This window comes from Magnolia sinica, chromosome 15, assembly GCF_029962835.1.
Source record: "Magnolia sinica isolate HGM2019 chromosome 15, MsV1, whole genome shotgun sequence".
NCBI lineage: Eukaryota > Viridiplantae > Streptophyta > Magnoliopsida > Magnoliales > Magnoliaceae > Magnolia > Magnolia sinica.
This window is the reverse complement of record NC_080587.1, coordinates 5,240,640-5,312,728: the sequence shown is the minus strand read 5'-3', so window position 1 is coordinate 5,312,728 and position 72,089 is coordinate 5,240,640. Positions and strand designations below refer to the sequence as shown.

The 72,089-nt window shown below is 40.1% G+C and overlaps 2 protein-coding genes and 3 long non-coding RNA genes across 7 annotated transcripts; 1 reads left to right on the top strand and 4 right to left on the bottom strand.

The window, feature by feature from the left end:
- Positions 1 to 2,693: 2,693 nt before the first annotated feature.
- Positions 2,694 to 9,263, bottom strand: LOC131227938 (uncharacterized). 2 transcript variants are annotated; one of them, XR_009162633.1, is made up of 6 exons: positions 9,014 to 9,257; positions 7,583 to 7,708; positions 6,664 to 6,826; positions 5,549 to 5,750; positions 4,197 to 4,360; positions 2,694 to 3,281 (listed from the first exon to the last, which is right to left on the bottom strand). It is a non-coding gene; the product is annotated as an uncharacterized LOC131227938 (long non-coding RNA). The 2 variants fall into 2 exon arrangements; XR_009162634.1 differs by lacking the exon at positions 2,694 to 3,281 and adding an exon at positions 3,823 to 4,002 and having other exon boundaries at positions 9,014 to 9,263.
- A 24-nt stretch (positions 9,264 to 9,287) lies between these two features.
- On the bottom strand, positions 9,288 to 12,626 carry LOC131228108 (putative disease resistance protein RGA3). Its single transcript, XM_058223940.1, has 2 exons — positions 9,502 to 12,626; positions 9,288 to 9,421 (listed from the first exon to the last, which is right to left on the bottom strand). The coding sequence occupies exons 1-2, from the start codon at positions 12,569 to 12,571 to the stop codon at positions 9,288 to 9,290; spliced, it is 3,204 nt and encodes a 1,067-aa protein (XP_058079923.1). The 5' UTR covers positions 12,572 to 12,626.
- A 37,041-nt stretch (positions 12,627 to 49,667) lies between these two features.
- Positions 49,668 to 51,036, bottom strand: LOC131227940 (uncharacterized). Its single transcript, XR_009162636.1, has 3 exons — positions 50,898 to 51,036; positions 50,618 to 50,793; positions 49,668 to 49,912 (listed from the first exon to the last, which is right to left on the bottom strand). It is a non-coding gene; the product is annotated as an uncharacterized LOC131227940 (long non-coding RNA).
- A 542-nt stretch (positions 51,037 to 51,578) lies between these two features.
- Positions 51,579 to 54,285, top strand: LOC131227934 (vacuolar protein sorting-associated protein 60.2-like). The gene is made up of 4 exons (XM_058223763.1): positions 51,579 to 51,704; positions 52,402 to 52,513; positions 52,669 to 52,826; positions 54,214 to 54,285. The coding sequence occupies exons 2-4, from the start codon at positions 52,405 to 52,407 to the stop codon at positions 54,265 to 54,267; spliced, it is 321 nt and encodes a 106-aa protein (XP_058079746.1). The 5' UTR covers positions 51,579 to 51,704; positions 52,402 to 52,404; the 3' UTR covers positions 54,268 to 54,285.
- A 10,484-nt stretch (positions 54,286 to 64,769) lies between these two features.
- On the bottom strand, positions 64,770 to 70,842 carry LOC131227936 (uncharacterized). 2 transcript variants are annotated; one of them, XR_009162631.1, is made up of 5 exons: positions 70,422 to 70,842; positions 69,516 to 69,583; positions 68,473 to 68,666; positions 66,194 to 66,388; positions 64,770 to 65,544 (listed from the first exon to the last, which is right to left on the bottom strand). It is a non-coding gene; the product is annotated as an uncharacterized LOC131227936 (long non-coding RNA). The 2 variants fall into 2 exon arrangements; XR_009162630.1 differs by having other exon boundaries at positions 68,473 to 68,578; positions 70,422 to 70,838.
- Positions 70,843 to 72,089: the final 1,247 nt, after the last annotated feature.

Here is a 72,089-nt window from a genome sequence, read left to right as displayed (position 1 = left end):
ATCATCAACATGTCAAACACCACCACCATTTGATCATCACAAAACTTTGTTTTAGAGTTTAAATAACCACTTGGGACTCACTTGAACACCGTATGATTTCTAGATACGAGTTAGAAGTCGAGGCAATGTAAGAAACTTGGAAAACCAATTTCATCTATTTCGCAACACCTGTTGTCATGTCTCCTTGTACAATCCAAACTCTTGAAACCTATAACACCCCAAAACCCGACACTTGAGTATCAGTGACTCAGATCCTGAATTTGTGGGTGTTAGCTATAGAATAAAAGAATGCTTCTTCATAACATGTAATTTTTTTTATTTTTTTTTTCGAATTACATTTTTACATTTGCATGATATACATCATATAAAAATAAAATAAATTAAGCTTTATAAATGAAATTCCAATCATCATAAAAGATAACTAAATTGTCCACTCAGCCGGGGATTTATTACAAAATAGTAAAACTAAAAATTCTACTAAAACATAATTGAACTCCAAGAGCTCTATCGTGCTCATATAAGACTTTTCATCCCTACATCCTTAATCCGCTCCTTAGGCATATATGTAACTTCTAGTCACGGACACCGAAAGGGTGAGTAGCCAACTCAGTGAAAACTCCTCTTCTCCAAGATTACACATCCATCATTATAGCCTGGTGTATATATATATATATATATATATATATAAAAGCAAAAACAATATTCATTTCACAATACGAATCTTGGTCAATGCATTAACGGACATCCGCCTTTTTAAAGGCCGTGGTCATTGTATGTAACGTATAAAGGTGATTAGATAACAAAATTAAAAGGTGTGGTGAATCTGACCCGTTGCAACCCTTTTTAAAGGAGATGGTCAGCGGTCCAAAATAATTTAAGCATTGGATAGTTATAATCGTTTGATCTGTTTAATTTTTGAGTACTGTTCCAACGGGGACAATTGGACTCTGTATGAATGTGCAAATCCCATGGGCCAACTCCTGCTCAAGGAAGCCCATTCACATGCCCCTCATGTGGCGAAGTGTCAAAAGTATATTCAGATGGGTCCCACCATTTAGATGCCCTTTTATCCAAAAATTGGGCCTGTTCACCAATTAGTAGAGTTACGATTAAGTGTGTACATAAACCGAGCTAGCTCGGTTAGCTCGCCCGACTCGACTTAAAAAAGCTCAATTCGACTCGGTTCGAAGCTGAGTTCGAGCAGAGTCGAGCTGATTTTTTGAGCTGGAAAATGAGTTCGAGCCGAGTTCGAGCTGGCCCCAGCTCGACTCGACTCGGTTGAACCCAGCTCGAATCGAACTCGGATCGAACCAGTTCGGTGACTCGGTTACTTTGATATTGATGTTGCTCAGCAAGTGTTTGATGAAATGACCCAAAGAAGTGTGGCTGGTGGCAAGGAAGGTATGTATATGAAACCAACACCCTTTTTTTCCTTGATTTTTATGTTGCTTAGAAGGTGTTTGATAAAATACCTGTAAAATCATTGTTGCTATCTCAAATACAGTGAGATTTTGAAGGTGCAGTCCAGGTGTTTGTGAAAATACTGCAATGGCGAACTCGGCTCGAACTGGCCCGAGCTGCTGACCGAACCGAGCCGAGCTGGCCGGTCAGGTTTGAGGACTGAGCCGAGCCGAGTTTAAGTTGAGGTCAGCTAGTGGCCGAGCCGAGGCCAGCTCGACTCGGTTCGACTCGATGTACACCCCTAATTACGATTCATGAACTTTAAAAACCTAAAAAAAAAAAAAAAAAACTAAAATCAAACTTCTTATATGCCATCATTTTGTTTCTAACAGAATGCCTGTTGGATGAATAGATTGGGCTGATGTCTAGGCAGGGCCATCTGTACAGTGGGACCCAACTGATGGATAGATTGGATCTCTAATACATTTGCCATGTTGGCAAGTGGGTTGGCACATATAAATTCCATTGCATGTGTACAAAATCCAAGCTTTTGATTAGATTGGCCACATTCATCTGGGTGAAAGAGCAGGGCTTTCACTTAGGTAAGCCCCAGTATGTGAAAGAGTAGGTCTAAATGATATTTTCCCCTAAACGTCCATTGTTTTGTATACCGTGGCTCGCGTTAGCTGATATAAAAAATGTGGCCCATCTCATGGAAAGCTTGATCTTGTACACATGTGCCATATTTGCATGTGTAATGGCATGAATACAAGCAAAGTTGTAAACAGGTGTGGGTTATCAAACCTCATTTTACCAAAATCAGCAGTGTGTTTTGATTATTTAGAACTTTAGTTTTTAATATTCTGGCCTGCAATTTCACCTTTTCTCCTAATCAATTTAAAACATGCAAGTAGCTATATATCCATCACACCACAACAGGTTTTTTTTTTTTTTTTTTAAATCACTAAAACTGACAATATAATCTTTTTTATCTCTAAAGTACATTTCCAATGTATCAAAATAAATTGTTTGCCACATATATAAGTGGGCAATGGAATTTTATTAAACACTAGAAAGGCAACAAAGAAACAAAAGCCTTCAAGGCAATGGATTGGAATCCCAATTACAAAGAGAAGATCTATAGTACCCTTTGTAAGAGAGTCAACATTCCAATTAAAACCAATTAATAGGAATCTACTGTTGGGGGACCACGGAATTACACGGAGATGAATCAAGTAGAGTATTCCAAATGCACAAAGAAGCCCAATCACAAAGACTCCGAATTTAACGTGGAAAAACCCTTTCGGGAAAAAACCACGGCACAAAGCGACAGTAATCACTATGAAATCAGAAATTACAAGAGATAGAAAGAATACCCGATTCGAACAAGCCTCGAATCTCCCTTACAAGCCTTTTGAAACCCTAGGAACGAATTAGAAAGCCTTAGAATACCCTTAGATTCCGATTTCACTCCTATATATAACCTCGAGAATCGCAATCAAAATAAAAAACAAATCTCGCAGATTCCTGCAGATACACAACTCTGCGTAAATCTGCGCATACGTTCAATGGCACCTTCGACGAGACTTCAATGGCATCGAACCTTCTTCGATGTCATCGATAGATTGTTGAATTTACAGATTTTAAGACATCTATCAACATCTACATGTGAGATTTCCAAGATACAAGATTTCAACCTTATTCAAAATAACACTCAACTTTGAAACAGGAATACACTTTTCTGAGGCCAAAGCGATTGCATTATAAAATCTTCGTCCACCATGAAAATCTCCACACCAGTTCTAATAGCCAAGAATTCCGCACTCTTTGATGATCCACTCCCCCACTAACCACTTCCATCCTTAAATATGCCTCCAATCCTGAAAGGCCAAGGGTTATAAAAAGAACTTATGTCAGTATTAAAAAACCATTATATAGAAATTTAATAAATCATTCCCATAACCAATCACCCAGAGCATGGTACCACAACTAATGGTGATGTGTCCTGCCAACATAGTATATATACACCACCAGGTGGGCCACATTGTTGAAATCAATGGACAGATGATGATCCAACTCAAAATACAGGTGTGGCTCACTTAATGATTTGATCAACCTGATTTTTGAGAAGGGGGGCCTGTAGTTTTTCATAGTACTGATTTCCTACACAAGTGGCATGTTTGCAGGAAATATGGTAAGGAACAATAAGTTATGATCAATTGTCAATCATCTGCTGTACAATGTTCAATAGGATGTGATGATCAAAACCAACGTTTCTTAGCATAAGAACATATCTAAGAAACAGATCGTCAAAAAAGTCGAGTTCAAAATAGAAAAAATAATAGGGAAGTTGATTATTAATCTAATGACAATTTAGTTCTAAATGAAATATGCTAGCAAAAATCACTCAATCAACTTGCCTGTTCACTCCATGATATGATGATCCAAACCATGCATCTGGAAGTTCCCATAACATATGGCCCACATGAGAGAAATCTCACTTTTATGACATCTTTAAGGTCCTATAACATATGAACTATTGTTTCAAGTTGATTGCAGATGAGTAAGATTTTCTTTGTCGACCATCTTCGGTGCGAACTTCTAGTGGGGCAGAAGAAGAGAGAAACCCATTAGCAAACCTCAATTATGTAAACATGACATCCACTGCAAGTATATATGAACTTCCAAAACTCACTGTGGTCCCGTATCGGTTGCACCACACTAGTAATAGAAAAATGGAAAGTTTGCAAAGAAAATAACTATTGGTTCACATTCAATGTACGCTTGTCACCCACCTAATAAGCAGATTGGCCTGATTTTTGGTTCAAAATTCACTAGTTGCCTAACACAGTCTCCCACAAGTGCACCATGTTGGCACATGTGCTGCTAAGCCCCTTCTCTATCTCATTTGCACGAGTCCCACTCGCATTCCTCGGTGAAATGATGGTGTTTAAATATTCTGTTTGCCAAAAGAAAAAAAATAAATAGTTAAGCACAGAAAGCAATTCAGGAACTATACAATGCATCTACCAGAAAAGCAGGTAGTTGACAATGCATTGACAGAGAATTTGTATGGCATATGTTCAATTTTCAATTTACATAAATGGGAATCAGAGTTCCTTATATAAGTGTATTATTGGACATTAACATCTTTCAATGTATGATTATTGAGCATGGAATTTTGGCTGATCCAAATACTCGAACAAGCTAATGTCCATAAAAGGATGATCTACCTATCTGTTTGCATTGGTGGAATCCAAAAGGCAACCGTGGACAAGATAAGAGTTTTTTGCTGATGTGATGTTTCCTACTGGTTGGAACAATAAAGTATTGTGTGGGAAACTATTTTCCTTTCCACAAATTTTTTAAAAGAAAGAGTTTTTTTTTTTTCTTTTCTTTTTCTTTTTCTTTTTCTTTTCCTTCTAAAACCTTGATAATCCACATTTTCACACATTTTGAGCGACATATCATTTTTTGACCATCGACCATTCCATAGTTCCATGAAATTCATGGAAACTAAAAGAAACAACCATTTCAGAATTCTTTTCCATGAGTTTCCTTATCTATCATTTTCCTCCCTCATATGTGACATTTTCATGGAAATTTGGCCCATCTCATGAAAAGCTCGATCTTGTACATGTGCTATAGTTGCATGTGCAAAATCCATATACACAAGCACAATTGTGAAAATACGTGTGTTATCAAACCTCATTTTACCAAAATCAACACTAAGTGTGTATTGATTATTTAACATTTTCACATGCAATCCCACATTTTCTCCTAATCAGTTTAAGAATGAAATGGCTGTATATATCACACTACATAATGGATTTTATTTTTTTTTCCTTATCACAAAAGCCAAAAACATTATCATTTTAAAAAATACATTCCAAATGAATCAAAGTAATTCATTTCCCTCATAGTTATTTCATTTTTTATTTTTTATTTTTATTTTTATTTATTTATTATTATTTTTTTTTAACGTGGGTAATGAAATCTTATTAAACACTGGAAAGGCAAGAAAGAAACAAAATTCATTAAGGGAATGGATAAGAATCCCAAATGACCCCTTCGCAAGAGAGTCAACAATACAATTAAACCAAGTACTGTGAATCTACACGAGATTTCCAAGAAGCAAGATCATAACCTTAACTCATTCAAAATAGAGCACGGCTTTGAAGCAGGAACATAGATTCCAAAGGCCCAAGTGATTGCATTATAAAGTCTCTATCTGCTGCCAGTTCACAAAAGTCTTCACACGGGCTCGGATACCCAAGAATTTGCTCTCTTTGAGGATTCCTCCCTCACTGATCACTTCCATCCTTAAGCATGCCTCTAATCCCAAAAGACTAAAGGTTACAAGAATTTGTGTCAGTATTAAGTAACCATCATATAACAATTTAAGAAATCATTCCGAGAATCAATCACCAACATACAAGGTACCACAACTTATAGTGTTGTATTCCGCTAACATAGTATATCACCATGTGGACCACATCATTGGAATCAATGGTTGACTCGACATACAGGTGTCCCACCTAGTGATTTGATCAGCCTATTTTTGAGCAGGAGGCCGTTGGCTTTTCATGGTGCTGATTTCCTACACAAGTGGCATGTTGGCAAGAAAGATGTCTCCATACAACAAGTTGTGGTACTATTGCTGGTAGGTGATCAATTATCAATCATTTGCCACGCACTATTGTTTTAAATTACTATGCTATGGAGTGTGTAACTTACACTATGTAGTGTACCTTAATCATAGGGTTATGTACGTTATGGAAATATCGTAAATCATGTGCACCCTATGCTATATGATAATTTCAATATGCTGCAAGTTAGAAGTTATTTTTCACTACTACATTAATATCAATTAATGTTTCAATGATTTATTATTATTTTATTTTCAATAAACACTAGTTAATCCTTCAATTCTTTTAGTTAAATAATTCAAGTAACAACATTAAATCAGCTTTGTTGCTCTTTCTTTACTTTTATACTTAATCTTTTTCTTTTTCTATTACTTTAGGTTGAATCGATTGCACCAAATATCATAAAACTTTGTTAAATTTAATTATTAATTAGCTAGATTTGGTATAAAATATCATAAAATTGGTACAACTAAGTACAACCTTGATTAAAAGCTAGAAGTAGCGTGTAGCTTATGCCTCATGCTTTAGAAGATTAAATGCCTTAGCAAGAAAAATGAAAAGTTTGCAAAGAAAATAACTATTGGTTCACATTCAATGTATGCTTATCACCCACCTGACAAGCAGTCCAGCCTGACTTTCGTTCCAATAACCAACCGTCTAACTCAATCTCCCACAAGTGTACCATGTTGGCACACATATGCTGCTAGGCCCCTTCTCCATCTCGCTTGTGCATGTATTACTCACATTGCTCAATGAAATGATGTCGTTTAAATGATCTGTTTGCCAAAAAAATCAGTTAACAATAGAAAGCAATTCAAGAACTATACAACCTAGTAACCAAAAAAGAAGGTAGTTGACAATGCACAGGCAAAGAATTTGTAAGGCAAGTTCAATCTTTGGTTTGCACAAACTGGACCCATACTTTCTTCGTTAAGTGTATTTTTAGATAATAACATCCTTCAATGTTTAATTGTTGAGCATAGAATTTGGTTGATCCTTCAATGTTTATATTGGTGGAATCCAAAAGCTACGATGAAAAAAATAAAAATAAAAATTCTGCTAACATGACAATTTTCAATTATTGGTATAATAAAGTAACATGAGAAAAAACTATTTTTCTTTCTATGATTTTTCTAAAATAGACATTTTCCTTTTCCACCAAAAACCTTAATAATCCTCATTTCTATACTTTATCAGAGACAAATATCACTTTTTGATCATTTATCATTCTACATTTCCTTAAAAGTCATAAAAACTGAAAGGAACAACTTTTTTAGAATTCTTTTCGAAGAGCTTCCTTAACCAGGGCTTCCTTGAGACGTAAAATTTTTCTTTCTAAATCTGCTTTTTGGATTTCACCAATCTAAACGCGCCTTAAAATACAAATGCTAACCATAAAACTATGATTAGCATTCATGATATTCAGATCAAATAATATAACCTGCATGATTTTCCACAAATTTGTTAATATCAGACCTGAGCATTAGTGACATAAATTCACTCTAAAAAGGAACAATCTTAAAGTAAATTACCTTAGATTTGAATTGATCATCTGCAGTGTAACTTCAACCATGCAAGTATTTGAGGTTGTATTCGTCTTGAGTTATTACCAGCTATACAGTGTTTGATATTACCCCATGTGTATATCCATCGCACTCCTGAAGCACAATAATCCAAATGATTCAGGTCTACAAAGAGTAGGTTATGCATTTTTGCAGTAGAGTTCCTCAAGATTTTCAATTTTATTAAACAATGCCTTGATTCGAAAAAAGTATAGGAGATTGCCTTTTAGTCAGCTAAAATGACTAAAGTACCATTTTTTTTTCATCCTTCTAAAAATTAGTGAATCCAAGCATTGTAGAGGTTGTATGGTGTGTGTATTACATCCAGGCATACAATAAGTGAATCCCACCATAATGATCTGCAAACAAGAAATCATGCTAATACAATCATTCAGGTGGGCCATACATGATTTGGGGGTTTTGGGACGGTATGATTATTATTATTTTTTCATCGCAAGGCCCACCGTATGGTTGGAATCACCCGATATTTGATTTGTGCAATAAACGGAGACGGATTGGCTACTCCCCCTGCCACGAGCCCGGTGGCTGCTGATCAGTGCTCTGTGGGCCCCACCATGATGTGTGTATTTCATCCATTCCGTTCATCCATTTTTAAAGATCATTTTAGTTTTTGATCCCAAAAATGAGAGGGATATAAATTTCAGCTGGACCACACCACAGGAAAACAATATTGATTGGATATCCACCATTAAAATCCTCCTAAGTCCCACTGTACTGCTTATATGACATCCAATCTGTTGATTAGGTCATAAAGACCCAGATGAAGGGAAAAAACAAAGATCAGATTGATCTAAAACTTATATGGCCCCCAAAAATGTTTTAATGGTCAAAGTTCATTCGACACTCTTTCCTGTAATGTGGTCCACTTGAGATTGGGATAAACCTAATTTTTGGTCAAATAATATAAAATAATCTAGAAAAATAGATGGACGGCATGGATGAAACACATACATCATGGTGGGGCCCACAGAGCACCGACCATCAGCCATTGGCCGGTGGCAGGGGGAGTAGCCAATCCATTTCCGCAATAAACATGGTGCGATACGGAGGGATTGGATGAGATGTGCATACCACGTGGCCCCCAAAATTGCTGGACATGACGATTTTTTAATTTTAAAAAAAATGAAGTGGCTATGATGGGAGGGGAAGTGGATTGCGTCCCACTAGATCTGTGTGTGTGGGGGCTACCGTGATGTATCTGTTTGTCACCTTTAGGCTAGCATCGTCTTAGAAAAGGGATGGATGGTGTGGATAAACAAATATATGACAGTGGGCCCCACACAGATATGGTCGGACACAATCACTTCCAATGTGATAGGAAGAGGTAGGAAGGAGAGCGTTAAAGCAAAGGTAAGGTTGAGTAAGAGGTGGGATACTCACAGAGGGAGGAATAGGTAAGAAGGAGAGCGTTATGCTGATCTCCTCTTCAACCCCCAACAGACGTCTACACCCTTCGCCTTCACTCTACGATTCGGATTCGGATTCGGATTCGGATTCGATATGTGGAATGTCGATATATGGGATGTGTGCTATGTAGTGCCAATCCTCGCCTCTCTCCTTCTTGCATCGCTTCTTTAATTGTGGACAGCCAATGATTGTTAGATCTTGGAGATTTGTTAGGAGTTGCAGCCCGGATGGCAAACACTCTAATTTTTCACAATCCCCAATCCACAAATATTGAAGCGAGGACAGGTTTCCTATCCCTTCTGGCAGAGCCGTTAGACTTGGCAATCTCCCAATTGTTAGCCTTTGGAGGTTTGTTAGGAGTTGCAGCCCGGATGGCAAACACTCCAATTTATCACAATCCTCAATCTTCAAATTTTGAAGTGAGGACAGGTTTCCTATCCCTTCTGGCAGAGCCGTTAGACTTGGCAATCTCCCAATTGTTAGCCATCCGAGGTTTGTTAGGAGTTGCAGCCCGGATGGCAAACACTCCAATTTATTACAATCCTCAATATCCAACTGTAGAAGTGAGGATAGGTTTCCCATCCCCTCAGGCAGCGCCGTTAGACTTGGCAATCTCCCGATTTTTAGAGTCCAGAGGTTTGTTAGGAGTTGCAGCCCGGATGGTAAACACTCCAGTTTTTCACAATTGTCGATCATCAATTCTCGAAGCAATGACAGGTTTCCTATCCCCTCTGGCAGAGCCGTTAGACTTGGAAAACCAATGATCATTAGATATTGGAGGTTTGTTAGGAGTTGTAGCCCGGATGGCAAACTCTCCAGTTTTTCAAAATTGCCGATTTTCAATATTCGAAGCAATGACAGGTTTCCTATCCCCTCCGGCAGAGCCGTTAGACTTGGAAAACCAATGATCGTTAGATATTGGAGGTTTGTTAGGAGTTGTAGCCCGGATGGCAAACACTCCAGTTTTTCACAATTGCCGATTGTCAATTTTTGAAGCAATGACAGGTTTCCTATCCCCTCTGGCAGAGCCGTTAGACTTTCGCAATTTTCAGGCCGTTGCAGTGTTGTGGCATGCTGTAACCATTCCGGCAAAGACGTTAACTTCTCAAATCCGCTGATGCTTAATTCGCGAAGATCCGTGAGGTGTTGCATACCCTCTGGTAAAGAAGCCAGTTCTGGACATTCATCAATCTTCAAAGATTTTAAGGCAGTGAGGTGTTGCAGCCCCCCTATCAAACTCGTTAGGCTTTTACAATGCTGAATGGAAAGATTTTGAAGAGAGCTCAAGCCTTGTATTCTCAAGGACGTTAGACTACTGCAATTTTCAATCATCAGCGAATGGAGAGAAGTGGAGTTTTGTAACTCCTCTGGCAATGATACCAGCTCATCACATTCTAAAATATTCAGAGACTCGAGAGCAGCAAGGTTTCCAAGCTCCCCTGTTATAGACCCGAGCTTTGGGCATTGGTCGACACGTAATTCTTTGAGGCAGGGGAATAATTCTCTTCCATTGAATCCTGACCACTCCTCTAAATTAGGCATATTTCCGATGGTGAGTTTTTCCAGTGACGGGAATCCCTGTGTAATAACATTGCCACAGAAATGCTTGTCAATGCGTTTCACAGCATCCATTCCATTTACTTGAAGAACCTTAAGGAATGGTAATTGGCCAAGTGACGGGAGCTGTTCGCATCTTCCGCAATTAATCAGTGAGATTTCAATCAGATTCAAAAGCAACGAATTACTCATCCATTGCGGAAATCTGACACCCACATACCCTTCCACCACCAACCTTTTGAGATTTGGATGCGGTTGGAGGCCTTCGAGTGTTTGTTCAATAATTCCTTCCAACTGAAGATCAATATCCCAACCCCATAAAAAGTGTAACTTATGAAGGTTTGGCTTCTCCTTCAAGTTGGCAACCTGGGCATCTGCTGCACACGTCACATTCTCAAGGTTTTGAATAGTCAATTCTCCTCCAAGGTTTAGGCCCTGCAGCTCTCTTATACCACATCCACTATCCTTACCAACGATGAATATTGGCAACGTCCGAAGGAACTTCAATTCTCCCATATTAGCTGGCATATGGGTCAATCCATAGCATGGACTGATTTCAAGATGTCTTAGGCTAGTCATTTTGCTCATGTCCATGGGTAACTCTGAAATTTCATAAAGCCCCGAGAGTCTCAAGGTTTGCAAGTGGTGAAGAGTGCTGATCGATTCAGGAAGGGCTTTTATTCTAGTATCAGACAGGTCGAGATATCTCAGGAGTTTCAACTCACCAATTGAAACCAACGACTGCATAGTGACATTTACTCTGCTTAAATCTAACACGCGCAAGCACCTAAAATGTACCCACAGTTCACAAGAAACGCTGGCATTCTTCCATGTTCCAAGCACAAGCAGTGTTCGCAAATGGTTTGCTGTTCCCATGTCATTCTTGACTGTTAGGACGCAATTACTATACTCGCACTCCAAGGACAAACGACGAGCCCGGTTCATGTTAGAGATACTAACTGCATTCTTGACCTTCAGAATTGAGCATTCATTCCCTGCAACGGAGCATGCAAGATCGTGCACGAGGTCATGCATCTTGCACCATTCTATATTCCCATCATCATCTTTAAGAACATCTTGAAAGAAGGACCGCCACAACAGATTATTAAAATACTCTCCACCAGTGTCTTCCATTTGTTTAATTCCATCTGATGATGATTGAAGGAAACCTTCAGCCATCCAAAGTCGGATCAGTTTCTTCTTTTCAATTCTATAATCTTTTGGAAATATTGAGCAGTAGGCAAAACATTGCTTCAAATGTGATGGCAGATGATAATAACTCAACTTTAGAGCTGTCAAAATGTGATTATCTTCTTCGGGTAAATTCCAAATTTCACTTTCTCTAACAAGCAACCAATCTCTTTCCTCTGTTTTAAGCCGCATCAAGCTTCCGAGCGTCTTTGCCGCCAATGGGACACCACCACACTTCTTTACAATTTCCTTTCCATGCATTACGAGGTTTGGATGTTCTTGTCGTCCATGCACAAATGCTCGTTGCTTGAACAGAGACCAACAATCAGCTTCTGATAATGTTGTCAAATGGAGTGAAGGGATAGTGCCCATGATTGAAGCAACTTTTTTACTACGGGTAGTTACTATGATTTTACTACCCCTTGCACCTCCTCTGAGTAATTGTTTCAATTGATCCCAGTTCTCGGAATTTTCTTCCCAGACATCATCCAACACAAGTAAAAACTTCTTCCCACTCAGCTTTTCTCGGAGGTGACGCTGCAGTTGATCCATGTTTTGGAGATCACATTTGTTATCGGATGCTGATTCTAAGATATCTTTCGTTACCCTACTCACACTGAAATCATCCGACACACAAACCCACATGCTTAGCTCGAAATGCTTCACTGCCCTCTCATCATTGAAAGCTAATTGAGCGAGTGTGGTCTTTCCAAGGCCCCCCATACCGACTATGGGGATGACTGTAACATCCTCTCCGTTATCCTTACTAATCAGTAATTCCATTACCTTTTTTTTATCTTCCTCCCTTCCATAAACATCTGACTCAATTACAAATGAGTAAGTTGATTCTCGGCCTCGAATCTCCAACACGCGTTCTACCTCTTTCAAATGGAATTTAGACCTCTCTTCAGCAAGCGCATCTAATCTCCGCCCTATCTCCTTTATCTTATCTGCCCATCGGTTGGATGCCCAAAACAAGGTGCATACCTTCGTGACTATCTTCTTGATGAAATTCCCATCCTCCACTTTTCGGCGTTTAGCTTCCACTTTTGGTTCTGCTACCGCTTCTGTTGTGAAATCATCCAATATGTCATCTGCATCATAAACCACATCTTTAAGCTTTCCCAGCCAATTCTGCAGCGCCTTGCTCTTTACCAGCTGCTCCTCTGCATCTTCGAGCACATCTTGTATCGTTGATAACTTACTTCTTAGATTTTCCATCTCATCGCGAACACCCCACAACAGTTCACACTGTTCTAGGATTGGGGAGGCTAGTCTTTCGATAATCACTTGAAGAAGGCCTGATACAACTAATTCTGCCATTCCTTGTTCCTAACAGGGAAATCACAGGAAAAATAAATAAATTAGGGAAAAAGAAGGATCTCAAGATCATGTATAAGATCATCCTCCTCTATTATTGCCTAATTGTGTTCCATCTATCTTATCCTCCTCCCTTATTGACTATATATGTTCTATCTATCGTAGATTCTACACCATATAATAAGCCAGTGAGAGCCCAAGATGTGAATTGACATAATTGACTCTCTCCATGAGGCAAATGTACGTTGATTAGGATTGTTGGTCTGGTGGGCCACTATGCAGATGGTCCTAATTGCTCGATGTTTGCATTTTTAAAATTAAGGAAGCTCCTGGTGATTTTCTGAAGTAATGACTTACTTGATGACCTTGACAAAATCTTGCCCTACATATTATTTATTTATTTTTAAGGGCTTGTTTGGATTGGAGTTGGATTCGGTAGTGACCCCTCCCGAACTGAGGTGGCAGTGGTCAGTGTTGGGTGCCCACAATGATGTATGTGTTTCATCCGTGCTGTACGTTCATCCATTTTGCTAGCTCAAAATTTTAGGGCATTATCGTTAAATGAGGCAGATCCAAATCTCAGACGGACCAGCTGCAGAAAACAGTGGTCATTGAACGCCTATCATTAAAAATTACTTTTTAGGGCTACAAAAATTTTGGATCATGGTGATATTTGCGTCTTCCCTTAATTTAGGTCTGTATCACCTAATCGAGGGTGTTCGATCACCACTGTTTCCTGTGGTGTGGTCCGGTAAAAATTTTGATCTGCCTCATTTTTGGATTCATACCTTAAATTGAGATGGAAAAATGGATGAACGGCTTAGATATAACACATACATCATGAGAGGGCCCACAGAGCTTTTTCAGCACCCACCGGTAACTGGAGAGGTTCTTTCGAAAAAAGAATAAAGAAAAAAAAAACACATTGTTTTAACTAATATGTACCAAATGACCCTAATGCCCTCTATCCTATATAAGGACATTAGATCTGACTAACACCTTCAAATTGCTTGTACGACACCTAAACCGTAATCTCTGCCATAAAAACTGGATACCTAAAAGATTAGGATAATCTAATCATTAATTGGGCCACAACACAAGCCTCCAAACTCGCTTGATGTTCCACTTGATGGTTGGATTGGCATGATGGCTCCGGAGGGATGTGATGAGTCCAATCATTGTATACCTTAGAGGATATCTGCTCCAGATCCGTTAGCTTTCTCGAATAGGAGGGATAAAAGTATAAATAATTTCTATTAAATTCAAAAGAAGTTGATTAATAATAAAAATTGGAATTATAATTCTTTAAATAAGGAAGTCAAACCTAAGATGGGGTTTTAGACTTAGACTCCAACTCAACGCCCTAAAAAGGTGACTTATAAATAGTACAGATGACCTCTATTCCTATTTGACTTCATGGTTTTTAGCCGAAAATAATAAGTGTCCAATTTGGTGTAACCACTTTATTCTCCTAACTTTTCTAAGTCCTTTTCATATTTGGCATGACTTCTGTAACTCAAAGGATCAAACGTTATATTCCAAGTAAAACTCATTATTTATAGTAAGTACGTAATTAAATGGGACTTTTGACCATCAATCTGATGGTATCTCGCAAATTTGGCGTGGGTAACCCAATAGAGTAGGGTTGGTTGACTTAAGTAAGTTCTCCTACCCCAAAATCATATATAATAGGTCAAAAAACTAATCCAGGTTTGCGAGATACGACTGATTTAAGGTCTTGACGATCCATATCGTTTCCACCTCCGATCAGGCCTTGTCTGGTCCATCTTTGCCATGAAAGTGTCTGCGACCCACTCTACATCAGTCCCCTCACTTCAAAAGAACTTGACCTCGAGTTCTCATCCAGCTTTGGGTCATGATACTCGGTCAAGTTCGCAACGTTAAAGTACGTGAGATCTCCATGTCATCCAGAAAATCAACAACATAAGTGTTGTCATTGATTTTTCGGTGGATCAGTATCAGTTCAATCTTCTTGTTCTTCAACTTATTGTAGGTCCCAGTCGGAAATCTCTCCTTACGTAGATGCACCATAACATTGTCGCCCACCTTAAACACCTTTTGTTGTCGATGCTTGTCGGCTTGCTCATTTTAATTATCATTCAAAGCTTGCAACTTGGCTTGTGCATTTGCATGAATGTCCACGATTCGGTCCGCCATATGTTCTATGCAATGCTCATGCTCATGAGCTTGGGCAAAGGGACCGAGTTAAGTGTGTAGTGGGGCACTCAACCATAAATAATGTGGAACGGGGACTTCCTTGTCAATCGGTTCACCATATTGTTGAATGCAAAATCTGCTTGAGATAAGGACAAATCCAACTGCTTCAGTTTGTCACCTGAAATACACTGAAAGAGGTTTCCTAATATGCGATTCACAACTTTAGTCTCCATCGGTCTGCAGGTGGCCATAGACATCATTGAACTGAAGTGGCGTACCAAACTGATTTCACGAAGTTTGCCAGAAGTGGCTAATGAATTGTGTCACGGTTATAAATAATAGTCTTAGGAACCCTGTGTATCCATACGACCTCTCTGAAGAATAAATTTACCACGTGTGTTGCATTGATGACCTTTTTACATGGGATAATGTGCTCTATCTTTGAGAAATGATCTACCACCACGAATACTAAATCCATGCTACGTCGTGTTTATGAGAGACCAAGCACAAAATCTATAGATAAGTCCTCACAAAGTGCATCAGCCTCGGGTAATGGGGTATAGAGGCCCATATTATGAGAGTGCCCCTTGGAGGTCTTGCAAATATGATAACGCTTCACTACTTTACTCACGTCATATACCAATTGCGGCCAGTATTACCATTCCTCAATAAGAGCTCGCGTCTTGTCTCACCCAAGGTATCTACCAAAGCCACTTCCATGTAGCTTTTGGATAATCTGCTCCCTCAGAGAACTTTGGGGGATGCCTAGTTAATTTCTTTAAAGAGGAAATTGTCTTGCATATGTAGGTCACTAGGATGACCCTCTTGTCACCTCATACATGCATCCTTAACGTCCTCATCCTCAGCATACAACTCTTTGATATAGTCGAAGCCGACCACCTCATTACTTATCGTAACAAGTAGTGATGCACAATGGCTAAATGCATTAGCTACCTTGTTTTACTGTCATGACTTAGGCTTCAGAACGAACATGAATTCCTGCAAAAATGCAGCTCGTCTATCATACACACGGTTCATGTTAGCTTGGCTATTAATAAACTTTAAGGTTTGATAGTCAGTGTAGAGAACAGACTCTCTCTGAATCAGATAATGCCACCAATGTTGCAGCGCTTAAATCACTGCATACAACTCACGCTCATATGTCGACCATTTCTTTTGGGCTTCACTAAGCTTCTTGTTGTAGATGCCTTTTTATGATAAAACTCCTCCAATTTTGACATATGAGGCGTCACACTCAACCTTAAACAGCTTGTCGAAACTGGGAAGAACTAAGATTGGTGTTGTGGACAATCGATGCTTGATTTCAATAAAACTCTTGTTGACCTCATCGATCCACTAAAATGGGCATTTTTTCATGTAATCTATAATGTGTGTGACTATAGTACTGAAATTCTTCACAAATCGACGATATAATGTCGTCAACCCGTGGAAACTCTTCACTTCATGAATGCTCGTCAGAATCGGCCATTCCCTGATGGCTCACACCTTTTCGTCGTATATACGGATGCCCATGGATGTTACAACAAATCCTAAGAACAACAAGTTGTTTGTTAAAAAATGCACTTCTTCAATTTGAAGTACAATTTGTGAACTGCCAGGACCTGTAACACCTGCCTAAGATGTTCCATGTGCTTCATCTCACTCTGAATATATATATATATATATATATATATATATATATTTATATGTAAGGATATCATCAAAATATACCACCACAAACCGGCTAATAAATAGTTTCAATACTTGATTCACTAGACACATAAAAGTGCTTAGTGCGTTTGATAAACCGAAGGACATGACCAACCATTCATATAATCATTCCTTGGTCTGGAATACCATTCTCCACTCATCAACGGGGTGGATACGAATCTGATGGTATCCACTCCTCAGATCTAGTTTAAAGAACATATTAGCACTTTCTAGCATATCCAGCATGTCCTCAAATCGCGAGATTGAAAACTGATATTTAATGGTAATCTTTTTAATTGCTCGATTGTCGACACACATGCGTCAGCTCCCATCTTTTTTCTGCATTAATAAAGCTGGCATGACGCATGAGCTTGTGCTCTCTCTCAAAAGACCCTTACGGATCAATTCATCCACCTGCCCCTAAAGTATCTCATACTCTTTCGGACTCATTCGATAATGAGGGTAGTTGTCAAGTTAGCCACATGGACGAGGTCTATGTAATGTTGGATGTCCCGTATGAGAGCAATCCATCGGGTAACTCTTTGGGTCAAATTTCTTTAAATTCGTTCAGCAACGACCTTAAACATAAAGGAATGTCTAAGGGCTTCAATTCCTCATCCTTTACCACTACAGTATACACCTCGCTGGATTCTTTGGATTTCTCCACGGAATCTTGAATAGTCAGGAGGGAGCTCCCCTCCACTTTAGAAGCTTCAAAGTGGTTCTCTAGTGCCATAGGGGCAAGGGTTGTCTTTCGATTGTTCATGACAAAGATATAATCATTGTCTCATCCTTGGTGAGTCGTATTACGTTCCGATTGCCATGATCGACTAAATAACATATGACATGCTTCCATATCGACCACATCACAAAGTACTTGATCTTTATAGTTCCTACTACTTGAAAACGAGACAGTACATTGTTCAGTTATCTTGGTTTCGTTTACCTTTTCTATCATGACAATAGAGTAAGGAAAGGATGCTTTGTTGTATATAGTCACAACTTTTCCACCATCACCTTCAAGACGATGTTCTCACTACTGCCACTATCTATGATTACATCACAGACCTTGCCATTGACGATACATCGCATATTAAATATATTGTGCCGCTGCGGGTGAACCTCATTCCTTGGAGTGTACAATAACTACCTCACGACCATGGATTCACCATAATCCTCAACCAACCATTCTTCGTCAGAAGCTCTGTCTTCAGCGGCTTATTCATCCTCATCAAATCCAGGACCTTCCGCTGCCTTACCTTTAATGCCACCTTCGTTAATGGCCAAGTGGGTTGCGGGGCGTTGATGAAAGATGTTTGATACGTGACTCGGTTAACCATGTCAGTAACAATTGTTCGGACTTAGTCAACTGTAACGTCTCGAAAAAATTCGTACAAAGACCCGAGTACCACCTCAGGCAGAAATCACTAAGGACCAAATCCTTTAGAAATTAGGCGAGAATTAACTAGTGCTAAACTAAGTTACCTGTGAAATTAGCACTAATTACTTTAAATACGATTCATAAGACCCAAAATGAGTAGAACAATTAACGCTTCATTACCTAAAAACTTAGGATCCATCCCTAAACCCAGTTGCTCTTGGGAGCACTTCGAAACTCCGTATCGGACCTGGACCGCACGTCGAAAGTCCGAATATCATGAAACTATACGGTTATGACCGCCTTGTTGGGCTTGACAACCACCTTAGAAATCAAGTCTTAACAGTATTCAGAAACGCACAACTTGAGTCTGGAGCGAAGTGTGAGAAACGTGAATACCTTTAGAAAATGAATTGAGACTTAAGTGAATTGAGTCGTTTCACTTGCGGGCCGAATCTAAGGATTCAGACTGTCAGAATCTGACCCAATTACACCCTCAGATCAGGAAAAATTTTCAACACATGTCAGTGTACTTGTGGCCCTGATCGAATACTGGTGACCGTCAAACTGAAACTGGGCCGCCATGGTCGATCTATAAATCCGATCAGACTGAAAACTCAGGTTGACCTAGATCCAATGTCAGGGAACTTAAGTCCAACCTCATGCAGAAAAGAGGCCTCCAAAAGCGCTCCGTTGGATCGAAACAGTCCCCATTTGGTTAGAACCTAAGTATACCATGGCCCTGGGGCCATTCTCATCAGTTTTGGGCCTATATAAGCCCCTTAAACCCTCTCTCTCCCATGCCATACGAATTTTGCAAACCCTAAGGGAGAGAAAAGAGAAAAGAAAAGAAGAAAATGAGGAAGAGAGAGAGAGAGAGAGAGTGAGAGATAGATGTCGAGATCCTTCCCTGACGCTCCACGTGCTTAACCACCACTCCTGTGTCGCTATAAGGGCGATACCAATCCCGTTCTTAGGTAAGAAAATCTAACCTTAATCTGCTTTAGGGTTTCAGATAGTGTAAATTATGAAATAGCTAACTTAATTCATGCTATAGGTGACCGTTGTGCCATAGACAAAGGCTTAGTGATTAAATTGAGTTCGTTACGCGTTTACTGGCGTAAGGTGCAGACTATATATTTTTAGGTTATGGTTTTCAAGGCTTTCAATGCCAGTTAATGATTTTTAACTGTCGTGGGTGCCATTTCACATGCCAAATGAGATGTCTGTTTTGCTTTACGTATATATATGAACTATGTTAAGTATAGTGTATTTCATGTGAATGTGAAAATATTTGTATTGTTATGAAATTTGGATTTGTGCTTGCCATGATTATCTGTCATGGTTATGTGCTTGTTGTATATGCAACAACTCATTGGCGAAAGGATTTGCCCTAATACGTAATATCACCAACATTCGTTAGGTATGTTGGAATGTGTATTTTAAGTGTTTGTAAAAATGTATGAATGAGTAAGTAGTTAGTAAATTATAATTTTTATGGGTGTTGAGATATGATTCCCAACTACCTTAACTATGTGTATGATTTCCTCCATGTACTGTATATTATAGTGTCTGTTTTATTTATGGAATGCATACGTGTGAATTTGGTTTAAGTTGTATTCCATAATATGCTCCAATGACTGTAGGATTTGAATTATTTATTCATTACTACTTTGATTATCCTATATGATTACTTATTGTAATTGAACGTGGTTGGGACTATGTTATAGTCCAGGCAATCGGTAACAAGCCCTAATTTGGTGGCTGAGGTTGTTTCGCCACACAGGACATGTTCGATGAACCTAAGCCGTACTTCGGTTATCGACAATGGTTAGGCCATACGGAGTGCTCACGTACTTCATGTCGATCAATTTGATGTGCGCTTGTACTAGTTGAGCTCGTCAAGTAATCCGATTGACCCGATGTATGTTCACCATGTTTGGACGTTACTGCTTGAACCTAAGGTACCAAACTCAACAGTGAAAATCCCGTTAACCTTGGTACCTCGATCCGCTAAGACTCGTGAGCCGAACATGGTGGTATGAGACACGTGGTCTAGTTGTCGGCCTACGCTGGGGCTACGAGCCTCCCCGTAGTGTCCAGTGAGCAATATCGCCTCGTGAGCCGAATACGGTGGTATGAGACACTGTATTCGAGTTGTTGGCCTACACTGATTAAGTGATGAGCCCTTTGTAGTGACATCGAGCGTACTCTGAGACTACGTTGAGGTGACGAGCCTTTCATAACAACTAGAGTATAAACTAGGCTTACACTGATCAGGTGACGAGCCCTTTGTAGCGACCTAGAACCGTAACATCGTATGTGATTAGCTAGGACTGACGACCCTAGAATGGATCATTGTTTGGGAATTGATATAAGGGAGGTACCTTAGCATCCCAATCCTACTGTATGAATAAATGTAAGTAAGAACCTGGCTAATCATGTGCATGCACTGCATTACGTGTGCATTTGATGTAGCAGGTCAAGCACCGAAGAAGGGTTTCATTTGACGTAGCAGATCATGAGATGAAGTTGCTGAGGGAGAGTAGGCGAGGGCATGCATCATTATTTCATATTATTCTTGCATTAATAAGAGTATTTAGGGATGTTTAATTGTACTGCTTTATCATTACTGCTTGACTGAATTGATAACATGTTAACCTTTGCTGTATAGCTCCACTGAGTTGATCACTCACTCCCACGTTCTGGGACGGTGTTTTAAACACCAACCAGACTCTGTCTTAGTTACAGATGACGATGCAACCCATGAGGTGGAGCCTGACTTTTGTGAAAATGAGGAGGCATTCTCATATATGCAGTATTCAGGCGGGTTTCTATAGACCTTTCTGATCGACGGGGCTTCAGGGCTTATACTTGTAGTGGGCCATCACATTTTTTTAAAATTTTGTATTTTGAAATAATAGTTGTAATTATTGACCTGGCAACGCATACATACTTTGGGGACCTATACTAGTTTATACATTCTATATTTTCATTACAGTCTTCCGCTTGCGTATTTCAACTGTCCCTGGATTATGTTTTGTTGTTTTAGCTTAATCTCATTCCTGTTTTATGCACTAATACAGACAACGTACAATCATCATTAATTGTATTGCATAAGTGATGCGTTGGAACTCGAGAGTTGGGTTTCTACTTGACCCTCGAATTTCAGGGCGTTCAACCATAAGAATTTAAAATATTACTTGGACCCACTGTCATAGGCGCTGCACATTGAGGCCTAGATTGACTGCTCCTCGTATCATGGTTTGCAGCTGTAGAAGGTTGAGGATCCCCTCCTACTGGTTCCTTTCCTTTAATCAATGCTGATTCCTGGGTGGGACCCGTTATGGGAGATGAGTCGAAGGATAAGGACAAGTATGGACTCTTGCAAGCTGCATTTTCCACCCTACCTGCTAACTGAACCACTTCATTAACGGTCCTAACAGGGTGCATCTGAACTCGGTCCTAAATTATTAGTCATAAACCGTCTATGAACAGTGCTACCTTCTGTGATTCGGTCTTTTAAAAAACATTTCGTGTGGCCAACCACTGAAATTCTTTTGTGTGATCTATGATAATCCGATTCTCCTGCCGGTAATTTTGGTATTACCAGAATAATACCTACTCGTAATCACTTAGAAGGAATCGTGATCTAAGAATGCGTCTCATCCGCAACCATGATCAGATGGGTGCCTTGTTCTGTCAAGCATGTGAGAGTTGTAATTTCTTCCATCATGCAGAAGCACTGGATTTCAATTTGAATGCAACTAACTTAACTTTCTTTTCTTCCGGCATGTCTATGTAATTGAAATACCGCTCTACTTCGGCTAACCAATCGAGGAAATTTTCTATACGCAATAAGTCATTAAAGCAAAAAGTTCGGCCTTACGTTGATAATCTCTTTCAACACGATCTAGTCTTGTCTCAATGGAACGATCGTCGAGCAACGACGCCACCGACGTCCTCGTTCCAGTAGCTCGATTCATCTGGGATAGCCCTACGATTTACCTTCGAAAGGGCTCTACAAAAATCAAGGTTGTATGATACGGTGATCACGGGCGACTAAGCATCGGCTTGGGCTTTGGGCGGAATTAGCGCATCCAGCCCTCACATGCTTAACTGACTCTTTCAGTAGAAAGCTTCCATTCTTTCCAATAGATAATGAATCACCATATCACTATTCACAGGATTTTGGTTCATTCTGTCGTTAGTTACCATCGGTCCGAGGGGAGTTCTCGCTCTGATACCACTTGACTTAGGGAGGGATGTGATGAGGTCGATCATCATATTCCTTAGGAGATATCTACTCTGAATCCATGGAGCTCTCTGGACTCCTCATAGAGCTTCCTCGAATGCATGAGGGATACAAGTAGAACTAATTTCTAATAAATTCGAAATAACTTAATTGAAGATATTAAAAAAAGAAAAAAAGAAATTACAACTCTTTAAATAAGAAACTCAAAATGGAGTTTTAGACTTATACTCCAACCCGAACACCCTAAAAACATGACTTACTATAAATAGTAAACTTATTATTTATAGATACCTCTATTCTTACTAGAATTCATGGTTTTAAACCAAAAATATAAGTGTTTAATTTGTCCTAACCAAGTTATTCTCTTAATTTTTCTAAGCCCTTTTCATGTTGGGCACGACTTCTATAACTCGAAGGATCAAAAGTTATACTCCAACTAAAACTTACTATTTATAATAAAAACGAGATTAAATGGGACATTTGACGTGGATATGATCGAATCTCACAAATTTATCATGGGCGCTGTTGGTTGGCTATAGTAGATTCTCCTGCCCTAAAATCATATATAATATATAAAAAAAACTCATCCCGATTTGTGAGATACAACTATTTTAAAGTCTTGACGGTCCGAATCATTTCCACCTCGCCTTCTCTAGTCCATCTTTACCATGAAAGTGTCTGGGACCCGCTCTACATCACATGATTTTATGGGTATCTCATTTTCGTGGTGGGGTGAACCAGTTGGAATGCATAAACCCACACAAACAGTCCCACACTCATGCACAATCCGTTGCCCATGATAAAGGGCTAAAATGGCTATTTTCCCCAAGATAAATGGTGTTAATAAAAGGAGGATTCTTGTCTCAAGGAATCTGCAATAAATACATGAAATGCAGGCAGACATCAACAAAAATTAAAAATAAAGGAGGTATCTCAAATTATCATTCCTACCATCCATCCTAGCCATTCATCTCATCCATCATACATATATCAATCCAATCCAACACAGCCATCCCATCCATCTTAACCATCCTAACCATCCATCCAACTCAATTATCCATCTTAGCCATCGTAGCTATCCATCCAATCCAAACCATCCGTACGCTGTTTTTTTTTTTTTTTTTTTTTCCCTTTCAAAATGAGATCCCAAACCTTGAGAAGTTCCAAATTTCAGGTGGACCATGCTACTAGAAACAATAATGAATGATCATTAAAAACTTTTTATGAGCAGCGAAGGTATTTTCCCTTCATCCATCTAGGTATTCTTGACATTATCGATGGGCGGGAAATAAACATTAAGAAAACCTTAACATACCCCGTTTGATATTTGTAACGAAGAAGCACTCAATCACCACTGTTCCGGTGGTGTGGTAGACCTTAGATTTGGATCTGCTTAAGTTTTGGGACCATGTCCTAAAATGAGCCGGAGAAATAGATGAACGATGGGGATATACAACACATCATCAGGGTGGGCCCCACAGTGAGGGTAACATCTAATCCGCTCTTAAAGAATTTGCGGCCCTTATGGTGAGGACCACCTTGATGTATGTATTTTGTATCCATGAAATTCATTTGTATTTTCTGGACATTTTAAGGCATCAGCCAAAAAATGAAGTAGATCCAATTCTCAGGTGGACTGTACCATAGTAAACAGTGGTGAATTGATCCTTAATAGGATATAAAGTTTTGGATCAAGGTTATATTTGTTTTATCCCTTCATCCATGTTTATGTGACCTTATCAATGGGTTGGATGGAAAACAACCAGTACAGAAACCTTATAGTGGGCCCTAGGAAGTTTTTAATAGTAGAGCATTCAATCACCACGGTTTCCTATAGTATGGCCCACTTGATATTTGAATCTTCTTCATTTTTAGGCTCATGCCCTAACATAATCTAGAAAAATAGATGAACGGCATGGATATAGAATACATATATCAGGTGGGGGCGACTCCGGTTATCCCCATTCCACCAAGGTAGGTGGGATCCGATCCCTGACCATGGACCACCATGATATATTTGTCTTATATCCACACTGTCCATCTGTTTTGAAAATTGATTTTAGGTCATGGTCCCAAAAATGAAGCAAATTTAAATCTCAGGTAGACCATAATACAATAAATAATGGTAATTTACCATTAAAATCTTCTTGTGCGGCACAAAATTTCTGGATAAAGCTGATATTTGTTTGGTCTCTTCATCCAAGTCTTTGTGACCTTATCAAGGGGTTGGATGACAATAAACATTCTAGTCACCCCCATGAAGTTTTCAATGGTGGGGATTCACTCACAATTATTCCCTATGGTATGGTCCACCTAAGATTTGGGTCTGCTTCATTTTTGTATCATGACATAAAATGAGCTCTCAAAATAGATGGACGGTGTGAAATAAAGTAAATACTTCATATTGGGACCCATAGTTAGCGATCCACCAAAACCGTGACTTCTTGGGTTAGTCAGGACTCTAGTGCTCAACTAATATGAACCGCATGATCGTAGATGGTATTATGCAAATAATCTAAGGGGTCATTTGGCACCATAGATTAGGCAGATTTCAAACCTCCAGTATGTTTGACACCATAAAGTAACTTGGGGTTTCAATTCCAGGGGATTTCAAATCCCTTCACATAGGAGGTTTGAAATCTAAGGTGGCAGCAAGGATTACATCTAGAATCCTTCCAAGAGTTGCATGTGTAACTTGTGTGTCACTAGGACACTAATCTATTAGGCAAATGATATCCAAAAATAATTAGATTATCAACTGCATCACAATAATTACTTTAATAAGATGATTCCAAACATTGTCTATGTAAACCAACAATTAAAAATCGTTGGTTAGTCACTCAGATGTGATCTTGTGCTTGTGGCCCATCCCAGACTTGAAATTTCATCATTTTCGGGCAAAGTAAATATTTCAATAGGCTTATTACAATCATTGTGTCAAACATTCCGTACCTACACTAATTAGAGATATTAAAGTTGATTTAATAATTAAATTTAAACCCCTACAAAATACTATGCATAGCTATTTTTGAATTACAGGAAAGTCTGAATCTAGGGTGCCAAACACAACGATAGGATTCCAAATCCATGTTCCCAAACAGATCATAAGAGGTTTTTGGTACTTAGCAGTGGCAAATTAGGAAAATAAAAAATAAAAAAATCCCTGGTTTTAAGAGGACCACATGGCTCTTAAGTGGATCATCTGATACATCAATCTTGGGCAACTGGATAAATACAACTAGGTTGGATGATACTTTCTATCCAATTAACAGCCTTCAAACAAATGCATAATGATAAAACTCAGCCTCAACTCCACATTCAACAGACAACATCAGGTAGTTTGGATTCTTTCATCAATGTGCTTTTTGGGGTGAGCTAATGGGTAGTCCTGATCATCTGACCATGCAACCAAGTGGGCTCTGTCCATGAATGGATTGATCAACAGGTGCTTGGCCATCAATTACCACCAAGATAACCTCCACTTCAACTTCCATCTCCTTTTACCTCTTTTGATGGATGGATTAGATATATTGCCTGTGTGGATGCTGGCAGATGGGATGGTATGTACATGGATGGTCTTTTAGTTGCATATGGCATAACAAAGCTCTTTTAAAAGAACCAAAGTCATACAAGTACCCATCAATATCAATACTTATATTAGCTAAGATCACATTTGAATGTACAATTGCATCAATTGAAATAATATAAATTGAATAAAGAGCAAGTGAATGATGACAGTCATTTTTCCATCTGTTGGGATCCATTAGAAGAGATTAGAAGAATATGTACCAAATAACCTTAATGCCCTCTATCAGGTACAAGGACACAAGACAAGAATCAGACATTCATAGTGCATGTATGCCATTTAAACAGTATAGGATGATTCTCCACCAAAAAAATTGGACACCCAAAAATATTAGGCTAATCTAACATTAAGTGGGCCAATAAATAAGCCTCAAATCCGTATGGCAGCCTACTTGATGGTTGGATTGGCCTGATTTTCAGGACATCTCACCTTCTTAATGGGGTAAACTGGTGTTGGATCCTTTCATTATAACGTAATGAAAACTTAAAATTTTAAAGAATTAAATTTCTAAGAATACCCCATGTAGGATAAGGTTAGATTTCTAACAATGATCTAAATATAGATGGTTAAGATCTTACCTCGACAGGATAACAATTGCACAATTGCGTGAACAAATTTCTAAAATGAAGATGAAGAGTCTGATACCAATTCTCTGAATCAAGAAATCTCTCTTCAAGTTATGTCAAGTGGAGGGAGCTGAGAGAGCACCGTCAAATACTCTAGTAGAAGAAGATGGTAATGCAAGCCATTCACACAAGTAGACTATAAAACCCTTGCGATAATGGAGAAGAAGAAGATGGAAAAAGAAGATGAAAATGGAGGAATTCTCTCTTCTACTTTTTTCTCTCCACACAGGTGGTAATGTGTAAGGACTGAAAATGGTTATAATTTGGAATGGAAAAAATGATGAAACTGAGGCTTTTGGGTGGATGGGGAGAAAAAGGAGTCAAAAGAGAATGGAAAAGTGATGAAATTGAGGACTGTCGGTGGAGTGGGATAAAAAGCAGTAAAAAGAGAATGATAAAGGAATCACATGGAAAACACCAAGTAGCTGCCAATGCTAATGCTTTCATGGTGGGCCACCTTTCTTTGATAAAGCAAGATGATGGTGATCGTGATTGCGATTGGTCAGTTGATGGGACCCATCTGGTTAGGTTTTTGTGCCATTGTTTGGTTATGGTATACGATCTGAGGTACCACCGTAGACATGTATGCTTCCTCTCATGTGGATGGGCCACAGCCGAAAATCCTAACGATCTGAAATGCAGCCTCTTCAACATAAACGGAAATTGTCTACCTTTTTTGTAATGCAGAACTGCAGACAACCGATCAGATGGTTAGAAACGTCGGATTACTGGCTATGGTCCTTGGAAACAGGACATTAGAAAATGAACAAAAATCCCAAGGATTACATACAAGTAAGATCAGATAAAAGATTATCCTGCGTCTATTAATGTGTATATATGTTCGATCTATCTTAGATTCATCCCAAATTTGAAGTGACCCATGAAAACGGATTGCATCCTGAGTAAACTCTGTGGGGCCAACGTCATGTATGTATCTTATCCAAGCGGTTTATCCATTCTTACATGTCATTGTAGATCATATGCCCAAAGTTGAAATATATCCAAAGTTCAAGTGGACCACACTAGAGGAAACAGTGAGAATTGAATGCCTACTGCTTGGCAATGCAGAAGTTTTGGATCATGCAAAATTCCCTCTCTCTGTTTTTTTTTTCAAACAATAACTTTGGTAATAAAATAAAAAATCAAGAATAAAATAAAAATCAAGAAAATTTTCTTGAAAAACAGTAAGGGAAACAACTTTTCAATTGCTTTTTAGAAATGGTATTTTCCTTGAAACAACCTCCTCTCTTTTTTCCAACAAATTCAAACAGGGGTCTAAAGGAAACTGCTGGTTAATTTCTTTGAGTACTACAGGGCACATTGTTGACTTGACTTGCTATCCTTTACATGGAAGGACGAACGAAAATACCATGAATCGCATATAAGCTTGAGTTTTGGGTCTATTCCTAATTGTGATTTTGTGGGATCCCCTACATTATTGAAAACTGTTATTTTGGAAAAGTAACATTGTTTTAACTCTCTGATTAAAACTGTTATTTTGGAAAAGTAACATTGTTTTAACTCTCTGATTCAAACTCTTGGAGAAGTAGAGAATTCAACTTCTCCTAAATTGTTTTCACAAAAACAGAGAAAAATGCTTCTGCCATCTTTTCTTGGTATTGTGGAAATGCCCAACAAATGAAAATGGTGATAAATGTGGAATGGAAAATAATGTGTATGGTATTTGCTATTTTCCATCTAAGTGAGAGAAAAAGTAGTCACAAGAGGAGGATAAAGAAAGCACATGAAATGCATCAAGAAGCTGCCAATGCTGTAGCTATCCTAACATCATTATGGTGGGCCACTTCCCTCACAATGCATGATGCTTTTGAGTTCTCACCTTTCAATGGAAAATAATGAAATTATGGCCTATATACTATTTTCCATAAAGTGGGAGAAAAAGGAGTCACCGGAGAAGAACACGAAAGCACATGATTTTGGATAAGCTAATAACAAGCATCCTGGATGATGCATCAGAAGGAATATATGCACTTTAGAACATCATGAGGTTACGTGTGGATATGGAACACGTGTATGAGGTTCGGGCCATTTAATTAGGTGGGTCCAAACACCGTTACCCACAAAAATGTCCTTTCCACTCATCAGGTTCACTGTGTCCCTACGTGGAAGTAAACACAGATGTGTGAAAACTGGGACATGGCCTAAATCCAGTTCAAGAGTTGTGATCCCTGCTCATGTACACGTCATACATCTGTCAACATCGCACAATAGTTTTAAGATCTAATTCATCCATCAAAACAGTAAAAACTATATATATGTGCTAGCCCAAGAATCAGATTGATCCATTTCTCCAACCGTTAGCATTGTCTGGTGAAAATAATTAGCTACATGTAAAGCATATATTAAAGGGGATCATCTATCTGATGCAAGGAAAAATTTCACATCAGATCCTTCACAAAACATAATGTTATTAAATGGTTGAGATCCTCAAGTGCTTAAGAAACATGTTACCAAGTCTGGTGGATGAGACTATAAACACCACGTTGCGTGCAGTGCACGCTGCCAGAGTCTCAATCCCACGGTGAAGATCCATGTCTTAAAAAACAGGCCCATCTATTCACAACATCTGTTAGACATAATTCGACCTTCGGTCCTTATATCTTGGTCGATTTTCTTTTTCTACATGTGTGGCCCACATCATTGTCATATCTGTGGGATTTATGAGGTACGTTATCCCCATATTGGGGACCATCTGATGAACGGCTATCATCATTCACACATGTGACTTCAAGTCTATTAAATTCAAATGCATTAAACCGAGCTCGCCGAGAGGATGGACGGTTTGGATACCACTTATACCATTTGATTAGACCCACATGAGTGGCTGATCTGAAAATAAAGTTGGTGTGATGAACATCAACCAATCCACTTCTCTAAAACAGTCGCTATATGTTAGAGGTTTAGATCAATACAACATGTATATTGTTGGTATGATGCATATCAACCAATCCTCCTCTCACATTCACGGTAGCTATTTATTAGTAGTGTATTACAATACAACAAGTATTGCTTGTAGCTGATATGGTGCACATCAGCCTATACATGCGTATAGCCATATATGACACATGGGCCCACTTGTACATCAGCCATATATAACACGTGTGTACTTCAGTCATATATAACGCACGTGTGTACATCAGCCGATACGTGTGCACATCCGGCAATTCAAGTGTACATCAGCCAATCCACCTGTATATTAGCCAATTCACGTGTGTATAGCTGAGTGCGTGTACAGCTGCCAACACATGTATACATCAGCCAAAATGTGTAATCATGGGACTGATGTGTGAACACGTGTTTACACCTGTAAACATGGGTCTGATGTGTACGCGTGCACATCATTCAAGTACTTATGTTTACACGTATTGAAGTTGAGATACGTCACAAGCAATTCATGTACACGTGTTGTAGTTGAATACAACAACTTATGTATACCATGTTATTGGTTTATGGAATGGTCCACATGTAGTACTCCATGCATGTACATAAGATGCATGGAATCATAAGGGTCTACATGATCACCTTGGTCCATCATTGTCGGGTTCACTTGCACATGGCATACGATGTATACAAAATCCAAATCTAATCCACCATACACATGAATTCCAATCCAAAAAGAAAGGATGGGTTACTTACCTTTTTAGATGAAGATAATCGGAGATCCGCCGTTAAATATGTTCTGATTCTACTGTCGGGAAGCGCGGAAGGTGAGCCCTCAAGATCTGACAGTCTACACGAGTATTGGAACCCTTACAAAGCAAAAGATTGATGCTCCAACTGCCCGCCTATCTATTACTGGAGCAGATGGATCTATTTACACCTCTGATCCTACGGTATATAGTGGCCCCGGATTGCGATCTATGGATCAGATCGTCCCAAGGACAAGCTAAGATGGACAGACTATAGCGCACACAGTATCTCTCTATATACTCTCGGTTTATCGTATGACTCAATGCTTTACACGAGAGAAGTGCATTCCTTTTTATAACAGGGGAAGGAGAGTTTGAGTGGGATTGGGATAAGGCCAAATAATCTGATCAAATCTCTATCTTCAATTAAAAATCAAATTCATATTTGAATTTGAAATTTAATTCAAAGGAAGAGATCGGAGAAAACATGGGACGTAGCCACTAGTGATTGCTCACAAGTGGGCCCCACTAGCCTACGTCCAACAATGGAAACCATCAAGAAGCTGCCAATCTTGCTGCTTTCATAACATCAATGTGGTGGGCCACCTTCCATTACAAGGCAGAAGGAAGCTCTCCCTCAATGGTAGTCAGTTAATACTATTATAGACTTAGGTAGCTGCTTCATATGCATTTTAAACAAAATACAACCTCTACTTCTTCCTCTACTCAAACAAACATCACTGTTAATGATCATGTGTTAGAGATGAAGATCTCTGACACATAATTACTGTTAACTAAAATGAGATCAACTCATTTTTAGGCATCTACCAAACAAGACCTTAGCATGCATGCATATATATATATATACATACACACACACATACATATATACATATGTACATATAGACAAACATATTGAAATGCTCAGCTGCACACCATTTCTCACGTGAGCTCACGAGCACTTGTTGGTCCGATGTGAGCGCAAAATCCGAGTAGTCCACATGATACGGAACTTTATGAAACCCCCACAGCCCAACTTTCAGCCTGATACAAAACTTTGGCGGGCCATGGCCAATGGAAACAGATGCCTCCCTTAATTTGCTACTCTCTTTGCTATGGCCCAGTAAAGTTTTGGATCAGGCCGAAAGTTGGGCCCTGAGGGTTTCATGGGGTGCTGCATCAAATGAACCATACGGATTTGGTGCCCATGACACGTATGCAAAGGTGTACATGGGTTCTCCCCCATTTGTTCTGAATATGGCCTTTGCTGCTACTAGGATTAGCATCAGCTCTTGGAGATAAAGATTGATGCACATCTATAGTGATTAGGATTGTTAGGCCACTATGTAGAGGTCCTAATTGCCTGATTTGTGCAATTTTTACTCATGGAAGCTGCTAGTGAATTTCTGAAGTGCTGCATCTTTTTTCTTAAAAGAAGCTTATAGTGATTTTGTTTTAGTAAGGCCCAAAAGGCGTGTTTTTTTACTAGACTTGCTGACCTTTACATTAAAGAATGAACGATTGAAATACCCAGGAAAACTCCCTTCCTGGCCAGGTACAAATACAATGGTCCACTTGCAATAATTTAAAAACTGATGCAGACAGCCACCAACCCTGTGGGGCCGCCTAAGTTGGAAAATGAAAATATCTTGATATCTGCACGGCACCACACCTCTTGACTCCTGAAATTTCTGACAGCATGTGACAACTACTGTACATTTTCCCTGATTGGTGTGGCCCACTAGAACGATGGACTGGATCATCACATTACCAGAACATGGACCTCGCAGGTTCCAACATTTTGGATAGATCGATGGCATAAATACTAGAGTTTTTAACGCATGTATAAATGGACCAAATGGTCTGTTTGGGAAGGTGACCATTCGGCCAACACTCAGGATCATGCCCTGACGGCAATTCAGGTGGGATCCATCTCTTTCCTCACAAGAAAGCAGTGTTTTAATCCCTTAATCACAATTATATGAAATTTCAGGAAATAAAAAATAAAGAATAAAATGATATCTGTTGTAATTAAGCCAGGAAAATGCGATTCACATGTACAAATCTGATGTGAAGGGCATGGAGCCCGTCAAAATTAGGATTAAGGCTTAGGGGTCATTTGGCCCCATGGATTCAAGGGGATTTGAGGGAATTTGAGGGGGTTTCAAATACCCCGATTGTTTGGCAGCATAAAGTAACCAGGGGTTTCAAATTCAGGGGGTTTCAAATCCCCTCTTTGAGGGGGTTTGAAATCCACTAAGAGCTTGGATTACACCTATAATCATTTCAATAGTTGCAGGTGTAACATGTGTGTCACTATACACTATCACCATACACTATCATTATATTGGACACATGGCCCACTAATGATGATCAGAATTGTCCAAACATTGTCCATGTAAATCAGCACCATCCAAACATTGTCCAGCACCGTCCAAACATTGTTCATGTAAATCAACGATTAAAAATTGTTGGTTAGTCACTCAGACATGATCTTGTGCTTGTGGCCCATCCGAGACTTGGAATTTCATCATTTTTGGGCAAAGCATATATTTCAGCGGTCTTATCACAACCATTGTATCAAAAATTACATATATTAGAGATATTAAAGTTGATTTAGTAATTAAATTCAAACCCCCGTAAATATACCATGTATAGGTCCTTTTGGATTAAAGTTGATTCACACTCCAGGTGCCAAACACACTGGGACGATTTCAAATCCAAGGGGTTTCAAATCATGGGGGTTCCGAATCTAAGGGGGTTCCAAATCCATGCTCCCAAACAGGCCCTTAATCTTTAATACTGATTTTGTGGGATCCCCTGAATTATCAAAACCTACTATTTTGGTGATGGCCCACCAAAGCTGGTATTCCTACCCCAGTTGTTTGACATTGGCAAATTTCGAGTAAAATTATAGCACATAAATCAACCCATTTGATTACTTGTTGCAAGCATAACAGTTAATGCTACTTCAGACTTAGGTAGCTTCTTAATATGCATTCTGAAATAAATACTATCTCTGCTTCTTCCTCTACTCAAACAAACATTCATTGTTCTTGATTATATACCATAGATGAAGATCTCTAACTGATGTAGAGCGGGCCGCAGATACTTTCATGTCCAAGATGAATCAGAGAAGGCCCGATCAGAGGCAGAAATCATCAAGACCATAAGAACCATAAAACATGCATATCTCGCAAACCGGAATGAGTTACTCGACTTACCATATATGATTTTGGGGTAGGACGAGATACTTTATCCAACCAACCTGGCTTCGGGTTGCCCACACTGAATTTGTGAGATTCCATCCTATCGACAATCAAATTCCATGTTTAGTTCCGTTTTTACTATAAATAGTAAGTTTTAGTTTGATTATAACTCTTCATTCATTGGGCTTTAGGAGTTGTGTCCAACATGAAAAGTGCTTAGAATAATTAGGAGAACAATGTGGTTAAGCCACATACGAAACTTAATATAAAAAGTAAATTTACTATTTATAGTAAGTTGCGAATTTCTAGGACTTTTAGTTTTAGTTTCCTTTTGATTTCTTTCTTATTGCTTGGTATCCCTATTTAAAGGGTTGTGAACTCGTTTATTTTATGAATTAATCAAATTTAGGATTTATTATAATTTAGTTCTATTTTCTTGCTTTCTTTCCTTGTGGATTCGAGAAGTCTCTGTGAGGAGTCCAGAGAAACTCCGTGGATTCGGAGTAGTTATCTTTGAGGAAGACGGTGCTCGACCTCATCACATTCATCCCTGTGTTAATTGGTATCAGAGCCAAGATTCCTCTTGGACCGATGGCAAACAACGAAGGTATGAATCAAAACCCTGTGGACGGTGATTTAGGGATTTGTTATCTTTGGGAAAGAATGAAAGCTTTCCACCGGGAGAGTCAGTTGATCATGCAAGGGCTGTAACCAACCCTCAACCTATTGCGGATGTGCTAATTCCTCCCCGAGCTCGAAGCGATGCTCAACCGCTAATAGTTACTGTACGACACAACCCCGATTTCTGCAAACCACCATCAGATGATGGTAAATCGCAGGCCATCACTTCGATCATGAGGAAGCCGTTATACATGCCAAAGCTAGAAATAGAATTACAGCGAGACAATATCTTTCGAACGAAGTGCACTGTAAGCTAAAAAGTCTGTAATGTAATCATCGATGTCAGGAGCAATGAGAATCTTGTGTCGAAAATAATGGTGGAAAAGCTACAACTGAAAAAAGAAAAGCATCCATCTCGGTACATGATTGGATGGATCAAGTAGGTCAAAAAAACAGAGGTAATCGAACAATGTACTGTCTCATTTTCAATTGGTAAAAATCATAAGGATCAAGTACTTTGTGACGTAGTCGACATGAAAGTTTGTCATATGTTACTTGGTCAACCATGACAAAATAATATTGATGCTATTCCTACACATAGAGGTCAGGATAACGTATTTAAATTTACTAAAGATAGTAAAAAGATTGGCCTTCTCCCCATGAGAGTGGAGAACCAACCCACGACTTCTAAAGTTGAGGAACAGTCTCTCACAACTGAACAGGCTTTTGTTAAACGATCTGAGGAAACTTGAAAAGAAAGAATATATGGAGCCTGTGAACATCCCAGGGGATTTGAAGCCAGTGTTGCAGGAGTTTAAGGAGATTGTACAATCTCTCACAACTGAACAGGTTTTTGTTAAACAATTTGAATAAACAAGAGATATATATCCATTAGTTGAAAAGAAAGAATATATGGAGTTTGTGAACATCCTAGGGGATTTGAAGCCAGTGTTGCAGGAATTTAAGGAGATTGTACTTAATGAACTCCCCAATAAATTGCCTCCCATACGAGATATACAAAACCATATTAATCTTGTCACAGGGATAAGTCTGCCTAATAGCCTACATTATTAAAAGGAATGCGAGATTTTAAAGGTAAAAGTGAAAGAATTGATCCATACTAGCCAAGTCAAGGAGAGCATAAGTACATATATTGTCTCAACTCAAGAGCTTAATTTTCAGTACAAGAAAATGACTAATAAACATCGGCATCAAAAGTCATCTCAGAATCATGAACCAAGTCTCTTGAGTAACTCGAGGATGAGTTTTTTCCAAAAGGAGGGGTCTAATGTAGAAAGTGTCACAGATACATTCCTAGCATGGTTGGACCAAAAGAAGGTGGACTGTCAATTGATCATAACTTTTCATCCGGGTATCGTTACGGCGCACTAGACCGAGTATCATGAACCAAAGCAACACGAGAACTCGAGGACGAGTTCTTTTGAAGTGGAGGGGATTGATGTAGAGTAGGCCGTAGACACTTTCATGTCCAAGATGAATCAAAGAAGGCCCAATCAGAGGCAGAAATCGTCAAGATCGTCAAAACCAAAAAACAGGCATATCTTGCAAACCGGAATGAGTTACTCGATGTACCATATATGATTTTGGGGTAGAACGAGATACTTTAACCAACCAACCGAGCATAGCCGGGTTACCCACGCCGAATTTGCGAGATTCCATCCTATCGACGGTCAAATTCCATGTTTAGTTCCGTTTTTACTATAAATAATAAGTTTTAGTTTGATTATAACTCTTCATCCGTTGGGCTTTAGGAGTTGTGTCCAACAAGAAAAGTGCTTAGAATAATTAGGAGAATAACGTGGTTAAGCCACATACAAAACTAACTATAAAAAGGAAATTTACTATTTATAGTAAGTTACGAATTTCTAGAAGTTTTAGTTTTAGTTTGCTTCTAATTTCTTTCCTATTGCTTGGTATCTCTATTTAAAGTGTTGTGAACTCGTTTATTTCATTAAATTAATCAAATTTAAAATTTATTAGAATTTATTTCTATTTTCTTGCTTTCTTTCCTCGTAGATTTGAGAAGTCTCTGTGAGGAGTCCAGAGAAGCTCCATGGATTCGAAGTAATCATCCTTGAGGAAGACAGTGCTCGACCTCATCACATTCATCCCTGCGTTACTAACACATAATTACTATTTACTAAAATGAGATCAACTCATTTTTTGGCGTCTATCAAACAAAGAGTTATAGGCTTTCTTGTATTTGTTCTAAATCTGGCATTTTCTACTACTGGGATTAGCATCAGCTCTTCGCGATACAGATTGATGGGCCCCGGCACCTCTTCCACTGTACTTTTATGGATGTATTCTTTACATTGTTGCCATCGATACTATGAGCGTCTATGGCACTTAAAGTTCAAAGTTGATCAGTGATGCAGAGAAGGATGTGATGAGGTCAATCACTGTCTTTCTTAGGGATAACTACTACAAATCTGTGAGCTTCTTTGGACTCCTCACAGAGATTCCTTGAATCCAAGATGGATGAAAATATAAATAGTTTTTAATAATTTGAAATAAATTGATTGATGAAAAAAAAAAAATGAAATTATAATCCATTAAATAGTTTCATATTCAAACTCCCTAAAAACCCTAAAAAAGGCGACTTTTTTTTTTTTTTTTTCAAAACGTGACTTACTATAAATAGTAAACTTACATGGTCATGATTCCTACTAGACTTCATGGTTTTTTGCCAAAAATAGTAAGTCTCCAATTTGGACTATCCACTCTATTCTCCTAAAATTTTCTAAGCCCTTTTCATGTTGGACATGACTCCTAAAATTCAAAGGATCAAAAGTTACGACAGAATTAAAACTTACTATTTACAGTAAAAATGAAAATAAAATGGACTTTTGACCATCGCACCGATGGAATCTCGCTAATCCAACATAGGCAACCCAGCATAGCGGGTTTGGTTGGCTAAAGTAGCTTCTCTTACCCCAAAATCATAAATGATAAGTGGAAAAACTTATTCCGGTTTGCGAGATACAACTGTCTTAAGGTTCTAATGGTCCTGATCACTTCCGCCTCTGATCGCGCCTTTTCTGGTCCATCTTGGCCATGAAAGTATCCGCAATCCGATCTACACCTTGTGCCCGTGTGCCCGGCCTGATGAGTGGAATGGCACGATTGGTACATCTGGTCATCTTCTCCTGTTTTGGCGAGCTTACTCAGATGTCCCACGCAGTCATTAGGAAGACATGTCATGGTGGCAAAATTTATACAGGCTCTCCCCATGCAGTAATCACCGCCAATGTTTTTGGCCCACTGACTAAGATGTTCTCATAAGGTGGGCCACACACATACAATAAATATAAATCGTTGGTCATCATTTTTTGCGACTGACAACTTTTCTGGTACCTGTGACACACTTTTTAGTTGAAATGCTAAAAGAATTTTACTTCATCAAAGATCAGACTAATTGTTAATATTTCATGCCAACATCATGAACAAGTTCAGAGATAGCCCACCAAGATGTCATATGATGCCCTAGATTGAAAATTTCTTAAAGTTCTACAATTTTAGCTTATAAAGACTTGCAGATGAAGTTGACCTAGTGCAGAATAATTTCTAATGAAAATGACACGAGCTACGAGTTCATATCCAATTTGAATAAAAGAATTTCCATATAAGATTAGCTCTTAAGTAGGAGAGCTATGTCTGATGGTTCAGACACCTGTTTCCCAGTCCCGCACTAATATCAAAATATCAAACGGCTAAGACTTTTCATTGAATCTAGTGTGTGTGTATATAACGGTTCAATTCTAATAGATGGAATTTGTTGCACATTACCACGGACTCTTAGAGCTACTTCGGTTACCTTCAAATTTCTGTTCTAATAGGCTAATGATGGAATTGATTCCTAAACATTGAAGAGGAGCGACCGAAATCCACTCCTCAGTCAGATTCTAAAATATATTTTTAAAAAATAAGGTTTCTTTTTATTTTTTATTTTCCTGTATTTACACATGTTTTTCTTGTTCTCGATTTTCTCCATAAAAAATGAGAGATTGGATTCACGAAAATTAAAGAGGAATGGTTGGAATTCAGTCCCCAGCCATGTTTTTATAAAAAAATTAAAAAATATATATTTTTATAATTTCTTCTTGTTTTCACAATATTTATGCACATTTTTCCGTTCTCAAAATTTTCCCCAAAATAAGGATTTTGATTCAAAAAATTGGAAAAGTGGTCGAAATCTACTACCAAACCAAATCCCCCGAAAATTTTCAAAATCAATAAATTTTCTCTCCATATATATATATATAGGCATGATCACATGCGCACATGCGCACCTTTGCATACGTGATGAGTTCTCAAAAAGTTTGAATTTTTGACTTACATAACACATGATGAGTTCTCAAAAAGTTCACACGAGTTCCATGCGAATTGGTGCCCAGATGAGCATAGGTGTGTGTATATATATATATATATATAGAGAGATGCTCAGCTACGCACCGTCGGATAAGACAGACGGTTTGGATGAAGGTGCTCTTGACGTGCGAATCTTACTATCAATCGCCAGATAAGGCATATGGTTTGGATGAAGGTGCTCTTACCGCGAGTTATAAAAATGAGTTTCGTTCTCAGACACGCCTCTCCGCCTTATTCTCTGACTCCACGAAGGATGTGGCGGAATGAAGGTCTTCCGCTGAAAACCTAAGTGGGACCCACCATTCTATTTTTTGAAAAATCCAATCCATTCATCCATTTTGGGAGATCATTTTAAGATGTGAGGCCAAAAATAAGCACGATACAATTTTCAAGTGGGCCGAAAACGTAAGAAATGAACAAACAGTTGGAATATTCATGGAGCCACAGGAGCTTTGAATCACGCTAACCTGCTCAAGTAGGGCCCACCAGATCTTAATGATCCGAATGATTGATTGGGTGGGCGCACCATAGACACCATAGACTCCGTGGAATGCGAAAGATCTCCCACGTGGGAAGATCCCAACCTTCCCATTGTTGAACAACCAATAGACGGTCAAGAAAAAATACAGCAGAAGTTCCGAAATAGGGCCAACGCTCATATGGGCTAGGATCTTCCTATACATGAAACTTCCGGGCCATTATCCATTGACGATGGTGGTAACGTAGTCAACGGTCTGGATCATCTCATTAGCCAAAAGATGGACAACGAGTCGTAAAAAGATGAACACATGGACGGCGTAGATATACAGCATACTCTCAAGGTGGGCCCCACACGGTCAAGTTAACACCTTTGTTACGCACTAAGGTGTTACCCAGGTAATACCAAATCGGGTCCCGGTCCACACAAATACTAACTCACACTCAAATGGACGGTGAGATCTATGATCAGCAAGAGTTTTTCTATGTGGTGGGCCAGAATGACGGATCTTCTTCTTTGCATGATGCACCGTCTACGTGTATTGTATACCTCACCAATCAAATGCGCGTTAGCATCGCTGTCCAACGCGCGTACGATTCGCGTTCATCACGTATCCTTCCACCATTTGATGAAGCGCGCAAAACACCCAAGGTCTATCTTATGGAGCATCTGTTTATACCAAATCCACTCCGTCTATCATGTGATAAACGTTATTTAAACCGTACATTAATAATATAATCCCATTTAAAAGCTCATATGTGCCACATATATGGTAATGATGTAAATTTATTTTCAAAAATGCTAAGTCCATTCGGTGTGGGCCGCCTGAGTCTTTTTTCAGGCTAATTTTATATTTTGTCTTAATCCTTGTGAATTACATATGACTGATTAATTTGATTTAGGATAACCGCTATGATGGGCTCATGGGCAAGCCTATGGTCAGCATACCATCCCCATTGCTCCATGTGGTGTGGGCCATGTAATTTTTAGATCATTTTAGTTTTTATCCTCAAATCCTAACATAGATTTGGGAACCTGATGGACGGAGTGGATTTTACATATACATCATGGTGGGACCCATGACTTAAGTGTTTTAAGCCGTGTTAAACATTGTTGCGAAAGCGGATGGGGACGCGTATTACCATACTGACTTGCTACGCACGCGGATATGACGCGGACTGCATGCTGACACAGCAACGACTCGCTTCTTGACAATGTTCTATGGCCCACCATGATGTATTTGGTTTATCCACGCTGATCATCCATTTTGCCATCTTACTTTAGGGCACGGGCTAAAAAATGAGGCCGATCCAAATGTCAGGTGGACCACACCATAGGAAATAATGGTGATTGAATAACTACCGTTAAAAACCTTTTTGGTACAAAAGTTTCAGATCAAGAGTTTTGAACAGTAGGAGGAATCATAATATCACCTTAATCTAACACTTTTGTGGCTTATAAGAAGTTTTTCATGGTCGATCAATACTGTTTCCGTGGTGGGGTTGTAACGCCTCAGAAAAAATTCGTACAAAACCCGAGTACCACCTCAGTCAGAAATCACTAAGGATCAAATTATGTAAAAATTAGATGAAAATTAATTAAGTACTAAATTGAATTAATTAGTAGATTAGTTTGGACTGTTTTCTATACGAACTGCAAGGCCCAAATTCAGTAGAATTGCTAACTCTACATTACCTAAAAATTTAGAAGAAATCTCAAAATCCAGTTGCTCTCGGGAGCGCATTGAAACTCCATATCGGACCTGTACCGTGTGTCGAAAGTCTGATGACTGCGAAACTATAAGGTTATGACCACCTTACTGGGCTTGACAACCATTGCAGGAATCAAATCCAAATAATATCCAGAAATGCACAACTTGAGCCTGGAGCAAAGTGTGTGAGAAATACGAATATCTTTAAAAAATAAACTCAAACTTAAGTGAATTGGGTCGTTCGCTTGCAGACCAAATTTAAGGTTTCAGACCATCAGATTCTGACCCAACTATACCCTTGGATCAGAGAAATTTCCCTGCACCCATTGGTCTATTTGCGGCCCTGATCGAGTGACGATGGCCGTAGAACTGAAGCTGGTCCTCCACGGTCGATCCATAAATCCGATCAGACCAAAATCTTAACCTGACATAGATCAATTGTCAATGAACTTTCTCCGGACCGTATGCAGGTAATGGACCTCCAGATGATCTCCGTTGGCCCGAAACAGACGCCTTTTAGCTATATCCTAAGTATATCATAACCTTGGGGCCATTTAGACCAGTTTTGGGCCTATATAAGACCCTTAACCCACCCCTTTCTCATTTCATACGAATTTTCTAAAACCCTAGGAGAGAGGAGAGAAAAGAAGAGGAAAGAGTGAGGAGAAGAGAGAGAGAGAGAGAGAGAGAGAGAGAGAGAGAGAGAGTTGCTGGGATTCATTCCTACCACTCCACGGGCCGAATCATCTCTCCTGTGTCGCTACACCGTCAAATTCGTTTTTAGGTGAGAAATCTTAATCCTAATCTGTTTTAGGAATCTGAATAGACGAAACAGTGAAATAGCTAACCTATTTCATGATTTAGGTAGCTGTTGTGCCGTAGACAAAGATGTAGTGTACGAACTGAGTTCGTAATCTGCGTATCGGCGAAATATGCGGACTATAAACGTTTAGGTTATGATTTTCAAGGCTTTCAATGTCAGTTAATAATTTATGACTAACTTGATTGTTGTCACATGTACCTAGATGCGATGTTTTTCGAATATTACACATATATATGAACTATGTTGAATATGATGCATTTCATGTGTTTGTTGAAATGTTCAAATGAATATGGAATTATGATTTGTGCTTGTCATGATTATTGACTGAGAAAACATGATTGTTGTATGTGTGACAACTCCTTTGTGAATGGATTTGCTATAATATATGTTATAACTAATTTATTACATGTATGTTGATATGTGTAGTCTAAGTGTTTGATAAAATGTCTGAATGAGAAGTTGCCTGTTGAAATATACTTAATAAGGGCGTTGAAATAAGATTTTCAATTGCCATATCTATAGTTACAATTTCCTTCATGTAACCTATCTCGCTACTACGAGATTTATCGATGAAATGCCTATGTATGATAACATGTACACTATGTGTTTGTTAAAATGCTCAAATGAGATTTATAATTGAATTGGTTGTCACATGTTGTTTTGACTATCACACATGAATGCCTATTATGTTTGAATATGATTGGGACCAATACGTAGTCCAGGCAATCGGTAACGGTTTACGATCAGTGGCCGAACTAGTTTCACCACAACGGATAAGTTCGATGAATCCGAGTCATACGGTGATTATCTATAGTGGTTAGGCCACGAGGAGTGCGTATGCGCTACATGTTGATTAATTCAACGTGCACTCGTACCAGTCAAACTTGTCAAGTAACTCGATTGGCCTAATGTATGTTCACCATGTATGGATGTTACTGCTGGAATCTAAGGTACCATTTGCTAGTGAAAAACCCGTTTAACCTTAGTACCACGATCCGCTAAAACTCATAAGCCGGGCATGGTGGTATGGGACACTGTGGTCGAGCTGTCGGCCTATGCTGGGGTGACGAGCCTCCCCATAGTGTCCATTGAGGAACTCGAACTTGTGAGCCGAATACGGTGGTATGAGACACTATATTCGAGCCGTTGGCCTGCGCTAAGGTGAAGAGCCTTTCCGTAGTGACCCCGAGTATAAACTAGGCCTACGCTGAGGTGACGAGCCTCTCCATAGCGACCTGAACTTGCCTATCCACTGCTTTTCAATTGGGAGTGATGTTGCCCTATAACTTGCCTATCGTATGGGATTAACTAGGATTGATAACCCTAGATGGATCATTGTTTGGGTAGATGATATAAAGGGAGGTACCTTAGCTTCTTGAATCTGCTGTATGAATAAGCCAAATTAAATATTCGCTAACACAACCATGCACCGCATTGCATGTGCTTTGGCAAGGAAGCGCACGTGTCCGGAGTGGTGCGTGCGCAATCGTGAGATGATGTCGCTGAGGGAGTGCAGGAGAGGGCATGCATCATTATTGCATACCATTCTTACATTAATAAGAGTACTTAGGATTGATTGCTGTATTGCCTTATCATTACTGCTTAACTGAATTGATAACATGTTAACCTTTGCCTTATAGCTCCACTGAGTTGATCGCTCACTCCCACTTTGGGACGGTGTTTTAAAACACCAACCAAACTCTGTTTTAGTTGCAGATGATGGCGACGCTTGCGAAGCAGAGTCTGACTTCTACAACGATGAGGAGGAGCTCTCCTATATGCAACTATCAGGCGGTCTCTGTAGACCATGTACTGATCGTCGGGATTTTAGGGTTACGAATTAGTTGGACATTACATTTTGTCATTTTGTATATTTTGGAACAAACTTGTATATATTCAGCCTGATGACATGATCATACTCTGGGGTTTATAACCGCTTATATACTTTACATATCTATCACATTCTTCCGCTTGCTTAATTTAATCGTCTTTGGAATATGATATGCTGAATTAGTGTAATCCCATTCATGTTTAATGTGCTAATACGGACAACATTTAATTATCATTATTTATGTTGCATAAGTGATGCGTTCAAACTCGGGACTTGAACTTTTACTCGACCCTCGATTTTTGGGGCGTTACAGGGGTCCACCTAAGATTTAGATATACTTTATTTTTTTTTGAACCATGAAGTGAAATGAGCCGTCAAAACTAATGAATGATGTGGATGTAATCTACATTTGTCATGGTGGCCCCACAAGGATCCATGGTGGAGATCTTAGCTCCACAATTGGTCTAATCAAAATCGGCCCACTTGAGTATTGTATCCTGCTCATTTTTTGACTCAAGTCCTAAAATGAGCTCACAAAACGGATGGACGGATTGGATTTCTCAAAAACATTATGGTTGGTCCCACTTAGGTTTCCAAAAAACTTCGTGTGAAAGGCTTCCGCAAATAAGGTGGAGAGACTTGTCGGAGAAGGAAACTTACTCTTTTAAACTCGTGCTAAGAATGTCTTCATCTAGAACATTTGCCTTATTCGACGGTTGATAATAAGGTTAGTACATAATGACGTGCGAACCGGGGTGTAGCTGAGTGTTTCCTATATATATAGATATATATATATATATATATATATATATATATATATATATATATATATATATAGTGGAACGCTCACCTGCGAACCAGTTCGCACGGATTACATACGAACTTTTTTGAGAACTCATCATATCTAATGAGTCTCGAAAATCTAAACGGTCCACATGAAGCAGAATCTCTTGAAACCCCTTGGTACCAATTTTTACTTTGAACTAAAACTTTGGTGGGCCATGAAAAATGCAAACAGTTTCTTCCCTTGATTTGAATTTCTCTTTGTTATGGTCCACCGGAATCTTAGATCAGGGTGAAAATTCACCCCCTAAGGTTTCATGGGATTCCGCATCTTATGGACCGTTCGGATTCGACACACGTACTATGCGCTCAAGCTGACGAGTCCATCCCATGAGGTCGCGTTGTGTGGGCCCCACCGTGATGCGTTTCGAACATCTACCCCATCAGTCAGATGCACCATTCCATCGTGGGCCTAGGTCTCAAAAATCAAGTCAATCCGTGACTTGTATGGGCCACACCACATACAGAAGTGGGGAGGGGCCGTGCACCATTAAAACATCCATAATCATTTTTTGGGCCCACTGAGAGGTGGTTTGCAAATTCAGCCCATCCATTATGTGTGTCCCACTTGGACGAGGGTTCAGGCCAAGTCTCAACAGCATTCAAAACTCAGGTGGGCCCCACCAAGTGCTTTTATATGTTTTAACGGTGTCTTCACATGATTTTGGATGGTATGGCCCACCAGAGTTCCGTATACGGCTGATTTTTGGGATATCCCATAATTTAGAGGGTACCCATCAAATGCACGATGTTGATGGTCGACACGCATCATGGTGGAGCCCACACAGCTCGACCTCACGTATGCTTATTGTGGGGTCGAGCGCATAGTACCTAAACCCTATATATATATATATATATATATATATATATATATATAGAGAGAGAGAGAGAGAGAGAGAGAGAGAGAGAGAGAGAGAGAGAGAGAGAGAGAGAGAGAGAGAGAGAGAGAGAGAGAGTCATGCTCACCTAAGCATCTTTGCACACGTGTCATAGGTGTCTAATCTAAACGGTCCATGTGATGCAGAATCCCACAAAACCTTAATGGATAAATTTTCACCATGATCTAAAATTCGGGTGAGCCATAGAAAAGAGAAATGCAAATCAAGAGAGGAAGATGTTTTCATTTTTCATAGCCCACCAAAGTTTTGGATCAAAGTAAAAATTAGGCTTGGGGTTTAATGAGGTGTTGTTTCATGTAGATGATTCAAATTTTGGAATTAGATAACTAACGTAGGATGAGTTCTCAAAAAAGTTTATATTTTTATGATTTCTTCTTATTTTCACAATATTTATGCACATTTTTCCATTCTCAAAATTTTCCCCAAAACAAGGATTTTGATTCAAAATATTAGAAAAGTGGTCGAAATCTACTACCAAACCAAATCCCCTAAAAAATTTCAAAATAAATCAATTTTCTATATATTTATAGGCATGCACACATGCGCACCTTTGCACACGTGTCATGGCCGTCTAATCCGAACGGTCCATGCGATGCGGGATCCCATGAAACCTCGTGGGACCAATTTTCACCCTGATCTAAAACCCTGGTGGGCCATTATCCATTGACGATGGTGGTCACGTAGTCAACGGTCTGGATCATCTCAAGGTGGGCCCCACACGGTCAGGTTAACACCTTTGTTACCCACTAAGGTGTTACCCGGGTAATACCAAATCGGGTCCCGGTCCACACAAATACTAACTCACACTCAAATGGACGGTGAGATCTATGATCAGCAAGAGTTTTTCTATGTGGTGGGCCAGAATGACGGATCTTCTACTTTACATGATGCACCGTCTACGTGTATTGTACGCCTCACCAATCAAATGGGCGTCAGCATCGCTGTCCAAAGCGCGTACGATTCGCGTTCATCACGTATCCTTCCATCATTTGATGAAGCACGCAAAACACCCGAGCTCTATCTTGTGGACCGTACTGTCTATATAAAATCCACTCCGTCCATCATGTGATAAACGTTATTTAAACCGTACATTAATAATATAATCCCATTTAAAAACTCATATCTGCCACATATATGGTAATGATGTAAATTTATTTTCAGAAATGCTAAGTTCACTCGGTGTGGGTCGCCTGAGTTTTTTTCAGGCTAATTTTTATATTTTGTCTTAATCCTTGTGAATTACATATGACTGATTAATTTGATTTTAGGATAACTGCTATGATGGGCTAACGGGCAAGCCTATGGTCCGCATACCATCCCCATTGATCCATGTGGTGTGGGGCATGTACTTTTTAGATCATGATAATTTTTGTCCTCAAATCCTAACATATATTTGAGAAACTGATGGACAGAGTGGATTTTAGATATACATCATGGTGGGACCCATGAATTAAGTGTTTTAAGCCGTGTCAAACATTGTTGCGAAAGCGGATTGGGCCGCGTAATACCATACTGGCTTGCTACCCACGCGGATATGACGCGGACTGCATGCTGACACTGCCAGCAGCGACTCGCTTCTTGACAATGTTCTATGCCCACCATGATGTATGTGATTTATGCACGCTGATCATCCATTTTGGCATCTACTTTAGGGCACGAGCTCAAGAATGAGGCGGATCCAAATCTCAGGTGGACCACACCATAGGAAACAGTGGTGATTGAATAACCACCGTTAAAAACCTTTTGGTACAAAAGTTTCAGATCAAGAGTTTTTAACGGCAGGCGGAATCATAATATCAGCTTAATCTAACACTTTTGTGGCTTATAAGAAGTTTTTAATGGTCCATCAATACTGTTGGTAGGGTCCACCTAAGATTTAGATCTACTTTTTTTTTTTTGAATCATAAAGTGAAATGAACCGCCAAAACTGATGAACGATGTGGATGTAAGCTAAATTTGTTATGGTGGCCCCACAAGGATCCACGGTGGAGATCCTAGCTACCGCAATTGGTCCAATCAAAATCGGCCTACTTGAGTATTGTATCCTGCTCATTTTATATGAGCTCACAAAACGGATGGACGGATTGGATTTTTCGAAAATATTATGGTGGGTCCCACTTAGATTCCTAATTCATTCCATTTTCTCCCGACATCCGTAGCCTAATTTCCATATTAACTAATGTTAATAAATGCTCTCGTGCAGAAAGAAGCTGCATGAGGTAACCTTCCAAAAAGAGTACCAAGCCTGGGTGGTCCTCAATGTGGTGTTAAAGTGAAATCCACCCCAACCATCAGGTGAGTCACCCTCTGTTTGACCCAGGGCCAAAAAATCTGCCCATATTTATTTAAGATGGGACGCACTTATTGGAAATTTTTTATTGGAAAATCTGACCCTCTGCACTGTTCCCTAAATGTGACCCACTTGAATCACATGTGAGCTTCATTTTTTAGCCTTTAAGCCAATCTTTTGGTTTCTCATCTAATGGGTGTAATAGATTTTGCATATACTTTATAGTGGGCTATGTAAAACTCGAGGGTGGATGTCTCTCTCCCAACTATTTTCCTTCGTGTGCCTCAAATTAATAACATATTATCCTGATTTTTTGGCTACTATCTTACCATAGGATTACACATCTAATGGTTGGATTGGTTACACATATAATGGTCGGATTTGATCTCAGATACACATCAACATGTGGCCTTGTACAATATCACTGATGACGTCCCTCCCGCACCGGTTCCCAGAAAATAGACTAGTTCCCAAGAAAGACCGATACCTTCCGGGACTTAATTGTGTAGCTGACCACACGGAGTGCGCATCTATAGATGGCAAAGATCTATGTGCTTCACTGATGCATTTGTTTTATCCACACCATCCATCCATTTTCTAATATTACTTGAAGGCATGACCCTAAAATTGAAGCTGATCCAAAGCTCAAGTGAACCCCACCAAAAGAAACAGTGGGAACAATGATGCTCGGCGTTGACACTTTCCTAAGGCCCATCATGATGTTTATTTGCCATCTAACCTATTCATAAAGTCAAACAGACCTGGATGAAGAAGGAAAAGTACAAATATCAGCTTGATCCAAAACTTTGTGAAACCCAAGAAGTATTTGAAGGTGGGCCTTCAATCTCCACCTTTTCTTGTGGTGTGGTCCACTTGAGTATTGAATATGTCTCATTTTTTGGATCATACCCTAAAATGATTTGAAAATATGTATGGACGGCGTGGATAAAACGTATAAATCATGGTAAGATTGATTTTAAATCCCTTGATCTAACATTGGGAGATCCACTTGATGGTAGAGGTGGATTTCAAATTAAGACCATAGCAGGTCCACTTAAATGACCAACCTTTGTGACTTATCGAGTGGTGCCACAGCGCGCGGACAACCACCCTCCTATTTTTACAGGCCCATCATGATGTGTAAGTAAGATTCACTCCAATCATTAGATGTATAATTCCATTATGGGCCTGGAGCCAAAAAATAATGCTAACCTTTGATTCAATTCAGCCACAGCAACGAAAACATTGGGAGAGACGTCCACCCTTGATTTTTACCAAGCTCAACATGACAAGTATGTGAAATCCACTCCACTATTAAGATGACACACTAAAAATCTATGCCTAATGTCCAAAAATCAGGGGTATACGTGCATGATTCATGTGGGCCAAACCAATGAAAATAGTTTAGAGGGTGAATTTTACTGGTACACTGTTTTCAATCATGTGGTGCACATGAACCATAGATGAGGCTGATTTTTTTAATCGACGGTTCTAATATAGGGTGACTCACCTGATGGTTGGGTTGGATTTCACGTTAACTCTATAGTGGGGCCACCACCTCTGGCTACTTTTCCTCTTAGAGTAACTATCCTGTCTAGGTATTAAATAGCATTAAGTAGTCCTTGAATTAATCAACTAGTTGGACCAAAATGCACTGTCCAACTACTTGTGTGTGACCATCTCCCTCTTATATATATATATATATATATATATATATATATATATATGGAAATGGTACTATGAGGGCCCACCATGATTTTTGTCAGAAATCCACCCCATCAGTCAAATTCACCATTCCATGGTGGGTCATGGGCTTAAAAATCAAGTCAATTCATGACTTGGTTGGGCCACGCCACATACAAAACTTGAGAGGTGTTACCCTCCCATTAAAATATTCATAATTATTTATTAGGCTCACCAAGATATAGTTCAAAAATCCATCCCATCCATTGTGTGTGTCCCACCTGGATGAGGGGTCAAACGAAGTTTCAGCATCATCCAAAACTCAGGTGTGCCCCACCAAGTGATTTTATACATTTTAAGCATGTCTTCGCATAGTTTTAGATTGTATGGCCCACCTGAGTTCCGTATACAGCTGATTTTTTGGATATCCCATAAATTAAAGAGGACCCATCAAATTCATGTTGTTGATTTTCGACACACATCCCGATTGGGCCCACGCTTTCCCTTCTAAGAGCCCAAAGCGATTGCATTATAGTCTCTGTCACAAACATCTCCAATGGGTTCTAATAGCCAAGAATTCTGCTCCCTTTGAGGATCCCCTCTCCCACTAACTGCTTCCATCCTTGAGCATGCCTCTAATCCTAAAAGGCCAAGGGTTAAAAAAAGAACTTCTGCCGGTATTAAAAAATCATGATATAACAATTTAAAAAATCATACCGATAACCAATCACCTGGAGCAAGGTACCACAATTAATGTTGTTGTGTCCTGCCAATGCACCACCATGTTAGCCACATTGTTGAAATCAATGGACAAATGATGATCCAACTCAACATACAGGTGTGGCCCACGTAATGATTTGATCAGCCTGATTTTTGAGAAGGAGCCTATAGTTTTTTATAGTACTGATTTCCTACATATGTGTCATGTTTGCAGGAAATATGTTAAGGAACGATAAGTTGTGGTACCATTGCCTGTAGGTGATCAATTCTCAATCATCTGTTGCGCAATGTTGATCAATAGGATGTGATGATCAAAACCTTACTAGAGATTGTGACAAGCATAAGAACATGTCTAAGAAACATATCATAAAAAAAATTCGAATTCAAAATGGAAAAAATATGTAGTGCATGTTTGGGTTTGTTGCAATGAACATGTATTTTTTTCATTTCAACTTTCTGCTTTACAAATGGGCCCTACACACTATAACGGATGGCTATAACACACAAAACTGCATCAGTTTGAGATTCCTGGTCGCCCCCTTAAATGAATTTCTCTGTATGTGTGGTAATTTTTTTATTTTTTTAAAAGATGGAGTGGGCCTTTAAAAAATAAACAAAAAAATTACATGGAGTGGCCTGCTTTTTGGCTGAGGCACAGGTAGTGGGACTTGCTGGTTGGACGGGTTGGATCTGAGACGCATTTTCCATTCTGGCACATGTAGCCTGCTTGCAGCATGTGTATTTTAAGAACAGCCATCGTCCTAGTTGTTCACTTGTGGATGAGTCATACCTGCTTAGTGGGCTGCAAATGGATATTGACAAAAAGATGAGCTAAGAATGACCAGCAACCCAAATTTAATGTTTCAAACTTGCAAAATGATCAAATGGTTAGGATCATTCAATCACCATGACTTTTGGGCCAATGGTCCCAATGATGATGCACATTTGCTGTGAATAGTGGGGCCGAACACTTCATGGAACTTCCGTGAAGTACTCTATCAATGTCGTTTATCCTTGAATTTTAGAAAGACACATGAAGAAGGGAGCAAGAAAGATGTCTAGTTGCAGTTCTAAGATGTTAGAAGCATTTAGGGGTTATAGAAATGAGATTACAAAAAGGTAAAAAAAAAAAGTGACTAATTGGTAATGTTCTCCGAAGAAAAAAAGTATCAGCTTGGATTGAAGAAAGGGCATTCTGTACCAGTCCATGAGAACTATATTGGAAAATCTTGGGAACCAGGAAGTATAAGCGCACTGCTTCTGCAAGCTTCATGTTCCTGCCATATCTGTTGCAAGTCATACAACAGCTACTGCAGTCCTGAATACCATCATGTTTCTCTATACATGCTCATTAGCTGAAATGTTATATTGTCTTTCTTATAACAATCATGCGCCTTTTGGTCAGGTACGAGGGACAGCGTGATATGCTCTATAACCAGACATTTAACCTAGATCACGTTGCATTTGCATCTGAGGGAATTAAAACTGACGAAAATTCAGATTGTGAAAATGCTGCTAGATTCCTTCCAACCATCCTTGATTCCTGAGAGATTTAGGCGTACTACTCTCAGTGAAATGCCCATATCTTAATAAGATTTTCACTGGGTCTCTGTACTGAACTAACTGCTGTTTTTGCTTTTTAGATGTTATCTTTGAAATCTGCTAATAAGGAGTTGAAAGGAATGATGAAAACTGTGAAGATTCAGGACAGATGTATGATTCCTCCTTACTCTGTTCTCAGGACATGCGTGTTTGTATTTGTGTGAATGACATTCTTGGACATGGCTAATTTTAAAGATCTATTTGCTAATTGCACAAATAATTACACTATACTATTAAAAAGTAATATTATATTGTAAATCTTACAATATACTATTAAAATGTGGTAATTTATTTTATTATTTAAAATATTTGTACAGCCTTTGTCAGTATGACGCACGTTTAAAAGGACTGTCTCGGGCACCTTGTATTCGTTGGACATGGATCACGCATCAGTGTACAAGTTATGTAGCTCTTATGCTGCTTGTGGCTCAAGGTCATTTCAGGAGCAGACAATAATTTGTGATTTTGGAATTTCTACTCATAGAAGTATTTCACAAACAAACAAAAAAAAAAAAAAAAAAAAGGTTTACTTGGGCTCTTTTTTGTTGTATTGGAAAGAAAGAGCCCTTTCGTATCACATGAGCATTGTTTCATGATTTTTGGAAACTCTACTGGGTGGAAATCCCAAGAATCATGAATTCTTTTTCTCCTGACCTGAGCCAAATGCAACTTAGATTCTCTTTGGTGGTTAAGATCCTAAACTGATCTAGTCCTTTTTCTTTTTGGTCTAACCTTCAGAAAACTGGGTATATGGCATCGGAATCATGACATTCTAAAAACACTCACTTTGATGGATTTGATGATGTAGAACATGCAAGATGAGATGATGGATCTGATGGATGTGAGCAACGAAATCCAAGAATCTCTTGGAAGAAGCTACGGTGTATCCGATGATATTGATGAGGATGAACTTTTGGGTGGTAATATGAGATTTGGGATATTACTCTATTCAGTTGGCTTGTATTGTGTGGAAATTTCTTTTTCATTACTGGTGTTTGTGACCAAATCCTAAGAATTCTGCAATGTTAATTTTTCTTTATTTTGTTTCCAGTTCTCTTGTTTTAACATCACAAAGAGCTTGATGCTTTGGAAGTGGACATGGGAACGGAGACAGAATCTGAGGGCGTGTCGGCATATCTTCAACCTGACAAGGAACCAGATTTGGATGCTGAACTCGATTTGCCTTGGGCGCCATCAGGGCATGCAGCAGGGCCCAACAGACAGAATGCCCAGGTAAATTCATCATCAGTAATTTTATCTACATCATTGTCTTCATAAATTGAAGGAGATTTTGCTGATGGCTACCTCTAGTTGTCTAGTTGTATGTAATCAAATTTGGGAAGAGGCAATATATGAACCTTGAGCAGAGGATATGCACAGTATGGTTCTCCGATCCAGATAATCTGTTTGTGGGTCCCATCGTGAATGGATCATACCTTAAAAATCTCCTCAACAGGACAACATCAACTCCTAACCTTTTAACCCGTGGCCTGTCAGTAGGTGATGATGAAGAGAAAAAAAAAACTGCAAATGGCCACATCCAACTGAAAAGAGCCCCAGAAATATTGGTTGCTAGGATCATCTAACCTATGAGTTTTTTGGGCATGCTTCCCTCATCCTCATCGTGGGGTCAAATTTGCCAATGGGCTAGATTACTGAACTGTAGGCCCCACTTATTCACTGAAACCTGAGATTTCTGTGCAATGAGGTTTGCTAATTCATGTGTAACAGCAATTCATCTACATGCCACCCACATGTGCCCGCCTGGCACACATGTGAGAAATCCAAGCCAAAGTGATCCCATGGCCAGAGTGTTGTATTAGGCTGCTCCACTCATAATGAGGACCACAATGTTTTAAACGATGGGTGGATTAGAAAAATTGGGCCAAGATTATTCAGCTGTCCTTTTGTTTCGTAGACTATGACATGCCTCTTATCAGTAGACCAGACTGATTTTCGAAACAGGGCATCTACATGGTTGGACCCACTAGACGTCAGGGATCTCGCCCATGGGTGATGTTGGCACGTGTATTGACCTGTAGATGGGCTGCCTTATTTTTTTTTCTCCCCCAATATGAAAACCTGACAGTAAAATGGTCTGGGTCACCTTAAAACCCTGTCAGCTATTTGATAATGTTTTAAATAAATAAATATAAGTAACTACATCTCTGTCAAAGCTCAAAACCACAACTTTCTTGGAAATCAATTGCTCTTAACCACTAGGCTAAGAGCAGATTGGACGTTAATTCTCTCTGCCTTTAATGATTTTGAATGAAGTAGATTTTCATGCCAAAACCAGCCCAGCGCAGGCGCAGCCAGTTGACGTAACCGCCCACAAAAATAGGGTCGAGGTGCTGTCCTGCTTTCAAAACAATTATTAGTCTGGGCAAGTTTTTTCAAGTTGAATCGAGTTGATTAAGCAACTGAGCCTTGACCAAATTGAGTCTCTCATACACTCACGTTCTCATGTTCTTGACCAAAGCTGATAATGTTGAGGCTTCTTCTTCTTCTTCCATTTTTTCATTCTCAAGTTCATAGGGTTGAGGCTTCTTTTTTTTTTTATTTTATAATAGAGTTATTGGGATAGTTTTTTTTATTGAAATTTTCTGTGCTGTTACAGGCAGAAGATGAACTAGGTTTGCCAGCTGTTCCTCGAGCATCGATACGTGGTTAGAGAATGGATCAAAGTATCTGTTGGGGATTTGTACTGCGGAATCACACAGATCTAGATCTAGGATAGCAATCCAATGACACCAAGCACACACAAGAGAACACAGATTTAATGTGGAAAACCCTTGCGGGAAAAAATCACGGCACAAAGCGACAGATCTCCACTATGAAAATAGAAATTACAAAGAGAGAGGACTTACCCGATTCGAACAACCTCGAATCTCACCCTTGCTACACCCTTTAGAAACCCTAAAATCCTTTTAGGAACCCTTGGAACTCCTTTAGAAAGCCTTAGAATACCTCCCAATCCCGCATACACCCCTTTATATAAGTTTAGAAAGAAGTAGAATCGGAATAGGAAACAAAAATCGTAAAATCTGCGTTTCCGCAGAAAATCTGCGTAAAATCTTCGATGTCATCGAAGGTCCATCGATGTCATCGAAAACAGACCAAAATTGTCCAGCAACCAGGGGTGAAAAATTCGACAATTATCGATGGCATCGAGCAACCTTCGATGTCATCAACGACTGACTTTAATGTCATCGAAACCCTATCGATGTCATCGATAGACCAACAAACAGATTTAAGACATCTGTCCACAACAATCTCCACCATGTCTTCAATCTTCATCCGTGTAGCTTCTTATCCTCTTCTTTTATCTCTGCATCACATCATAACTTCTCTTGCACACTCCGTCTTCCTTTTACGCCATCACCAAGCCCAGAGAAGTTTCACAGGCCTTGAATTTCTCTACAGGAATGATCTAGGAGAGCATGTCTGTCGGATCAATATCCACATGCCCAACCATCTTTTCTCCTGTCTTATCAAAAGGAAAGACATAGTCTTCTTACCATCTCACCGCTACCCAATATCGCTTGACAGGGTACTTACTCACAACACTAATAGCCTGTGAAATAACCGATCTAATCTAGACCATGACATACACTGCCAACTGCATTCGAATAAGACTCATGAGATATCCTGCTTTTCCTCATCTATTTTGGAATATGTCCTAAGGAAAACTTGAGGAGAGACGTGTAGGGAATACTCTCCGACTTTTCTTGGCTCATCACATCCTTGATCAATACCTACACACAAGGTATTCCTCCTGTGATTACCAAAGCTTACTCCTCTTTCAGGCTCAACGCCGAGAACCATCTTTGCATCCCCCTTGATCCTTCATCCTAAATGTCCCACTTAACCGAGTCTACAATACATTGATTTCAGATATATCATAATTGGCGATCTACATGTCATCAATTCCTGACTCACCATGAAGGAATCAAACCACTCCCTAGGTGACATGTTGAACCACGACCTCTTGCAAAGTCTTTTCTCAGCCCCTTTAACTTCAAACCGCTCTGGTTGCTTCATGTAGATCTGCTCTTCACTTTTCCTTGCAGAATTGCTGACTCCACATCTATCCTTCCAGCTTAAGATCACATTGGCCAACCAACGCCAATCACGGATCTAATAGACACTTGCTATACCGTCACCGCGAACATCTCTAAGAAGCCAATCCCTTCTCTCTGAGCATAACCCTTCGCTACTAACTTCGCCCTGTATCTATGTTGTATCCTCCTGAAGATCCACCTGCATCCAACCGCTCTCTGGCCCACTGGAAGCTCCACCTGCTCCCATATGTCGGTCTGGTACAACGAATCCATCACATCGCCCATAGTTACCTTTCACTTTTCAACATTAAGCTCACCTAGAGCCATCTAAATAGAAGATGAATCCCCTGCGATATTAGAGTCGTCCATGTACCACGTCGTTATCCTGCGATCATGCCATGTGATTCTTCTCACAGGTAGCTGCTCCACCTGCTTTGTATCCTTGTCCGCACGTCTCCGCCTTCTTGCCCTGCCCGCTCATGTGGCCATCCCCAACATGCCACACACGTGCAGAAGTGGAATCTGCTATATCCACTGCAGCTCTACCTTTTGAAGTGCTCTCGATCAACCTATACATGTTACCGATTCGTTGCGCTTTCATGATTACCCGTGCCCCCTTAGATACCTTAAGAGCACTATTAATACTTGTGTACTTGCATCCTTTTGCTTCAAGTACACCAAGAGAAATTAAATTTTGCTTCAAATCAGGAATGTGCTTGACATCAGTTAGGGTACGCTCCAACCCATCAAACATCCTGATGCACACCGTACCAACAACAACAACATTACAGGCAAAGCCATTACCCATAAACACCTGTCCACCATCGCACTTCCTTTAGCTGGCGAACCAACTCCAATGAGGAGCATGTGAAAAGATGCCCCTGTGTCTAGCATCCACTTGTCCTTATGATCATCGTATGGCTGCCTGATAGTAGACACAGACAAAACATTACCATAACATCCACTCGATCCATCTGACGTGGTAGCATTGGTCTCCTTATAAGAAGCCTCAGAATCTTCTCTCTTCGATTTAGGATTTTCACAATCCTTCTTCACATGTCCTTCCTTCTCACAATTCCAGCACTTTACCTTTCCTTTTCCCTTGCCCTTGGATTTGGATCTAGAACTTGAAGAACCCATACCTTGTTCAAAATTCATACCCCTTGTAAACAGTGCATCAGAAGATGTCCCCATGTCGCCATTTAGCTTTCTCATAGCCTTCCCTTGAAGGGCCGAGGTAACGGTGTCGACATTCAGGGTTTTATTCGTGCTGCACATAGTGTCCTTAAATGACTCATACGACGCCGGAAGAGAATTTAACAACATACGTGCTTGTTCTTCATCTTTCATCACTTCCTCCATATCTAGTAATTTGCAAACTAATTTATTAAAGTTGCTGATGTGAGCCTCTAAATCTTGTGAGGCCTGTATCATATATCGTACCATTCTGTAGGCTTTCGCAATCCTCCCAATCGAATTCCGGCGACCTGCGATCTGTTATCGGCGTTTGCACGCGATCCTGAGACGTGTCCTATATATCTGAGTCAGGTCGACCCGAGACTTGTACCCTTGCGACCCCGCCGTCGCAGCGGTTCCGACATCACGTCTAGCGCGCCAAGACGATACCCTAGCCAGGAGATGTGGGCCCGTATTTGGTTCGAGAAAAATACCACGCATTGCAATTCCAAGAGAATCTCTATAAAATGTCTCATCAATCAATCCCATTAATCACCTTACATGTCAAGAACAACATCCCATCCCTAAGTACCAAAACTCATCCCTAAAGTCAACTCTCTCCCTTACATGTCAAGTACACATCACTCCATTACTCATATCTCCCATCTCCCTCTTTCTCTTACAACAATCTCTCTCTCGTCTCTCTCTCCATCATTTTTTCTCCAAGCAACCCACGTCCATGGCTTCCATGGGGGAGAAGCTAGTATGGCCCACTTCCTATCTCCCATCCCCACCATCCAAAGTCCATCTCAACCATTAAAATCCACCACTTAGAGCTCTAGATCATGTTGGCGGAAGAAGGAAGAGGAGATCAAGGTGGGTGTTTCATAGGCATAGATTTTGTAAGACCCATATCCTAGTCCGTACTGTTCCGTCTACTCCCGCGATCTTTCTCGTTGAAGTCCGGCAATCTATGACCTATAATCAATGCTTGCGCGTGACCCTAAGTCGTATCCCGTGAATTTGAGTCGGCTTAATTCGAGACTTGTACCATTGCGACCGCACCGTCACCGCGGTTCCAACGTCGCGTCTTGCATACCGATCCGATACCCAAGTCAGAAGATGTGGGCCGGCGTTTATTTCGAAGAAACGCTGCGCTTTTACGATCCCAAGAGAATCTCTACAACATGTCCCATCAATCAATCACTCACATCAATCAATCAATCACCTCATGTCAAGTACAAGAGCAACCCATGCTTCCTTTCTCCACAAGTAAAGCAACCACTAAGTCAACTCTCTCTCACCCTCTCTTTTATACACCCATACATGTCAAGTACCACCTCATATCCATCACTCCATCACCCATCACTCTCTCTCCTTACATTCCATTCTCTCTCTCATTTCTCAAAACACAAAATCCCAAGCAAAAGAGTGTGGACATCCAACACTTCTAAGGAGAGAAAAGTGAGTGTGTATGGCCCACTTTTCATTCCAAAAATCCATCATCCTAGCCCTTTATTTCTCATCTTCTCCATCAAAGTGAAGCACAAGGAGATCGATATTCCAATGGACCGAGAAGATCGAACGGTGGGTGCTTATTAGGTTAGATTTTTCATGTTTTGATGATGGGCCAAGTGGGGCCTACCGATTGATGGTATGGATCTCACTTTGGACCCTTGATGTGGTCGATGGACCATCTTGATCCTCATGATCATTTGATGATGGGACCATTCTCCATTGACCCCATCATGATGTCTATTTTTCTTGTATGGATAGGGTCATCTAGACCTTACATTGGTGGAGAAAGGATCTCCACTGTTGATTTTCGGTTTGATGGGCCCAAGTGTAATGGGACCCACTTGATGTATGTTGTAGATCATGGAAGGGAGGGCCCATAGTGCCGGGGTACCTCCATCATTCGACCTTTCTTTCTTTCTCTTTCTCCCTTTTTCTTTTGTGTGATGATGTGGTTGAGTGGCCCACTCGGATGGACCCCACCTTGGCGTATGTTTTATCCACACCATCCATGTATATGGTGGCCCACATGAACAACATATCTGAAGGTGGGGCCCACCTTAATATATACATGTTGTATCCAAAACCGTCCAGCATCCAGAGACGTTGGACGTCAGTGCAGCGTGAGGACAGTGGGGTATACTAACGTCAACAAAATAAAGGGGAAAAGAGTGGTTCTTGGGTGGGCCATTCATGCAGGCCCCACCTTGCTACATCGACCCAATCCACACCGTCCATTCCTTTACCCATACCATTTTAGGCGTTGAGCCAAAAAAAGGGGCCAATCCGACTTTCGGGCGGGCCATAACATAGCAAACAACGTGCTTACCATTGAAATACCCTCTGTCGTTTCTATACTCCAAAATATATTGAATATTGGGCTCGTTTGGTCAGTTTTGAGTCATAAAGACTAATGGGTGGGGTGAATTTTGTTGATGTGGGCCCTACCATAGAAAAACCTCAAAAAAATAGGCTTCCGAAAATAATAATAATAATAATAATAATACATGTAACATCCAAGCAGCAGGTGCTGCTGACGTCCGTGCAGCGTCCTGCTGCGCTGGACGTGGAAGGAGGCAGGGACCACGGTCCCATATGTGGGCCCCACCGCAATGTGTTTTGAACATCCACGCCGCCCATATTTGGGCCCGATTTGGGGCAATGGGCCCCCCAAAAATCAGCCGTAATGGACGCCCAGGTGGCCCACACGGTAGGAAACAGTGATGATTGAGCATCTACCCTTGAAACCCTTTTGGGTTAGCACAGAAGCTTTGGATTAAGATGAAAGTTGTTTTTCCTTTTCATCCAGGTCATGCGTGACCTTATCAACAGGTTGGACGGCAAATAAGCATTATGGTGGGCCCCACATGAGACCCGCAATGATGTATGGGTTTTACTACCTAGACGGTGGAACCCACTGTTATGTATGTGTTTTACTCACACCGTCCAGGTGGACGGTGGGCCCCACTATTATGTATGTGTTTTATCACTGCCGTCCAGCCATTTGGCTGGGGCTGCTGGACGTCCCACCCTGGATGTCTGTGTTATATCCAAGCCATCCATTTAATTGGTGGGCCAATTGGTGTGGACCCCCACCATGATACATGTGTTGCATCTAATCTATCCATTCATTTTAAAATTTCATTTTATGACATGAGCTAAAGAATGAGTCAGGTCCATAGTTCATGTGGACCCCCACCATGATGCATGGGTTGCATCCAAACCATCCAACATTTGGCAAGCTTGTATTACAGGCTTGAGACTAAAAATAAGACAGATCTATAGTTCAAGTGGACCCTACCTTGGTATATGTTTGGGGCCCATCTTGATTTATTTGTGGCTGCCCATTGGACCCCACCTAGGTATATGTTTGGGGCCCATCTTGATTTATTTGTGGCCGCCCATTGGACCCCACCTTGGTATATGTTTGGGGCCCATCTTGATTTATTTGTGACCGCCCATTGAGGCCCATTGAGGCCCACCATGATGCATGTGTTGCATCCAATCTGTCCATCCATTTTAAAAGCTCATTTTATGACATGAGCTAAAGAATGAGTCAGGTCCATAGTTCATGTGGACCCCCACCATGATGCATGGGTTGCATCCAAACCTTCCACCATTTGGCAAGCTTGTATTACAGGCTTGAGACTAAAAATAAGACACATCTATAGTTCAAGTGGACCCCACCTTGGTATATATTTGGGGCCCATCTTGATTTATTTGTGGCCGCTCATTGAGGCCCACCTTGGTATATGTATGAGGCCCATTTTGATCTATTTGTGGCCGTCCATTGAGGCCCACCTTGGTGTATATATAAGGCTCATCTTGTCATATTTATGGCCGTTGTTGAGGCCCACCTTGATATGAATGTAAGGCCCATGATACGAGGCCCATTGTGAAGTATTCAAAGGCCCATGGGATATGGCTCATTGCAATGTACATAAGGCCCATTGATGTGGCCCACTTGATTTATATAAGGCCCATAGGATGTGGCCCATTTGATGTATCCAAGGCCCATGGGTCGAGGCCCAACGGGATGTCCTTAGGGTCCATTGCAATGTGTGATTCCCCCTTGGTTTATGTAACGATATTTATGGCAGGTCGTGCCTTGGGAGCAATGTTGGTTTGACATCCACATTGTAAGTATAATGTTAGTTAAATGTCCACATTGTAACTCTCCTTAGGGCCCATTGATAGGCCCATACTAGTTGATAATTCATCACTTTATAATATGCTTAGTATAGCTCCATGATTCATGCCCATACACATCATATGTATACTTGATATGAGGAATGTTTGATCATAGTATAAGCCGTTGGGCTGAGACATTTACGAGACTTCTTATGAGACGGAGTGCCCCCACATGAGTGCGTGATACGCGCAGGATTTCTGCATGATTTGACGATGTGACTCATGCATTCCGCATATGTGTGACTTGATCACTGCACGCCCTAGCGACATCAGGGTCATGGCCTCCATAAGCACATCGTGGATGGTCGTATCGGATACCGAAAATATTGGCTCTAACATTGTGGGCACTTAGGATGTCTTTGGGTGAAAATCCCAGAACCTTTTTGGTACTAGGAGACGCTCCAATGTCTAGACCGAGTGGATACACGAGTGCCCGAGTGCCGAATACCAGTAGGCCTCGTCTCCTACTGTGTCGTGGTCGGTTGGAAGGGAGTGTGGCCTTATCCGCCCAAGTGAGGGGGCTATAAGTTAGGCTGAGTTTGACCAGCTCGCAAATGAGTCCGCTATCGACGAGCCGAGTAGGTATTAGCAGACTACTAGTCAGGCGGATAGTGTGGTCTCTTCCACTTGCTTGGCTGTCCAGCTAGGGAGGAGGCAGTCGGTGTGAGTGTACTAGACCCCGGTGATATCCAGAGAGGAACTGTATTGATATGTGTACTTGATGAGTACTGACACGCTTGCTTTGCATCTCGCATATGACATTTGGCTACATAGGCCTCGTATCGCATAGCTTTAGTATTCATGCCTTGCATTACATAGTTTTGGTATAGATGATAGCATTCATGGACTTACCCGCATACTTCCGCATTACTCTGATATTGTATACTTGGCACTCGCCTTATATACACTTTCACCACCCTCTAAGCTTTCTATAAGCTTATGCACGATAGATGCATGCAGGTGGTGTTAGGTTGCAGCAGTGTTGAGCTTGGAGCGTGTAACCGAGCTTCTGGAGTTTCTGTTACTTTCATTATATTGTATTTCCCTTTCATACGCATTATACTTAAAGTTTTTGATATAGTGGATATGTGATGTTGTTGTTTTGTGACTTGGTTATACTTATGGTTATGCTCCATTTAAAAAAAAAACATACTGAAAATCCTCCTTGTAGGATCCCAGGATCGAAAATCTGGCGTATGAGTGCTGGGTGTTGAGAATGGGGTACTACGGAGGCTGTCGGCACCGGATTCGGCGATCGGAAATTTTGTGAGTCCATTTTCCGAGTTTGGGGTGTGACAGATTTCATGTTTTTATGATGGGCCATGTGGGGCCTACCGATTGATGGTATGGATCTCACTTTGGACCCTAGATGTGGCCGATGACCTACTATGATTCTCATGATCATTCCATGATAGGGCCAATCTTCATGGACCCCATTAAGATGTTTACTTTCTAGATTTAAAGAGGTCATCTAGACCTTTCATTTTAGTGGAAAGGTAATCTCCACCATTGATTTTTGATCAGTGGGCCCACATGTAATGGGACCCACTTGATTTATGTTGTGATACATGGAAGGGATGGCCCACAGTGGCAGGGTCCCTCCATCACACGCGTGCCTCTTTCTCTCTCTCTCCCTCTCTTTTTCATTTTTCTTATGTGATGATGTGGCCGTGTGGCCCACTCGGATGTACCCCACTTGATGTATGTCTTACCCACACCATCCGTAATTTTGGTGGCCCACCTGAGCAAGGCCCGCCTCATATTTGTGTTGTGTCCCAAACTATCTAGCATCTAGGGACGCTGGACGTGAATTGAAAAAAAAATTAAAAATATTAGCTTGATTCCACAAGCTTTGGAGAGGGTTGTTCATGTAGGCCCCACCTTGATGTATAGCTTTGATCTACGCCGCCCATCATGTTTCCCAACTCATTTTATGCGTTGAGCCGAAAAATGAGGTTAATCCGATTATCTGGCGGGCCATTTCACAGAAAACAGTGGCTTCACCGTTGACATACACTCTGATATTTCTATATACCGAAACATGCTCAATATTAGGCTTGTTGGATTTGTTATGATCTGTAGAAGCCAGTGGGCGAGGTGAATTTTCCTTATGAGGGCCCCACCTACAAAATTCCTCAAGAAAACCAAAAAAAAAATAAAAGCAGGCAGCAGGCGCTACCAATGACACCAGAGGACGCACATCAGCGTCCTGCTGATGCGTGATAGGTGAGAGAGGCAGGGACCGTTGGGTCCCAGCCGTGGGCCCCACCGTGATGTGTGTAGAACATCAACACCGTGCATTTGATGGGGGCCCCTAGGGAAGTGGGCCACTCCAAAAATCAGCCGTATACTCAGCTCAGGTGGCCCACACGGTAGGGAACAGCGGGATTGAACGTCTGCCATTGCAACCCTTTTGGGTGTCCCAAAGTTTTAAATCATCATGAAATTTGTTTTCCCTCTTCATCTGAGTCTACGTGACCTTATCAACAGATTGGATGACATATAAATGTTATGGTGGGCCCTACGTGGGACCCACTCAATCTGGCAAGCAAATTGGCTAGAGTACCGCACCAGTTGTAGAGCTGATGGTGGACGTCAGCAAGTTAGGTGGGTCCACCAATATGATGTATATCAAGGTCGTCCATCACGTGGGACCCACTTGTTTAGCACGTGTGGTGCATCCACACCTTCCAAGACCGAAGCAGATCCAAATTCTGGTGGGCCACACAATGTATGTATTGTATCCACCGTCCAGCTGCTAGACAGTGGTGCACACAGTGATGTATTTGCCATCCAACTGTTCGTCCATCTTTGGGCTGCAGTGAGACATTACAAGAAAATTGTCCTTTACCGACGGTCAAAATCGCCGCACAAGGCCCATAAAATCGTTGGTAAAACCTTTGCCCGCGGTTTGCTAACAGCCGGTAAAGCCTCAGTCGGTAAAGGCTTTACCGGCGGTCAGGACCTTTACTGACGGATGTGTTGGACGCCGCTAAATCATCAGTTTCTGCTGCACTACCAGAATCATGATCAAACGCTACGGGTAAGATCCGTAGCTAAAGATGATTGGCCCACAATATAAGCCGTTGCTCTTTAAAATCTTGCTGTGGATTATATCCGTGGCCATATATCTCATGGCCACCGAAAATCTATAGCCGTAGATAAAATCTTTAAAGAAAAATAATAAGAAAAGGACAAGAAAAGGTGACCCACATGTATACTAGTTTATTTTATTATTATTTTTTTTTAACACCAGTCTAAGCAGCTAACATACCTTGGTTAATGTCAATGATATCCTTGTTGCCAATGATTGCCATTGTTTCTAAGGGACTAGTTTCTTCTATTGATATTTGGTGAGTTGTGTATCATATATAGCCATTGATGATGTGAAAGAATGAAAGCACACCAAAAGCATGACCACCAATCTTCTTCATTCCGAGTCAGCTATGAAATTAGGTTGCTCGCCTTGGCACATATACTCATCACAAACCAAAGCTGATCCCCAGTCCTTCCGAAGCCGGAATATGTCCTCAATGAATGTCGAGCCCGATGACCCAATGAACACATTCGACATGGCACAGATCGTCTTATGCAGCATGACCTCAACCTCGGGGACAAAAAGGCATACATATAGCTTAAACCCAAGTAGGTGCAAGGATACTTCCCAACAAAATCACCCATATAAAAATGTAGTTATGAGAAGGTTTCTGAAATTCCACACATTGCATACATATAGCTTAAACCCAAGTAGGTGCAAGGATACTTCCCAACAAAATCACCCATATAAAAATGTAGTTATGAGAAGGTTTCTGAAATTCCACACATTATGTTATGAGAAAACCTAAATGGCTGATTTGTGAGTCCACAGATAATAAATAAATAAATGTCGGATCATGTCATAGACTCAAGACATTCTGACTCAAGAGTTCAGTCAGGTCAGGAATGAGTTCTTCAAGCACTCCTTTGTCACCAGGTTCTACAGAAACCTAGTGACTGCCTGACCCAAGTCTGCATTGAGTTGATTATATGCTTATGAGTAATTGATCATTATAAATCTTGTTTGGGTTTGTTTAATTTGTTTCCTTTTATCTACTCTTTAGTTCACAGAAAGAAATGAGTAAAAAGAAGCTCTCCTTTTTACAACAATGGATCCCATTTCGAGGAGTTGTGACCTGGCCTTTTCACTAGAGGTATGGTCTAGCTATTCTGCATGGTTAGTGCCTATAGAAGATCAGTTTCACTTTCAGCTGCAACTGTAGACAGATAAATTACTAGCACATTGGCCCTCTCCACCACTTAGAGAATGCACTCTTCTGCCTGAGGAACTGGAAAAAAGCAGCTCTCCTTTTTCACATTGTTGAGGAGTAAAATACCTTTGACTGGTGAAAAGGAAGACACATGAAAAGAGTAAAGGCATCGTACGGCGGCACAGTCAGAAATACCTTTGGCTGAGCTATTCCAAAACTCTCAAACAATTCAGGGTGCTTGATTGGAAGCTCAATAACCTGAAAACAGTGAGATGCTTAACTGGATCCATCAATACAAATTAATTACCTAAAACACATGGATCGTGAACTCAGTGCTTTGTGAAGAATTACCAAATCAAAAGAAGAAAAGCAGATATATATCACTGGGATATGCTCTCCAACTGCAAAAATAAACTAAGGGCCTGTTTGTTTTTCCAATTACCCCAGTAATGTGAATTTGAATATGAAAAAAAGGTGCTTTTCCTTTAATACAAAATAATTTCACTCTCTTTTAATCTCTTCATCTACCATTGACCTTTTCCTTTCCACAAAATCTGGACTAGTGGTCACGTGTAATTATCTCACACATATCCTCATCATCAAAGCCTTATCCCAAGTAATTGGGAACATGTGATTACCTCAAGACAATAAAACATAGGGGTGAATGCTTATACTACCAGGGGAAAATGTAAGCTGGCTTCCAGTGAAGTTGAGCATTTTGGATTCAAATTTCATAACCATAGATGTCATTCCTCGCTACTTTAACCGTAGGCATTCTTTTACAGGTCATAAATGGAAAACGGTAGCCTTATATCTTTTAGATAGCAAGCCCAACATTTGAAACAAACATAATCTGGTGTCAAAAGAAAATACCAGAGAACATATGAAAGGAAGAACCAAACCTCACCTTTGCATTTCCTCTAGCACCAAATGTTAACTATTTAGGCTCGCCATATGACAAATTCAAAACATGCAGCTCATCATCTCTTATGTAAGCGAGCATACTTCCATCTTTAGAGAGATGGGGATCAATAATTGGCGAACCTGCTGAGCTTTGCAGCTTAAGTTCTGGTTTAGAACAGGAGACATCCTTAAAATAGATCTGTTGATTGAGTGCAAAATCATGTCATTATTAAGTTTAAGCCATGTGTAAAAGGAATAAGTAACTGTCATACTTTCAGAGGATCAAATCGTCAAAACCAAAATCATATATAGACAAAAGGCAACAACCAAAAAATGAATGAATTGTAGGAAGTAGGACAATAGCAGTAGGATTTCACAACATTGATGACTAGCATGAATTGATGTCTTGAGTCTTCAAATTGAAATTGAAAAGCAAATATGAAGTGGAAACTTGCATCTCAAGAACTGACACCTAAAATTTTAAGACTTTGTTTTTTTGTCCAAAGAGAATTCCCACACAACGAGAATAGCCAAATCAAAACCAAAACCAGCAGAGTCTTTACACGAGAAAAGAATCAATAGTCGGAGATTATTCCCCTACAGCAACACATCTTTCAAGTCAACAATCTGGGAGGCAAACCACATTAAAGCAACTGCTTAAAAAGCAAATATTCAAAAGTAGAATAAAAATTAGGAAAAAAAACGCAAGTGTCTCAAGGGTTTTACTACATAGAACAAAAGGTATACCTACATTCAAATTGTAAAAGAACTGCAACCCATGTTATATACCTACATTCAAATTGTAAAAGAATTACAGCCCATATTCCTTTGAATTAGCAGATTCTAGTTCACTAACACAATGTTTGGAGAACACGATATTAATCAATATTAAAAAGACTGTAGACAATTCTAACATTGTTAAATTGAAGGACCAGTAAAACACAAACATCAAACCAAACTACTAAAGGGGATAATAGGTAAATTTATTATAAACACGATTGTGGATTCTGAGTTTGCTGAATGTTCACAGAACATCAACTGCTAAGTACAACAGCATCCTACACTAACTATGATGTTTAAAATTCTCCCTAGACTTAAGTTGCTTGGATGCATAAACAGAAGAATAGCTCCTTGTGCCAACAACCAAGCAATTTCGGGTGATCAATAATATAGACAGTACAAGCTACCATGCTTACACATACACTCCCATGTTATACAGTCAGACCTATGACATTGATACTATAATTTGGAACTTTGGATTTAGAATCTACCTTAATCTTCTGCAATATCATAGCAAACAGTGAGCTGATCAAAGGTGAATTACCTGTTCTTAACCTTGCTCTTCTTTCTGTAAAACCAAAACACTCCAAAAGCAATCTCTGCAGTATTATTGGCAAATGATTTATTATTTTGAATTTCATACCAACAGTCTATCACTGAAACATGCAACTTTTACAAAATTGAATACCAGGTATACTGTATCCTTGATTTTAAATTAGCAAAGGAGGATTTGGGAATGTAAGCATAGAATCTAATTGTCAGCTACAATGACCAAATAAAACCAGATACACTGACCCATCCAAGCAGGTGGGTAGAGTTTGTGCAGTTCTAAAATAGGATCTGCAATGGAGATTCTTCATTCAGTTTGTAAATTAAAGAATCCAAGTTCCACAGTTAGTCGTGAGGGATGCAAAGATGTAGCTCTCTCTCTAGAAAGCACTGATGACCGTATCTTGGAGCAAGGCTACTCTAATGGCCATGCTAAAACAAATACATCTTTCAACTCTACAATGCAATCTGAACATGATTTGCTCATTGATACCCTACTTCTGCATGTTAGGATGGCACTCATTGTGTTTGTATTCTCTCATATAATTATTAAAAAAATAATAATAATAATAATAAGCAAACACTCACAGTCAGAATTGTTTTTCCAGTGTTGTCAAGCTTCAGTCCTGAACCTTTCATATCAGTTTCAAGGAAAAAATGTTTTCCTTTTACCGCTTTTGTCATTGCAATGTCTCTTAGTTCCTGCATGTTTTCCATGGTAATGTTGTCATTGTATTTCAACTTTGCCATCTAATGGCAACAGGAATAGAAGTTTAATGCCTATAGAGTAACTATTCAAATGGACTTTGCAGATTGTGAGCTGAATTGAGATTTACTTACTAGAGCCCTTTTCTAAGTATCTTCTGCCAACTTCATCAACACAAAATAAAGGAAATCAAGATAAATGACAAATCAATCAAAACTAAAACTGGAAGAAGATGGCACAACACCAACCTTCTTTTTGGGGGCTACAATAAGCTAGGCATTAGCATCTGCATATGTTGCCATGTCATTGACAGCAACGTTCACCTTGTCCAGTGTGAGCCTCCCTCTCATATAGCTGCAATGCAGAAAAATTGAAACCTGGGATTGGTTGGGCAGCTTTGGCTGTATCTACTTAGTTGAAACATGCTGATGTAGAAGTTGAACTGCTTGAAAACATGCAATATGATGCCCTCAAATTGTGATAATAAAAATTCTCCCTTGTCAATTCAGTTCTCCCTGCCCACGTTCCGACCACTTACAAGGAGAAATAAAAATGGCTGACAGAGTGCATTGTGCCCTTCTTGCTAAACTCGACAGTCTTTTCTTTTCTCTGGTAGGTATGAGACAGTTAAGAATATATGAACAGTAGATGCTTTGTGATCAATTAACTCAAGTCTGAGACTTATGTTACATAATCACAGCAGTATTGCTGCTAGGCCCACTACATCTAGTAGACATCTGAATTCTCCACACAAATCTACTGAATTTAGCCAATGAAGAAGCTACTTGTAGCCTACCCTGTGAATTATCGCCAATTTATCCAACTGGTTTGACACTCCATGTTCTAGGAGTTCCATTTGGCTCCTATACAAATCCTAAAAATTTAGCAGAACTCAAGCCTTTGTGGGAAAAATGAGTATTCAATAGTATATGTAATGTATGTCCCTAATAATTAGATGCATTATGATAGATATGATCTTTCTAGGAACTCTCTTCACTCGTCTCTCACAACATTCTTAGAAATCCATCTCCATGTATATACTAGCATATAGTGGGGTTCACAGGGCAACCCATTATCAACAGTGACATATTGCCTTTAACTAAAGCAATTTCTTCCTTCCAACATTTAGTTGAAAGATCAACAAGTTGAGTATAGATTGGTTCTGGAGCAATTTGCTTCCACCACCTACTCAAAAAATGGCTGTGAATGGTCCAAATAAAGGACATCATTGATTCACTATGATACTAAGACACCATCAAAATCACTGTTCAGATAAGGAATATCTACTCACGATGACAGAGAGTCAAGCTCCTCTGCAGTGATAAACCAGCAAGGTGCTGATGCACGGCCCTTTCTCTCCTGCAGATAAAACAAATCAATGTGTGAAAAATAACAATGATACTTTCATCAGCCTAAATCAGAAATTTAAAATTTAAAATATTAATGTACCAAATATATCAAAGGTTTCGACTGAAAATGAGGGGAAAAGAAGAAGAAGAATGTAACGCAATTCAACAGACAATTCAACAGCAAAACCAATAGCAGAAAGCAATTAGTGGCCAAATCGGATCTACAACAGAACAATCAGATTCAAACAATTCATGGCGAACAAATCAAAACGGCATCAGATGAAATGCACTTCAAATTCTCAAATTACAGAAATAAACAGTGAAATATCAAGCAAAACAAAATCAGAATTTTCACAAATCGAAATCGAATTCTGATACTAAGCAATATGGTCTCTTTACTTTAAGCACCCATATGTCTACCAATCAGGCCCACTGGATACGCATAATCCTCCAATCTCATGGGCCACCGATCCAAACAATGCAATCTATTTGATCAATGATGGCCCACCAACTTCAACATCTTATGTAATGCATAACCAAATGTATGCTACAGGCTCATGGACTAAGATATCAGCATCTTCATGCAAATAGACCTCTGATACATGACTGTCTTCTCTTAGACAACACCTCTATACTAATCCACAATTAGGGAATCGACACTACAAATCCCTAATTAGGGATTCGAAACTCAAAAATTCCCAATACACAAATCATTGCATAATGTTACTTGAAGGATTAAAAACTGCCAAAAAAAATGCCCAAATTGATATGAATAGATAAGGAGAGAGAGAGAGAGAGAGAGAGAGAGAGAGAGAGAGAGAGAGAGAGAGAGAGAGAGAGAGAGATACCCGATGTTGTAGCAGAATGCTCCTTGATGTGCGGTAGATCGAGCGGAGAGAGAGATACCTGATGTTGCAGCAGAGGGCCGAGGAGATAGGGAGAGAGAGAGGACTAGGGTTTTGAGAGTGAGAGAGATAGGGATAAAGAGAGTGAGAGGGAGAGGGAGTGGGAGAGTGAGAGAGCGAGCGAAGAGGGAAACGGAGAGGGAGAGGGAGAGGGAGAGCGCGCGAGAGGGAGACGGCCAGAGATGGAGATGGAGAAGGAGAGGTAGAGAGAGGGAGAGGCAGATAGAGGGAGCGGCAGAGAGAGGGAGGGAGAGAAAGCGAGCGGAGAGGGAGCGGCAGAGAGAGAGAGAGCCGCAGAGAGGAATTAGGTTAGGTTTGCTTTTTTTTTCTTTTTATATATAAGACCCTGTCGACAGCCGTTAAAACTGGCCACCGGCAAAGGGTTGGCCCATCAATCGGCCAAGGCCATTTTCTTGTAGTGAGACCCACTCCACACGTGCTGCATGTGTGGAGGTGGGGCCCACAAATGTATGCATTGTGATGTATGTGGCTGGGAGGATGTACTGTACATCCCAGCCGTCCATCCACCACACCTGGACACTGGAACTTGTAATATTTAAATAATATTATATATTATATGATATATACATATATCTTGTATTTGGTGGGCACGCACGTGGGACCCACTAGAGGGATTGGCTGACGTACCTCACATCAGCCATATTGCTGATGTATTGATGTCACCATGGTCCGTGGGCCACACATGATAGATGATGTGTTTTATCCCTGCTGCATTGCACCCGTGGGACCCACACACGTGTGGACTCCACCATGCTGTATGTATCTTATCCACACCGTCCAAATGGTGGACCACACCATGATGTATTTGTTTCGATCAACACTGTCCACATAGTGCTGGATGGTGTTGGACATGTTTGGGTGGTACTGATTTACTTAGACAATGTTTGGATGGTCTGCCGCACACCAGCCATATAGCTGCCGTGTTACAGTGCGCAAGGCCCATCTTGTGTGATGTTTGGGTCTCATCCACACCGCCTAGTGTTCCTGGACGGTGGGGACCCACCTTGGAGTATGTATTGTGTACCCACTCCGACCATCTTCCAGATGGCGTGGGCCCCACTTGTAATGTATGTTTTGTAACCACACCATCCGTTCCTGGACAGTGAGCGTGGGACCACCTTAGTTGTATGTATTGTATATCCACCGCCCATCCATTTTGATGTGGCCACACCATGATGTATAGTTTCATCCACACTGTCCAAATTGAGCTGGACGGTGCTGGACAATGTTTGGTCGGTGCTGTGGACCCCACCTCGATGTATGTTCCATACCCACACCGTCCACAATGTTTGGACGGTGCTGGACAACGTTTGGACGATGCCGATTTACATGGATAATGATTGGATGGTGCTGATTTACTTGGACAATGTTTGGATAGTGTCGATCACCATTAGGGTGCCATGTGCCCCATAGTCTGATGTGTACAGTGATACACATATTGCACCTGCAATTAGTGAAATGATTTTAGATGTAATCCAAGCTCCTCCTTGAGGTCCGCCTTGATGCATTTTGTGGCCCATCCATCAGGCCCACCTTGATATATTTGTAGCCCACATGAGGCCCATTGGCGCGGCCTGATTTGATATACAT

What these genes read in the sequence shown, in the direction of transcription:
- LOC131228108 (XM_058223940.1), bottom strand. Translation starts at nt 12,571, where the DNA reads ATGGAATTACTGATTAGTAAGGATAACGGAGAGGATGTTACAGTCATC. An exon ending in AACAATTGGGAGATTGCCAA is followed by an intron (nt 9,422 to 9,501) that starts GTCTAACGGCTC and finishes GATAAATTGGAG; the next exon opens with TGTTTGCCATCCGGGCTGCA.
- LOC131227934 (XM_058223763.1), top strand. Translation starts at nt 52,405, where the DNA reads ATGCAAGATGAGATGATGGATCTGATGGATGTGAGCAACGAAATCCAA. An exon ending in TGAGGATGAACTTTTGGGTG is followed by an intron (nt 52,514 to 52,668) that starts GTAATATGAGAT and finishes AACATCACAAAG; the next exon opens with AGCTTGATGCTTTGGAAGTG. An exon ending in CCAACAGACAGAATGCCCAG is followed by an intron (nt 52,827 to 54,213) that starts GTAAATTCATCA and finishes GTGCTGTTACAG; the next exon opens with GCAGAAGATGAACTAGGTTT.